The sequence below is a fragment of the Pinus tabuliformis genome, chromosome 1_1, assembly GCF_031772625.1.
Source record: "Pinus tabuliformis cultivar Carrire ecotype Pingquan chromosome 1_1, CPIR1, whole genome shotgun sequence".
Taxonomy (NCBI): domain Eukaryota; kingdom Viridiplantae; phylum Streptophyta; class Pinopsida; order Pinales; family Pinaceae; genus Pinus; species Pinus tabuliformis.
In genome coordinates, this window is record NC_142297.1 from 77,569,544 (window position 1) to 77,641,632 (window position 72,089).

The 72,089-nt window shown below is 38.1% G+C and overlaps 1 pseudogene across 1 annotated transcript; it reads left to right on the top strand.

Annotated features, from left to right (window-relative positions):
* Window positions 1–24,255: 24,255 nt before the first annotated feature.
* LOC149211665 (monooxygenase 2-like) lies at window positions 24,256–29,129 on the top strand (annotated as a pseudogene). The gene is made up of 6 exons (XR_016250720.1): window positions 24,256–24,667; window positions 26,212–26,358; window positions 26,452–26,517; window positions 27,644–27,815; window positions 28,104–28,332; window positions 28,559–29,129. The product of XR_016250720.1 is annotated as a monooxygenase 2-like (transcript).
* The last annotated feature ends 42,960 nt before the right edge of the window (window positions 29,130–72,089 follow it).

Sequence of the window (72,089 nt, forward strand, 5' to 3'; positions counted from 1 at the left end):
AAGGTCGAGGTGGCAGTTGACCTGGTCTTGCCTTCAGAAGGTCCATCTTCAGATGATATAGTCACCGGAGAAAACAAGAACAACATTGTTCAAATTCTCTTGGTAAACACAGACTCCGATGAACATGGGGGCAGTCTACCTGTTCCTTTACCGCAGGAAGGAAGTTCGTCAGAGTCATATCCGACCGTCTATTCAGTCCCACCTCCAAGCAACCTAGTTGTTTCCTTCGATTGGAATCTACTAGGTAGACCCCGTTTACCGGCTAGTGTACCATTTCGAATCATTGCACAAATATACAGAATGGTCATGGCCGGTACCATCATAGATGAAGGGGCTTCTGTGAGTATCCTTTCTTCAACTGCTTGGAAAGCTCTTGGTTCGCCATCGCTTTTGCCTGAAATGAGAAATCTAACAGGCTTTGACAAAGGAACCAGTCGACCATTAGGGATCCTTCCCAATGTGCCAATAACATTGAGAATGAAAACCATTCACATGAACGTAATGGTAGTCCAAGGACCCCTAGATTATAATATACTCCTTGGACGCGACTATATTTATTGCATGGGAGCCATTGTCTCCTCGCTCTTTAGAGTAATGTGTTTTCTGCATGAAGGAAGAGTGGTCAAGCTCGTAGACCAGCTTTCATTCCCTGGCTCACACATAGCAAATAGTAAAATACCATCCCTGAATGGTCTTTTCACGCAAGGAATGTCTCATCAATCCCCAGTTCGTCCACCTGATGAGCGCGAGTGATTCGGGAGGACATGACTGAAACCCAGGGGGCATGCACCCTGGTCTGTTTCGGCAGGAAAACCTTGGGCATAGGGTAGGTTTCCGCGAAGGATATATGACTGGTTTATGAGATTAGACTGGAATAAGATACCTCTGTCAGAAGGTAGGCCTTTCCCGATAGAACAAATGTTTTGTCTGCAAATTGAGGGGTAACCTGTAAAAGGTAGGCCTTTCCCTATAAAACAAATGTTTTGTCTGCAAATATAGGGGTAACCTGGGAAACTCTACTTCACTATACCTGAGGGTATGCAAACCTTTTGGCATGCAAGCGAAGAGCGACCATTTATTTTTTAAATTTGTAGTTCCTCTAACACTTTAAACTCGTAGGATTGGTCGTTTCCTAACTTGCATAAAGAAAGGATGCGGGGAAAAGCTGTGTAAGGTGCAAGCTCCATAAAAAATGGTATCTTAGATGAGACATCCTTATTATACGACTGAATTGAGCAATTTTTATGTGGAGTTCAAGCTCATTAAAAATTAAACGTAAGCATTGAGAAAATGTTTCCCCCAGAGTTCAAGCTCGTTCATTAAAAAATGAACCAATTTCCAATAAATAACCATCGTGAATGAATTATCATCAGCCTTTGAAGCCTTGGTCATGTTCTCATCATCACCTCCACTCTGTTTTGGCCGATCATTCACCTCCATTTGATTATTTACCCTTTTTGAGGAACAACTGCGAAGAGTGATCCTGTTAGTCATCCTTGTGACACTATCATGATTTGAAAATTCCAAACCTTACCTGGAATTAGCTGCTACCCGAATTTATCACTCGTTCCTCGAAAAATGAGTCTCCTTTAAGCTCTTTTCATCTGACTCGTAAAATATGAAAAGATTTCTGAGTAATTGGCCTCTCCAGCTCGTTAAAGTGACCGGGAGTGCTATCCCTCCTTTAGATTTTAATCTTTTTGGGCATGAGGGATTATTACACAAAAAGATCGAGCGCTTGTTTTGTTTGGCTCGTTAAAATTACCGAAAATTCATCCCTTTTGTATTATTTTATACTTTTTCGGACTTAAGGGATTATATGACAAAAAAGGATTGTTGGAGTTTTCTTTACGTCCCTTTCAAACTCTCTAAAATTGAAAAGGACCGAGTTATCTTTGTCGTTAAACTCATTAAAACTGAATAGCGACAAACTTTTCCACACGGACAAGAACGAGTTTCACTGTCGCTAGGCTCGTTAAAACATAGCGATGGGTTTGCCCGAAGGGAAAATTATAGAACAAGAATATGTTATACTCCTCAAGCTTGACAAAAATAAAGAGGTACTGGTCAGCAATGACTGGGGAAAAATTGGGAAGAAAACTTGAAGAAACTTTATTAGTAGCAAGTTGCTCTTGAACATGACACTTTCACTCCGCATCCGAGTCGGGTTGGGTTGTTCCGTTCACTGGTCATATCACCATTGGTCCATCACATCATCCACATTTGGGGTTAACGCTACCAATCCATCATGTCAGTGCCGCCGATATGTTCAAGAGAAGTCGCTCAGAGAATTCACCTGTGTCTCATCCGCTGCAATACATTTACGCTCCATTCTTTCATGATCGCCACCCTGAACCTTATATCTTCAAATCATTTTCACCTCCATTAAAATCATTTGCTCTGTTCCGTGTTGTAGATGTGGAATTCATTAAGGCCTTCCTATGACAGTTCGCTCCTTGTCGACATCAGCTCATTATCCGGGAAGTCGATCTAGGAACAACCCTTTCAGTACTTTGAAGCTTGCATGCCTCAATGGCAAGTTTCTCACTTCCGGTGACAAGTTTACATCAATGGCCTTCGACCGAGAGATTTTGCGTGGTGTTCGACACCAAGGACATTTTTCACACCACGTGAATTGTATTATCGTACCTTGAGGGTCATCATCATTATCGGTGATTCCTCTCGCGCCTGTTAACAGCTTACATCACTGGCTAGTAATCAGGCAATGTCTTTCCATGTTCGACTCCAAAACATCTCTCACATGGATCGACTTGTACTTTGAGTGAAGATCGAAGGAGATTGAAGACCCCAGATCTAGTTTCATCCATCCGGGCTATGATATATATTCAATAAAATAAAGAAATCAAATGTACATCATTGCTGCACAGATAATTATCCAATCAAAGGGATGATGGCTCTACCAGAATCATCACTCTGCACTCAGACGATTGTCTGTCTTATGTACATTAAAATGAATTTATAAAGTTGAGCATGGGAATGCTCGCCTCAGCTAGATCATGAAAATATTATGAAGATAATGTATTGTATTGTATCTTATTACAGGTCGCCTTCCAGCTCGAAAAAACTTCGGATCCTCATGATAAAGCATTTCACCCGACATCAAAAGATTAACGACCTCATGCTTTAGGGGGAAACTGTTATAGACATTTTTGGGCACTGCAACCCCAATCATATATGTCCATAAACAAAGGGCTCCTAAGTCCCTAAAAGTGTTGTTCCAACCCCTAAAAGAACAAGGTCAATTGATTACATCATCTCCCAGAAGTTCTCCATGAAAAACTACTCAGAACTGGTCAAAGCTGGACCATCTCACCTACTCCATGGTCAAAGTGCACTGCATCCCACCTAAATGCACACGAGAGGTGCGATGCATACTGAAAATCCCTTCTATGGGGTGCGATAGGCGAGAGTGGACAAATGGTAGAGTCAATTTGCAAGGTGGAGGATCGTGGAATCTTCCATAAACTTCTCCTGTGACACTTGTGTCTCTGCATTCGCCCAGGGATGCGTAAGAGATCATCAATCTCCAAGTGGAATCAAGAACTATCAGAGAGAGGACACTAATCAAATCTCAGAAGCTGACTCACCTCCCTGCAATCATCTATATATGGATCCCTCATCCCAGAGATCCAGAGGCTGGAATTTTGTATCTTGTAAGGAAGTGTTGCTGGTTTCTTGGTGTAACATCATAGTGTTGGGTGATCTAAGCTTTTCATGAGGTGAAGAAGGGCTTTCTTGTTGAGAGGATGACGCTGGGTCAGAACAATTGGTTGCAATCCTCTTTGCTATTCTTGATATTAATAAAGCTATTCAATTTTTCCTCCACATTCTTGTATGATTGATGATATATGCATTTTTGTGGTCAATATATATCTGGTCCTATATTGTTTATGATAGTAGATCTATGTTCTTGGATAGTGTTATGCTGCTTTGATTCCACATGTGCTCTTTGAAGCTGGGTAGACGAGGAAGCGAGTGGCAAAGATCTATCAGAAGGGAGAGGAATCAAGCAAGGAACCAAGCACAAGACAGAGGTTGGTCTCCTTTGTTCCCCTCTTATCTACTTCTCATAAAGGAAAACGAAAGTAGTTTTAGTTTGTTTGTTTCTAAGATAGCTACCAGTCTTAGTGGGACTAACAGCTCTGCATGGGCACTAGATTTCCCGATAACATGGAGCGTAGTTGACAGAAAATCATGGGAGACCATGCAGCTATCGTGTCAATATCCCCATACATACATGGTGTAAATGTATTAAATAACGAATAGGGTTGGAAATATGGAGTTGTCTTTAGTGCGGCTTTTTGGACTTTTTGGTGTAGGAATCCAAGGGAAAAGTTTGAGGTAAAATCTTGATTTGTGTTATTTAAACTAGTTTTTTTACTCTATATATGGATTCAACACCCTGGGAAACCCCTAGGGTACTTCGATTGCATAAGCTTACCCATCAAGCTTGTGATTTCAATAAATTCCTGACGAATTTTAGAGTAATTACACCAGAAAAACCCACCGTAAAAACTTCCAAAAAGTCACACTAAAGACAAATCCTAAAAATATTGGTTGTCGTTCACCTCACCCACCCATAGAGATAGCGAAGGATCATCTTGATGCCAGTGCAAACGCGTTCAGACATGACCTTTGAAAGAGCACCTGGTTTATTATAGTATTGGCCTCAGGTGGAAAATGAATGGAAACATGAGAGTTGAAATAGCGCACGATTTATTCTATTCACCCAAGAAAAATGCGTAGAAACATGACCCCGGAAAATGCGCTCAGTTCATTCTATTGATCGGTGGGATTATAGACCTCTCAGCGGTTTAATGTCTGTAAATTTCTCTACGTACCAAAATTTTCATTGCAAATTTTCCAAAATTTCTGTGCTTTGAAACTTGTTGAGGTAGCGAACATCCTTCCGATCACCTCCATTTCTACTTTCCAATCGGCAATGGCTCAACCCTCCAGCTCCACTTCTACTAATTCTAACCACGATTTTTTTATCAATCATCGTGGTCTGGATGCAAAGAAAAAAATTTCCAGCCATCTATACTTGCGTCTTTGTTCACATGGACTTAGAGTCTTCCTGGATCAGCCTGAATTGGAACAGGGATATGATTTCAATGTTCAATTTGAACACGCCATTCGATCAACCTCGGTTCATATGGCCATATTGTAGAAAATCTGTGATAGGTTAACCTGATAATGCAATATAAATCAAAGCAGAATACTATAACCTACTTCTACTATCAATTTGCAGAAGCTTAAAGATTGAGTTGAACAATATAACCAGAAGAAGAAGAATCAATGGCACAATACACATGAAAATACTTTGGGGAAAGCCTCAGCTAAAAACCCCACACTATTGTATTACCATACATGGTGGAAATACTTAGGGATTATACAAAGTCTTAGCTCTCACAGCTAGCCAGCTCTCAGTATAATCCTCACAGATGCTCACAGGCAATCTTGGCTTCTCTCAAGCCTTCCTCTCTGCCCTCCAAGCTCCTATTTCCTTGCGTTGTTCCTTGTGGATGATTTTCCTTTTACCAAGTGGAAAACCAAGCCTTCAAAACTGCGTAATCCTTAAGGATGAATCCTTGACTGCATGCATGTGTTTTCTTAGTTTTCTCCATGGGAAAACACATGAAACTGAAAGTACACTGTCATTAAACATTAATCTCAGCTGGGTCTTTCTCAGAATAGACATGCATGAGTTTCTGATGAAGGAATCTTCAGTTAACTGGAGTAGCACTAGTTGAGTGCATTAATGCATCAACTAACTGTTAACTCACTATTAGTTCCTCAAATAGTTTGTAACTAATTTAACTAAACTTAACTCAGTAAACTGAGTTAACTAATTACAACTCAAATATAACTCAATCTTATCTCCTTAATTTAAGGGATAACTCTTATTACTTCAGAAAGACTTCTAACTTGAATTTATCCAACTAATTAATTTAAAATAATTTAATTAATTATTTCCAAGTAGCTGTTAAGACTAAATTTGATTTTAATTCACAACTTAATTCAAGGACAAATTAAATTGGAATATTCTTTTTTCCATATTTCAACACATATTCATTGAAGGATATGCTGATTCAAGTTGGTGTCTAGATGAACTTCTGCAAATGTTGGACACGAAGGCCCCTATAATTCCAGTGTTCTATGGTGTGAAGCCTGATGAGCTTCGGGGGACCTAGGGAAAAAACAGAGAACTTATGCTGAATCTCTAGATGATCTCTCAAGAAAAGTTGACTATGATGCTCAGACTCCGTGGCACGGTCCCAACAAGATTCAAAAGTGGAGAGATGTTCTTCGTGAAGTTGCAAAGAGAAGCGGTTTTGAGCTGGAAGCATGTAATGGGTGAGAACTCAAAATTCCATCCCCTCTGGCTATTGTATTATTTTATGTTACATGTTATATGCATAGGCAACTTCTTTTTCTTATTACTTTTATTTATGTTCTTGTGAATAACCAACGATGAGGGGGAGCTACTAGAGAAGGTGGTTGTTGAGGTGTTAAAAAGGGTGAAAAACACAACCTTACTCCGAGACGTAGCTAAATATCCAACAGGTCTAGATGAGAAGGTTGAAGATTTTGAAAAAAAAAATTGTGGCAACAGCAAAGCAGAAAACATCAGATCTTGGGGATCGTGGGGTTAGGTGGTATAGGAAAAACGATGTTGGCAACATAATTCTTCAATAGGAAAACATTAGATTATAGTATATCATGTTTCTTATCTGATGTTAAAGATAAGAAAGGTAATGATTTAATTTCGTTGCAAAAAAAACTTATTGAGTTATTAGATGTACCAGATGATAAAAAAAAGAAGGGTTAATGATGTTGCTGAAGGTAAAGTGGTGATAAGGAATCATCTCTCATCTGTTAGCTTCTTAGTAATTATAGATGATGTAGATGATGAGGATTGGGTTGATGCATTTCTGCCACATCAAAGTGGAATTCACCCTGATAGCTTAATATTGATTACATCTAGGAACATATAGGTTCTCATAAACTCAAATGTCAAAGAGGAGTCCATATATACCCTAAGCGGCCTTGACTATTGCAAAACTTAAATTACTGATCATTGACGATTGCATAGAATTGAAGGAGTTGCACAGTATTGAAACATTGATATCTCTTAGCGTGTTGTTTGCAAATAAATGGGTGAAGTTGATGTGTGAGACTCCTCTCCAGATGTGATAAATTATTACGGCAAGGTCTATAAAGATCTCACTTCCAGACTGTAGATTCACTCCAAAGAAAAAGGAAAAGATTCCCCCCTCTTAGTGGTTGCGATTGTGATATATTTTGGTGGGCCTAATCCCGTGTATTGGAGATCACAATTGTCCAAGGGGGAAGCTCAAAAAAAAGTGCATTCAATACTGAGATGCGAGATTCCGATTAACAAAGGAAATAAGCCCCCTGCGCAATTTTCGAAAGCCTTAGCGCCCAAAGGGCTCAACCCTTTGTTCCAGCCCCCGATCATATGCGAGAAGTTATAAAAGGAGCTGAAATCATGGGGCCTAAGGGGGAGATCAAAAGTGCCCAATTGTTTCGTCATATTTTAAGGCCCGCCGCTGAGAAACTTCGTCATTACACTACAGCAGGGCCTGGAGGGCACGGTACAAAAATTTAAAGGTGGATGGGTTAGCAGCCCCGACATTGAATGAAGCAGGGGGGAGTGAGTAAATGATAGTATGGGAGGCCCTATGGAGACTTAATGGCTCGGCATGGAGTCTCGCTCCTCTACACAGCGCAGCATTGCCCAGAAACACTCCATCACTTCTCCATGGAATAAATCACTCAGACAGTTAAAGCAGAATTGACAGAAACCAGCCACGCAGCAAGTGGAAAACATCACGACAGGGACGTGGCTTGATAAGGGGCCTCCACTGAAGCAGCAAAGGGACACCACCTCCTTTCTCTCTCCATTTTCTTTCATTGTTCATTGATTTCTATTTATTTCCAAGAAGGGATGTGTTCCCTATTGTAATATTTAGGTAGCAGAGCCTTACAGAGGCTAACACAACTAGTCTAGTATGGCAGGGCTCTGTACTCTGAGACATTTTGACTGTAACTCAAGCTCTCCCCCCTTTTCTTATAAAGACGGGGAAGTAATATTATAAGGGGGTTCCCGATTCTCAGACCTGTAAGGGATGAACTCTGTGTTTCCATTTTGGTTTAATATGTTTTTATGGGACGTCACTGATATCATGGTTGTTTGTATGGATAGATTATTGGGCCCTTTGAGATAAATGGTGTTTCCCTACTGATTCCAAGCATGATTAATGTGCAGCAATTTCCTCTTGGTAATCTCATTTCACCTGTGTTTTTCTTTCTTTGAAATAGTGTAACGAACACAGTTGGTTCCTCTTCAATCTATGCATTTATCTTAGCTTCTTTGGCAAAGAATGATACCCATGTTATGTTTGATATGAAACCATGTTTTTCTCCTCTATTTCTATCATCTCATTGGAAAACCATGGTTTAGGATTCTTCTTGCTTACAACTCTATCCATTGAATTCCCCTTTATGTTGGAACATCGATGCCTAGGATTTTGTTTGCTACAGCCCTATGCATCTATTTCTCTTTCTCCTTTCTTCCTCTCCACCATCAATACAACTTCAGTTTAAGCTGTCTCATTTTAGTGTGTCGGCCACCAGAAGGAGAAGTCATTTATTTTTTAGATTTCCCAAATACCCTCCAACATTTGGATCCATGAGTTGGCCTGAATATTCCTCTTTGAAATGTTATTGAACCAAACCCCTCCTATTTCCTTTTTGTTTTACGTGACAATTGGAGTGTTGTAACGCCCCTTACAATATAACCTCACAAGCACTCCTCTATTTAAGATGTCTTAGGCATGGGTCTACAGTCAACCCAGAGGTTGTCCTTAGGGGGGATTTCCTTGCTTCTTGCTACACTTGTGCTGCTGGTGTAAGATTTAGCCACAACAATAGCCTTGTAAAAATGTGTTCCATGCAATCACCTTCAACATCAAGGAATTGCAAACTACTCATATTAATATCGTCATAAATCTGACCTTATTCGCAATCAAAATTATCGTCTTCATATTCTCCATAAACTATTCTAACTCCTCGCACAACTATTATCTATCCATTCTAAAAACATGACAGTTATTATCCATTCTTTTTGCAAAACGATGAGAGAATTTAAAAAACAGAAAACGATTGTAGAATTAACCAGATTAAATGATTTAACACTTATTGATAATTTCTGCAACAAATCATTATTGTCCTCCTCTGTCCAATGTCAGAGATGACGTGGAAATCCTGGGGTTTTGACAAGTTCTCTTCCCATGTCTCTAAGGTGATCGTGCATTTTCATCTTTTTTTCATGATCGAATTCTACTAGACATGTGTCCTATATATTTTGAAACCCCTCCCCCAATATTCTTATCACCATATCCCTATCTTCTCCTATGAAAAAACAGGAAATATCCAAGAATATCTCTTTGTCCTCCTCCTCCAAAGCATTATAACTGATTTGAAGTTTTTGTTTATTCCACTGGGAAGTGTGCATCCAAGTTTATTCAATTCATCTTCCCAATAGGATTTGTTTTTTCATTTAAGAAGTGCCCAAATTACCTTTAAAGATAAAGGCAATCCACCGCAAGCTTTTACAAACTTCTCCACTAAAGATTCAAATTCTTGGGGTGGAAGGAATGAAAAAATAAAATATCAAGAGAATGCTTTTCACTAAGGCCACTTAGGGTATATATGGACTCCTCTTCGACATTTGAGTCTATGAGAACCTGTCTATTCCTAGATGCAATCAGTGTTAAGATATCAGGGTGAATTACAATTTGATGTGGCAAGAGTGCATCAACATGATGATCATGATCTACATCATCTATGACTACTAACGCTTTAGATGATGATAGATAATTCTTGATCATCCCTTTACCTTCAGCAACATTCGTAACTTTGTTTATTTCCTCACTTGGTACATTCAACATCTAAAGGAGTTTTTTTCTGCAACAGAATTAAATGATTACCTACATGATCTTTAACATCAGATAAGAAACATGATCTACTATAATCTGATGTTTTCCTATTGAAGAATTATGTCACCAACATGGCCTTTCCTATACCACCTAATCCCACGATCCCCAAGATCTGAGTTTTTCTGCTCTATTGTTGCCACAACAAAAAAAATCAAAATATTCCACCTTCTCATCCAAAGTGGTTGGATATTTAGCTATGTCCTGGGCTAAGGCTACCTTTTTCACCTTTTCTAAGACCTCATCAACCACCTTCTCTAATAGCTTCCCCTCATATTTGATTATTCACACGAACATAAATAAAAATAATGAGAAAAAGAAGTTTCCAATGCAACTACATGTAACATAATATAATATAATAGCCAGAGGGGTTGGGATTTTGATTTCTCACCCATTACACACTTCCAGTTCAAAATTTCTTCTCTTTGCAAGTTCACGAAGAGCATCTCTCTACTTTTGAATCTTGTTGCGATCGTGCCGCAAACTCTGATGATCGTAGTTGGTTTTCCTTGCGAGTTCATCTAACACTTCAACATAAGCTCTCTTTTTGCCCTAGTTCTATGAAAGAAATTACAAGGCAGAGGAGAGGAGTTTATGCCTCAAGAAAAAAACTTACGGAAATCAAATTCTTCAGTTGCGGTGAGAAAATCGCAACTAGACAAGAGCTTGTAAAAAACACAAAAAATGACTCACGTAGGACAATATAAAAGAGAGTGGTTGCAATAAAACTAGACGTGAAAGTTTAAACCATATCACAAAAAAACATACTTTAGATTAAGATATCAAAACATATGAAAATACATTCGCTTGATAAATCGAGGTTGCATCTTTATGTAAAACAAAATCTTACTGTGGTTTACACTTCATGAGGGTTTGCAGAGTAACTCTCTGTAAAACTCCATAAGGAATTGTTTTCACGCACCCAACAATATTTTCTCCACGATTTTCTCTCTTCACCTCTAAGACTTGCACCCTTTCAACTCTCTCTACTATGAAAAAAGACTTTTACATTCATATTTATCTAAACATACATTTTTGATTCATTAATTTATGTGAGAGAAAATCATTAAGACACATGATGGATGATTATACAAAATGAATGATTTTTTGAACTTGCAGACGTTACGAAATGCAAGTAATAGTTGCAAACTGAATGCTTTCCCATACATATTTAATGACTCTGCAGTAAATACCCTTTTGACTTTAATTATCTGATGTGTGTTTAACCCGGTGGTTGAGATTAATTTTCCAACACTCCCCCTTAATTACAATTTCCACTATTGACAATTCCCAAACAGACTCTGAGATAAACAAAAATTTCACGTGCCAATGGTGTTAGGATATTCCGAAACATAGGAAATAATTAAGTATAACTTGGTCTAGTGTATAATTAGGTAAAGTGTGTTACTTGTGTATGTACTTTTTGTAACTTACAATCTGACGATCATGATATGTTCTAGACATGAAGTGAACCGACAGTTCATTCTCTTCTTAGTATTACTGATACTTGATATGTGGCTTAGCACCCGATTAGTCCATGATCTCTATTTAAAGAGCATGGAGGGTCATTCGTTGGGTGACCTTTTATGAGATAAACTTGTGTAAATTTTATTTATTTTACATTAATAAATTGCCTGAAGTGGCCTTATTGGCTCAGGCCGTGGACTGTTTTCCTCTTCAAGGGTTTTAACCACATCAATAATACTGGTGTATTGATCTATGATCATTTTGTGAGCGGTGTCCTTTGGTGTTCAATCTAAGGAACTTACCCTGTAAATTCTTACATGGTATCAGAGTTATTCGAGGGCCGCATCCATTGGTGATCCAAATCTGAAGCCGATACAACTGCATCCGACTGTCATTTCCTAAAACTATTGTTTTTCACTACTTTCGACAGTTCATTCTCTCCTCGGTATTACTGACACTTGATCTGTGGCTTAACACCTTATTAGTCCACGATCTCTATTTAAAGAGCATGGAGGATCATTTGTTAGGTGCCCGTTTATGAGAGAATCTTATGTAAATTTTCTTTCTTTTACATTAATAAATTTCCTGAAGTGGGCACGTTAGCTCAGGTCGTGCATTGTTTCCTTCTTTGAGGGTTTTAACCACGTTAAGAATACTGGTGTACTGATCTGTTATCTATTTGTGAGCGATGTCCTTTGGTATTCTATGTAAGGAACTTACCCTATAAATTCCTACAAATGGATTTCTGAAAATATCAACAAAATGTTCCTGCAATCTGCAGTACTACAACAAAATTTCACAATTGTTAATTAAATCTCTAATAAAATGAAATTTAGCTTCAATGTGTTTGATCCTCTTGTGAAAAATAGAGTTCTTTGATTGTGAAATTGTGGCAGTGTTGTTGCAGAAAATAGTTGTTGTTCCCTCTTGGTCGTGGCATAGATCCCTCAACATCCTTCTCATCGAAACTATCTGACATCTGCTGTTGTTGCGACAACATATTAAGCTTGAAATGGCTCCAGAAAACAAATGAAAAACATATCCTGACGTGCTCTTTTTCTCATCGACACTTCCTCCCCAGTCACTGTCGGTGTAACCAACCAGCCTAAACTCATCTGTAATAATGTATAAAAGACCATACTATTGTGTCCCATTGACATACCTTAGAATCTTTTTTGTTGTTTTCTAATGCATCTCCTTAGGTGTCTCCATGAAACTCGACACCAAACTCACTACATACATTATATCTAGCCTAGTGGCAGTCAAATACATCAAGTTTCCCACCATACGTTTGTGTAATGTTGGATTGATATTGCTGCTGCAATATTCTTTTCTCAACTTCAACCCCATGACATTTGGAGTTGTTGCGGGCTTGTTGTTCTTCATTTTACACCTCTCCAAAATGTGTGCTACATACTTTTCTTGGGAAATAAAAATACCATTTTTTGTTTGCTTCACTTCTATGCCTAAAAAGTATCTTAACAACCCCAAGTCAGTCATTTCAAATTCACTTTTCATGACTTCTTTGAGATCAACGATGAGGAAATCATCACTACTTGTAAAAATTAAATCATCTACATATAAATACGAATCTTACCATCACTCTCTTTGATTGAGAGAGTAGGCTCTCCATCACATTTGTCGAAGCCATTGTCCAACAAGTAAGCATCTATCCTACTATACCATGCACACGGTGCTTGCTTCAACCCATAAAGAGCTTTCCTCAACCTATACACCTTGTCTTCTTAGCCTTCTACCTCATAACTAGGTGGTTTCGAAACATATACTTCCTCTTTTAGAATTTCATTCAAGAACGTTGATTTTACATCCATTTGATACACTTTCCATCTATGTTGCACTGTAATCGATACGACTGTACGCATTGTCTCCATCCTCGCAACTGGCACAAATGTGTCCGCATAATTTCTTCCATGTTGTTGCTTATATCCTTTGATAACTAGCCTCACTCTATGCCTTTCAATATTCCCCTCAACATTTCTCTTGGTCTTATATACCAACTTGACTCCAATGAATTCTTTTCCTTGTGGAAGGTTCACTAACTCCCATGTGTCATTCTTTTCTATTGCTTCTATTTCTTCCTCCATTTCCGCAACCCATTTTTCTTCTTTAACTGCATCTTCAAAATGGATTGGGTCATCTACACGACAAAATAATTTAAATAAGGAATTCAAACCAATGCTACTCTCAACTTCATCTTGCTCATAAATTTCATTTAAATTTCTGAATTTTGGTTTTCTTATGCTTGCGGAAGACAGGCTTGACATGTCACTCGTTGTTGCGCTTTACAGCATGCTTGGAGAAGAACTTGCTTGACTGTGCGACATTGTCTTATTATTTGTTGACCGTGTTACTTGTTGCATGATTTGTTGGACTTGAATAGGAGTAGAGGGAGTCAATGTTGAGGAATTGCTTGTGAATTCCATGCTCCTTGCAAAATCAAAGGAATTCATTTGAGATGTATATGCCACCTCTATTAGTCCTCAAGACTTTGATGTAGTGTCCACATTGCTTTTCAACAAGAGATTTGTATTGACGAAAGCACTCAAACACTTCACTTTTCTATTTTAGGAAGTAGACCCATGTCTTCCTTGTATAATCATCTATGAAAGTCAAAAAATAATGGCTACCACCAATTGATGGTGTCTGCATTGGTCCACATAAATCTGAATGGACAATCTCCAAAGGTGCCTTTGCCCTTATTGACTTTCCTACTAGAAATGTATCTCTATGTTGTTTTCCCAAGATACATCCTTCACATAGGTTGTCTGGTTTTTCTATGAGTGGAAATCCCTTCACCATGCCTTTCCTATGCAGCAAATTCAAACCTCCAAAGTTGAGATGACCAAATCTCAAATTCCATAACCAATTTTCATCTTTGACCTCTGCTTGATAGTTTACTTGTGTGACAGTTGCAACTTTTCTTTCATCCTCTTGTGAATTCATTGACATTTGTGCTTGTGCACCTTCTTCCTTCAAATTTGATTTTATCTTTAAGGGAAACATTCTATTGTTTGTCATCTGAACTTTTGTAATCAACTGCCTACTTGGAGGCTTATCCAAAATTGTGCACTCAACATTTTTGAAAAATACATTATATCTCTTTTGCATGAGTTGTCCAATGCTTATGAGGTTATGCTTCAGACCAGGGACAAAATAAACATATGACATGTATTTATTCTCCCCCTTATTTGTTAGAATATTGACTCTACCTTTTCCCATGACAGAGACTTTTCTATCAGTACCTAATGTCACTTCAAATTTCACACTTTCATCTAGATTGGAAAAAATTTCTATGTTCCCTATCATGTGGTTTCTACACCCCGAATCTAGAAACCATACATCACTTTGTTTTTCTTGAGCTACATTACAAGCTCAAAACATGCTAGCATAGTCCTGATTTTACTTTTTGAAATTTACACTTGGTTTGTTACTTATGTCATATTGCTTCTTTCTACATTCATTTGCATAATGACCATACTTCTTACAATAATGACATTGAACTTGAGATTTATCATACCTCTGACCTTGTGCTTGATTTTGGCTTGGGCCTTGATTTGAATTTTGATTGATGTCCCTTCCAATTGAGCTTGAAGGGTTGCCTCTTCCACCTCTGTGTGGGCATCTTCCTCTTCCTCTAGCATTTGATCTTCCTCTGCCTCTACTTTGACTAAATGAAACTTATGCCTTGAAGGCATCTTCCAATGAGGATCTTGTTGCTCTATTCAGTCTATGTTCATGAGAAATCAGTGATGCATGAAGCTCATCTATTGAAAATTGTGAGAGATACTTTGTCTCTTATATGGCCGTAACAATGGTATCAAACCTTGTTGGCAGACTTTTCAACACTTTCTCAACTATTCCCCTTTCCTCAAGTGTCTCACCATGAGACCTGATTTGAGTAACTAGTCCAATTACATGTGTAAAAAACGAGTCTACATTGTTAGACTCTTTCATATAAATTGTCTCAAAATCTCTCCTTATCATTTGTAGCTTTGTTGTCTTTACTTTTGCCATACCTTGGTTGGCTATTTGGAGGGTTTCCCATGCTTGCTTAGACTTTATTATTGCTGCAATCCTTGGGAAAATTATTTCATGGACTGCTTGAAAGATGTAGAAGAGGGATTTTGCATCCTTCTTCCTATTGTCCCTCAAAAAATCCCTTTCTGGTTGTGCCAAGGCATTGTATGTTGCTGCATCTACTCATTCTTGAAAACCATTCTCCACAAAATCCCAAATGTCTTGAGAAGAAAACAATGCATTCATTGTTATAGCCTAGTAGTCATAATTTTTTTCCATTAAACTGAGGTATTTGAGGATTATTCAAGCTTGTGCTTGATGCTTCCATTTCTCACTATAAATTTTTTTGTCATTGCTAGAAAATATGCTCATGTGAAAGAAATTACAGGGCAGTGAATAAGAGTTTATGCCTCAACAAAAGAATTCGACGAGCATATAAAAACACAGAAAATGACTCATGGTAGAACAGAGTAAAAAAGAGTGGTTTTTGTAAAAATAGACATCAAAGTTTAAAGCCATAGCACAACAAACCATACTTTAGATTAAGATATAAAAAATATGCTCATGTGAAAGAAATTATAGGGCAAAGAATAGGAGTTTATGCCTCAACAAAAGACTTCGACGAGCATATAAAAACACAGAAAATGACTCATGGTAGAACATAGTAAAAGAGAGTGGTTGTTGTAAAACTAGACATCAAAGTTTAAAGCCATATCACAACAAACCATACTTTAGATTAAGATATAAAAACATGTGAAAATACATTGGCTTGATAAATGGAAGTTGCATCTCCAATTGAAACAAAATTCTTACTACCGTTTACACTTCACCAGGGGTTGCAAAGTAAATCTCTGTAAAACTTCGTAAGAAACTATTTTAAGGCCCCCACCAATGTTTGCTCCACGGTGATTTTCTCTCTCTTCACCTCTAAGACTTCACCCTCTCGACTCTGTCTACTATGCAAAAATACTTTTACAATCATATTTATCTAAACATACATTTTTTATTCATTAATTTATGTCAGAGAAAATCATTAAGACACATGATGGACGATTATACAAAATGAATGATTTTATGAACTTGCAGAGTTGCAGAGGTTGCTGACTGCAAGTAAGAAGAGTTGCAGAGGTTGCGGACTAATAGTTGCGAAGTGAATGCTTGCCCATACATATTTACCAACTTTGTATTAAGTACCCTTTTGACTTTAATTACCTGATGTGTGTTTAACGAGGTAGTTGGGATTAATTTAACGACACTCCCCAATGTGTGTTTAATGTGGTAGTTGGGATTAATTTAATGATAGGGTCCCTCAAATTCATCAGGCTTCATCTAGTATAAGAATTAGAGGGGCCTTCGTGTCCAACATTTAGACAAGTTCATCTGAACATCAACTTGAATTGACATATCCTTCAAAGAATATTTCCACATGAACCAAGGCCAATCCAATGGTCTGTTGAATCTGAACACTGAAATCATCTCCCCATTACAATTCAGGCTGATCGAGGAAGACTCTCAGTCCATGTAAACGAAGATGCCAGTAGAGATGGCTGGAAAAAAATTCTTTGCATTTAGACCACGATAATTGATAAACATATTGTGGTCGGAATTAGCAGCAAGGGAGATGGAGGATTGAGCCATTGCCGATTGGAAAATATAAATGGAGGTGATGGGAAAGATGCTCGATGCCACATAGAAAACATGCAAGGAAGGATATTAGCTACAAGTCTCAAAGTGCAGAAATTCTGGAAAATTTGCAATGAAAATTTTGGTGCGTCGAGAATCCTTGAGAGATCTATAATCCTACCTACTAGTAGAGTAAATCAAACCCATTTTCTAGGGTCATGTTTATACGAGTTCTCCATGGGTTAGTACTAATATAGATCTATTTTAATTAATTATGGATCTATCAAGAGCCAAGAGGGATTAAATTTCAAACTTTGAAAAAATATTTACATGTCAACGGATTTAATTCCTTCTAGTGCTTGGTAAATATGTGATTAAGATAGATCTATAGTGGTAATTTTTCATTGTTTATTTTGTATTTTTGAATATTTTATCATTATTAATATTTTTTATTAAAAATTGAATGAGTTACGCATTTTACTCTTATTAAGAAGTAACTATATTAATAATAGTATTGTCTTTCAGATTAATCACGTTCTTGAGATTTGGTCGAGGTTTCAAACCAACTATATCATTTTATCTTTAATTACTTTTTCTTGCCGAACATTGGAATATTTTACTAAGGTAACATTAATACACACACAATAGAGAGAGGGAATTCATACTTGAAATATATTAGTGAATATGGATATTCAAACAATTTATTTAAGTTTTATATATATATATATATATATATATATATATATATATATATATTACTTTATCTCTATAAAGTAATGTAAAATTATATTATTTAAGATAGACATGGAAATATTTTATTTATTACTTGAAGGGTGGAAGTGAAATATCAAAGAACCAAGTAGAATGAAAGTGAAACACTGATTGAAAATGAACCTCTAGTAGATTTTTAATTGTTTATTTATATGGTTAATTAATTTTTGTTTTTTGTTTGTTTTGGTTGACATTAGCGAAAATGATTTTATTATCTTTTGAGGACATAACATACTTACACATAATTAAAAATCACGAAAAGGCTCATTCTACAATCGAGTATGAGGTAAGTGTAAGTGTGTAAGTATGTCATTGTCCTCAAAAACTAATAAAAATAATTTTCGCTAATGCCAACCAAAAAAAAAAAACTTAAATAACCATATAAATAAATAATTAAAAATAGAAGAAAGGCTCATTCTATAATCCAGTATGAGGGACGTGTAAATATGTTACGTCCTCAAAAAATAATAAAAATAATTTTAAGTAATGTCGACTAAAACAAAAAAAATAAATAAATAACCATATAAATAAATAATTAAAAATTAACCAAGAAGCTCATTCTACAATCCAGTAAGAGGAAATTGTGAGTATGTCATTGTCCTCAAAAAATAATAAAAATAATTTTACCTAATGTCAACCAAAACAAAAAAACAAAAGTTAAATAATCATATAAATAAATAATTAAAAATAGAAAAGAGGCTCATCCTATAATCCAGTATAAGGGACATGTGTAACTATGTCACCTCCTCAAAAAACAATAAAATTAATTTTCACTAATGTCAACAAAAAAAATAAAAATAAATAAACAATTAAAGATTGACGAGAGGCTCATTTTACAATCTAGTATTTCACTTTCATTCTACTTGGTTCTATGATATTTCACTTTCACTCTTCAAGTAATAAATAAAATATTTCCATGTCTATCTTAAATAATATAATTTTATAAAACTTTATAGGATAAAGTAATTAAAAATATATATATATATTTCTCTTATAAATATCTCAATATAAAACTTAAATAATTTTTTTGAATATCCATATTAACTAATATATTTTAGACTTCAGTATGAACTCTCTCTCTCTCTATTATGTGTATAATAATGTTTGCCTTAGTAAAATATTTCAATGCTTGAAAAAAAAGTGATTAAAGATAAAATAATGTAGTTATTTGTTAATAAAAGGAAAATGTGTAAGTCATTCAATTTTTAATATAAAATATTAATAATGATAAAATATTCAAAAATACAATATAAACAATGAAAAATTAACACTATAGATCTATCCTAATCACATATTTACCAAGCACTAGAAGGGATTAAATCTCTTGAAGTGTACATTTTTTTGAAGTTAGAAATTTGATACTCTCGGCTCTTGGTAGATTTGTGGTTAAAATGGATCTATATTGGTTCTACAATCCAATATGAGGAAAATGTGTAAGTATGTCATGTCCTCAAAAAATAATAAAAATAAGTTGTGCTAATATCAACCAAAAAAAATAATAATCATATAAATAAGTAACTAAAAATCACCGAGAGGTTCATTATACAATCAAGTATGAAGGACATGTATGTCACTGTACTCAAATAATAATAAAAATAATTTCCCCTAATTTCAACCAAAACAAAAATTAAATAACCATATAAATAAATAATTAAAAATAGAAGAGAGACTCATTGAGCCTAGAGGCTCATGTTACAATCCAGTATGAGGAACATGTATAAGTATGTCATGTACTCCAAAAACTGATAAAAATAATTTTCAATAAAGTCAACCAAAACAAAAAAAAATAAAAATTAAATAACCATATAAATAAATAAATAAAAATAAAAGAGAGACTCATTCTACAATCTAGTATGAGGGACATGTGTAAGTATGTTAAGTCCTAAAAAATAATAAAAATAATTTTAACTAACGTCAACCAAAATCATGATAATATAAATAAATAATTAAAAATAACCCAGAGACTCACAGTATGAGAGACGACTTGTAAGTATGTCATTGTCCTAAAAAAATAATAAAAATAATTTTACCTAATGTCAACTAAAACAAAAAAACACAAAAATTAAATAACCATATAAATAAATAATTAAAAATAGAAGAGAGGCTCATTTTACAATCTAGTATGAGGGACATGTGTAAGTATGTTATGTCCTCAAAAAATAATAAAAATAATTTTCATTAATGTCAACAAGAAAAAACAAAAATTAAATAATCATATAAATAAACAATTAAAAATCGATGAGAGGCTCATTTTACAATCTAGTATTTCACTTTCATTCTACTTGGTTTTATAATGCTTCACTTTCACTCTTCAAGTAATAAATAAAATATTTTCATGTCTATCTTAAATAATATAATTTTATATAACTTTATAGAGATCAAGTAATTAAAATATATATATATATATATATATATATATATATATTTCTATTTCTATTTCTATTTCTATTTCTCTTGTAAATATCTCAATATAGAACTTAAATAAATTGTTTGAATATCCATATTAACTACTATTATGTGTGTACTAATGTTTATCTTAGTAAAATATCTCAATTCTCGAAAAGAAAAAGTAATTAAAGATAAAATAATGTAGTTGTTTGGTAATAAGAGGAAAATGTGTAAGTCATTCAATTTTTAAATAAAATATTAATAATGATAAAATATTCAAAAAAACAATATACACAATGAAAAATTACCTCTATAGATCTATCTTAATCACATATTTATCAAGCACTAGAAGGGATTAAATCTTTTGACGTGTATATTTTTTTTGAAGTTTGAAATTAGATCCATGGTTAAAATGGATCTATACTGGTTCTAGAATCCAGTCTGTGGGAAATGTGTAAGTATGCTAGTTTTTTTGCTAAAAAAATAAATAAATAATTAAATAATCATATAAATAAATAATTAAAAATCATGAGAAAATAGTCAGCTAAGACTACCTCTCATGGAAATGGTCATACGTGAATGACTTACTTAACGCAATTGAATCCCAAAATGATATCTAATATAATGCACTGCTTAAACCCCCTAATACTTAAATTCAAAAAGAGTAAAGGGATCTCTACTTGAATGGTTTATGAAGCACAAAACTTGCTAAGGTTTTGCAAATGGGGTAGTTAGCTAAGTGGGCTTGATTGTGGGGAAAATTCCACAGTTAAGCACGCTTGAGCCAGAGGAGGTGATCTGGGATGGGTGACCTCCCAGGAAGTCTTGGTTACCGGGTGCAAGCCCCGGAAGTGATGATTGACGCTATGTGATTCATTTCACTAGTTTCAATCCCACTTCTTCACCCCTATCGACATCACGCGATGCAATGAGTGCTAAGTGAACTATTCAAAAATCATGAGAAATTAGTCAGTTACAACTACCTCTCATGGAAATGGTCATACGTAAATGACTTAATTGTCCAAGCCGTGGTAGTGATGATTGATGCCATGTGATTCATTTCACTAGTTTCAATCCAATGAGTGCTAAGTGAACTATTCAAAAATTATGAGAAATTAGTGAGTTACCACTACCTCTCATGGAAATGGTCATATATGAATGACTTACTCCCGGAAGTGATGATTGATGCTATGTGACTCATTTCACTAGTTTTAATCCAATGAGTGCTAATTGAACTATTCAAAAATCATGAGAAATTAGTCAGTTACGACTACCTCTCATGGAAATGGTCATACGTGAATGACTTACTTGTGCAAGCCTCGGAAGTGATGATTGACGCTATGTGATTCATTTCACTAGTTTCAATCCAATGAGCACTAAGTGAACTATTCAAAAATCATGAGAAATTAGTCAGTTACGACTAACTCTCATGGAAATGGTCATATGTGAATGACTTACTTGTGCAAGCCCCGAAAGTGATGATTGACGCTATGCGATTCATTTCACTAGTTTCAATCCAATGAGTGCTAAGTGAACTATTCAAAAATCATGAGAAATTAGTGAGTTACGACTACCTCTCATGGAAATGGTCATACCTGAATGACTTACTTGTGCAAGCCCCGGAAGTGATGATTGACGCTATGTGATTCATTTCATTAGTTTCAATCCAATGAGTGCTAAGTGAACTATTCAAAAATCATGAGAAATTAGGTAGTTACTACTACCTCTCATGGAAATGGTCATACGTGAATGACTTACTTGTGCAAGCCCCATAAGTGATGATTGACGCTATGTGATTCATTTCACTAGTTTCAATCCAATGAGTGCTATGTGAACTATTCAAAAATCATGAGAAATTAGTCAGTTATGACTACCTCTCATGGAAATGGTGATACCTGAATGACTTACTTAAAGCAGTTGAATCCCAAAATGATATCTAAGTGAACTATTAAAAAATCATGAGAAATTAGTCAGTTATGACTACCTCTCATGGAAATGGTCATACGTGAATCACTTACTTAACCCAGTTGAATCCCAAAATGATATCTAATATAATGCACTGCGTGAACTCCCTAATACTTAAATTAAAAATCACGGAAAGGTTCATTCTACAATCGAGTATGAGAGTTAAAATGAATCTATACTGTTCTAGAATCCAGTATGTGGGAAATGTATGAGCTAAATATATAAGTGTGTCACGTCCTCAAAAAATAATAAAAATAAGTTTTGCTAAAAAAAATATTGAAATAATCATATAAATAAATAATTAAAAATAACCAAGAGTTCATTCTACAATGGAGTATGAGGTATGTGTTGTCCTCGAAAATAATAAAAATAAAATTTGCTCATGTCAACCAAAACTAAAAAAAAACAAAAATTAAATAACCATATAAATAAATAATTAAAAATAGAAGAGAGAGTCATTCTACAATCCAGTATAACGGACATGTATGTATGTCACCTCCTCAAAAAATAATAAAACTAATTCTCGCTAATATCAACCAAAACAAAAAAAGACAAAAAATAAATAATCATATAAATAAATAATTAAAAATAGAAAAGAGGCTCATTGTACAATCCAGTATGAGGGACATGTTTGAGTATGCCAGGGCCTAAGAAATAATAAAAATAATTTTAACTAATGTCAACTAAAACAAAAAAAATCATATAAATAAATAATTAAAAATAACCAAGAGGCTCATTCTACAATTTAGTATGAGGAACTTGTAAATATGTCATTGTCCTCAAAAAATAATAAAATTAATTTTACCTAATGTCAACCAAACAAAAAATTAAAAATTAAATAACCATATAAATAAATAATTAAAAATAAAAGAGAAGTTAGGCTTATTCTATAATCCATATGAGGAGATGTGTAGAGATGTCACATCCTCAAAAAATAATAAAAATAATTTTCACTAATATCAACAAGAAAAAAATAAATAAAATAATCATCTAAATAAACAATTTAAAAAGTATCAAAGACTCATTTTACAATAATGTTCCACTTTCATTCGACTTTCACTCTCTCTCTATTATGTGTATACTAATGTTTACTTTAGTAAAGTATTTCAATGCTAGAAAAAAAAAAAGTAATTAAGAATAAAATAAGTTAATTATTTGTTAATAAGAGGAAAATGTGTAACTCATTCAATTTTTAATATAAAATATTAATTATGATAAAATATTAAAAAATACAATATAGACATCAAAAAATTACCATTATAGATCTATCTTAATCACATATTTACCAAGCACTAGAAGAAATTAAATCTATTGATGTGTACATTTTTTTTGAAGTTTCAAATTTGATCTCTCTTGGCTCTTAGTAGATCCGTAGTTAAAATGGATCTGCACTAGGTCTACAATCCAATATAGAACCAAGTAGTGTGGTTTCCCTTGAATAACAGTGACAAGTGCATTCCCGAATAACAACTAGAGATGAGTGTAGCTCGTGACAAGTGCATTCCCGAATAACAACTAGAGATGAGTGTAGCTCGTTTTCCTAGGTCATAAAGAAACAAGTTAACTCCCCAAGACCTAGAGGCATCTACCTTACGGACCACCAACAGGTTATTTTCCTGTGATTTTCTTTGAATAATGATGATGAGTCAGCGTGCATCCAAAAATATCACCAAAAATAACTTTGCCTCGTGTTATAAATTTTCTTGCCCAAAAAACACAAAAAATCTAAAGCATTCTGGGTAACAAAGGGATGAAAAGCCAAAAAAAGATAAAAATAAATAAATAAATAAAAATAAAAAAAATGAAAACTATGTTGATTGAAAAACATTTCGTGGTGGGCCCCACAATTCCATCTCCTTTTTCAAGTACCCACATTTTTGTCGGCTTCTGCTTTTATCGACGCCGTATAATAGACTACTCTGTATGAATGCAATTCTATGTAAATGCATTGGAGCCCATAAACAAAACCAAGGCGGTTTAAAAGATCGTGTCTTGACTTGAAGTCATCAAAAGATACTCTGAACAAACAAAATTTCACTTCCTTTGTATTCTCCCAGATCAATACTTACTACTTTTGCTGTGATTCAAATACAGTTATAGATCACTGAATTTTTGCAAACCCATTTTCTTTCTGCTTTTATTCCTTAACAGTAACTTGTCATATGATAGCTTGAAGCCTGATTTATTTCTTATATAGTATATCACACCACTTCCTGAGCCCTACTCATACCCACCTTTCAAACACCCTACTGGATTGAAGTTTGAGGATGTAGGAAGATGAGCAGCAGCAGCATTAGCAATGAGCAATGTGAAGGCATAGTAATTGTGGGTGGTGGAATTGCAGGGCTTGCCACTGCAGTTGCCCTTCAGAGGTACTTAATATCTTCTTCTGTTCATTTCCCTGCAACTTTGTATCCATTTAGCTGGTATAGGTCAATGGCTTCATGAAAATAATCAGTAATGATTTTTCCTTTAAAATCTCCGATATTACTATAGAGTTCCTAAATCCTTGATATAATTGATGTGAAATAACTATTCCACTTTCCATTCATAATTTAGTGTTCATTTCCCTGCAACTTTGTATCCATTTAGCTGGTATAGGTCAATGGCTTCATGAAAATAATCAGCGTTTAAAATCTCTGATATTACTATCAGAGTTCCTAAATCCTTGATATAATTGATGTGAAATACCTATTCCACTTTCCATTCATAATTTAGTTTTTGAGATGGCAAAGCTCATTATTTAAACTTAATACCAAGCTATCTTTATTGATTGTGATAATTCCATATACATGAATGCATAAGGAATAAGGTGGGTTTCTGCAGAATACCCTGTTCTGATATTTTAGTTAACAATTTATATCTACAGATAAAAGGTTATGGGTTCCAAGCACTCCGGTGTTCTCCAGCTTGGTGTTTTGGTTAAAATCCATGCCTATGAATTTTATCTCCTTCAGCAGTCTTTCTTGATTGCAACAGCTCCATCTCCACATAGGAATAAATAGTCAGTGACCTGGATACCTTGCTGACCACCCAAGTTTGGGTTGAGATCCATATTTGCAAGTAGGTTGAGCTCCATGTGTTCGCTGTGGCTTGAGAGGTCTGAGTGACAGTTTTGCATATAAATCTTTTAGAAACAGTTCGATCGTTGTTACTGGTTTCTTAGTTTCCTTGTTTACACCGGAGTTCATCTCTGTTCTTTCAGAAAGCCAAGCCAAATCAGCTCATCCAAGTCATAGTCGCAATTTGACTCGGAAATATGGTTCAGACTTGCAAGACCAACACAAGTGAATCAGATCGACTCAACGAAGCATCATGCCTATAAAACACAGAGAAAAAACAAACCAAAAACATTTATTTTGCCTGTTTTCCTGGCCAGATTTCGCCGCAGACAAATAGCAGACTTGTCAAATGTCCAAAGTCTTATGAAATTTTGCAGTATGCAGTACCATCATGTACTTTGAAATCAATTAATATTGAAAATTTGCATTTATATTGATATTGTAGGTTTTCATATTCATAGATTTTTTCTCTTTCTCATCTATATATATATACCCTCAAGACAACCGCCACTCAGAAATCACGGCTTACCCTTGAACATTGCTAAGCCTGGTAATAGTAACTTTGGTTTTGATGTTGGACAATGAACGAGATAGTGTAACAGAGTGTTTTTTTTTCTTTCGTTTGTTAAATTTCAACTTCATTTTTGTTCCATGCCTCTGCATATCCAACTATCCCATTAGGTGAAGGTTAATTTTTCCGGCTCCCGTTTGGTTAATATTTCAAAAGCAGGATTCTGAAAATTGTTTGAACTAGTACTTATTGTGGTCATATTGACTGCCAAACATTGCGTCTTCATTAGGGGTCCTCATTCATATATTTGCTGATTTGTCACATTTGTAATGACCTTGTGCAGAGTTGGTTTGAAGAGCTTGGTGTTAGAGCGAGCAGACTCTTTACGAACCACAGGCACTGCATTGGCTCTAATGACCAATGCTTAGAGGGCGCTCGATGTTCTCGGTGTTGCAGATTCTCTCCGCCTGAAGCATCTACAGATACAGAGGTATGTCCATAGCATCACTCAATTTGATCCTCTGTAGTTTACCTCCAACAGCCCTTCCAACAATAATTTAGCTTCTTGTCTGCCAACTTGCAGGGCACAAGTGACTTCCTTCCCTTCAGGATTTACCAAGCAGCTCTCATGCACTGGCTCTTGTAAATTGTAAGTATGCCAACATAACTCTTGGCTAATAAATTTCTCAAAAAGCATTCAAGACCATAGAAAACATAGATACAGCAATTGTAAAAACACATCATCTTATAATTTCTGCCCTCCTGGATTCAGGATTTGATCGTTGAAACATTAAGACCACAATTCCCAACACACGACTGATCTTATTGCATGCAGACTTTAGAATAATGGGTTTCTAGTTCTACCTTTTACAGAGGGTTGATATAGGTGCAACCAGTGGATAGGTAGAAACATGTCCATCTGCATTTCAATATTTTCAAGATCAAAATGACCAGTAGGGAAAACTAGAGGAGCCTGCCATAGCAAAAGGTTGATGCCATGCTAGAATATGGACACCTATCAGTGTCATATGCTTGTCTGAACCCTAAGTCCAACCAAAAATTCAGAATCATAAGAAGCCCCTTGTTATTGGGCACAATATTCTTAACATCCTTTGCAATCACAGTTAGATCTGTGGAACCTGGTACCCAAAAACAGCATGCTAGGACAGGAGAAAAATATTCTCAGTTCCAGACTGATATCAGGTAGTTTTTTGTTTTGCCTCTAGACGATACCTCAAGCTTCTACTTTTGAAAAACAAAAATATTCTCAATTATATTGGATGTTTTTCCTGATTTGCGCATTTTGTTATCCACTCCCTCTCATCTTAAATGCCTCTCATGTTAGGGTTGTTGGTTCTTTCAGATTAATGCCCTTGCTTCTCTGGTTCAGATTAATGCTTATCATGTTGCCTCTTTGCCTAATATTTACTTGTTTACCTGTTTTTATTCTTTATTTTTGTTCCTACTCATTTTTGCATTTAGGAGATTCCTTCGGCACTCTTAGCTGGACTTAACTCCATTGCAGATTCTGGGAATATTTCAGAATCTTACAAACATGAGCAAAGTAAATTGTTTGACCTCACTCATGTTTGTCAGATGCCAGAATAGTCCCAGAATCTGCAATCCTGCACTCCCTCATTGCCACTATGACATGAGGTACTTTATATTTCCATTATCTATTTTGGTCATTTGTGGACATCGAGATAATTTCTTCTTTCTTTCATATGCTTTGTGATGCTAAGAACTTTTCCCTGAGTACTTTTCCTATCTACCAGAGGGAATCATGAAGTTCGGTGTGTGAAAAGGCGTTTGCTTCTTGAAACACTTGCAAAAGAATTGGCTCCAGGAACAATCAGATTCAACGCTAAAGTTGTTTCCATTCAACAATCCACAAACTCTTCTTTGACGACAGTAAACCTGGAAGAAGGAGCACTTATCAGAGCTAAGGTAGATTCTGAAATCCAAACTTCTAATCCCCATTAAATGTAATGAAACTTGGTGTAAATGCAATGATAAATTGAATCTCCCCTTGCTAAACAAAGGTAATTTTAATAACCCATGTGCATTGGTTTCTATCAGATGGGAACCTCTGCAGTGGGTTTTCTCACGCAGAAGCACTTCATTTTGTATTTGTGACAAAACTACGGGGCTCTGTTCATTCAAGTTCGATCATTAAATCTATCTTCTATGGTGTGATGTTGGCCTCAACCATTTGGAATTTGTTTCTACTCACAGGTACTGATAGGTTGTGATGGAGTACATTCCGTAGTGGCTCATTCGCTGGGGCTTCCAGCCCCTAGTCCCTCTGGGAGATCTGGCATTAGGGGATTGGCAACGTACCCTGAAGAACATAAGTTTGGGCCAAATATGCTGCGATTTATGGGAGAACATTTGCGGGCAGGTGTTGTTCCGTGTAATGAGAATGATGTTTACTGGTTCATAGCCGGGACTTCACTTCCTTGTGGTATAATACTCCATCAACATTTGATATAATCACCAACCTTAAAAGTAGATTCTTAAAAGTTATTGAAAGCTTCTATTATATTCCTGTCCGATAATTTTGAACAACTACATTGCCTTTGAATTGATTAGCTTGACATGGTCATCATCCAATAGCAGTCACAAGCCATGTGAACTATTTGAAAACAAATGACAAAAATATAATACATAACTAGTTGGATGCGTTACAGATTCAGATATTGGACGTGATCCAAAGGGTATATTGGAAAAAGCATTGGAAATACTTGAGATTTTCCAGAGGATGTTCTGGACGTAGTAAACAAAACTCAAATGGACACTTTAACATCAACGACACTCAGCTTGAGATGGCCATGGGCAGTTTTATTTGGAAAACTGTGTAAGGGTAATGTGTGTGTTGCAGGGGATGCAATGCATCCTATGACTCCAGCCTTAGGACAAGGTGGTTGTTCTTCACTTGAGGATGCAGTGGTTCTTGGAAGGTGCTTGGGAGAAGCAATGGCAATCATGAATGGTCCAGAAGAAGAGAAAATAATTGAAGAAGCATTGAAGAAATATGTGGAGCAAAGGAGATGGAGAGCATTTTGGCTGATAAGTGGAGCACATATAGCAGGATTATTGCAACAAGGATCTGGGGGTTTTATAACAAGATTCTTGCGAGATAAGGTTTTGTCTAGCAGGTTCTCCCAATTTTTTTTGAATTACGCAGACTTTGACTGTGGAACACTCTCTTCATGTAATCCTTCCTAATAATCTCCATTATCACTAATCGCCTACTGCTTCCATGCTGGATGCCTCACCAATAAACATGGCAATTTCAGATGAACAGAATTGGTTGATACTTGTCTATTGAGGCTAAGGTCTACTAAGACTAAGACAAAAATAGATTCAATTTTTTTCCTTGATACTATCTAATCTCTATATTAAAGTCTGGTCAGCTATGTATATATTAGTGATCTGGTCACCTATGTAAATATTAGTAAAGTACAACGAGCAAAAATTATCTGCACAACAGATTAAATGACCTTTACTATTTGCAGAAATAACAGTGTCCAGCATACACAAGTTGTTAGATTTGCATCCAGGCCATGAGCACTGGTTTTTTTAAATGTGAACTTGTAAAAACCTAAAAAACTGATTCAATAAGATGACAAAAAATATAAAATATATAATTAACTAAGAGTAATGATGATTGAGAAAGATAATGGATATGGACCTCATACGTTACAGTTCAGATATACTTTGACGATTAAAGGTTCCTTCTTATGGTATTTAGACCATACTTTGAAATCCTAATGAAATTGAAATTGATTGAAGGCAACAAGGGAAGGGTTAAAGAATCCAGGTTTCAATTAGATTAAAAAATTTGGATCCATATTTTCAAGATAGACTTACTTATTCATGAATAGTGAACTCTATAATGTTGCTTATATTTGAAATCATAAATCTGAAATCTGAGCTCTTATTTATTAATAAGCTTACAAATAACTGAACAATGAAGGAACCCATTGTTAAAACATATCATGCTCTCACCTAATAATGGTCCTCTATATCCTATTATTACACCATTGTTACAAGTAACAGAAAAATGAATGAACCCATTGTTAAAACATATCATGCTCTCACCTAATAATGGTCCTCTTCATCCTCTTATTGCACCATGGTCTTTTTGGTACCTCTAGGGTGGTGAGTGGCATGTCTTGTGCTCATCTTATGCCTACATAACACTCACATCAGGGTTGGTAATCTTGCTAATGTGAACGCTTTATTTTTTTGTTCTATTTACTTACCATTTTTCTACCGTCTAGACTTTAAGGTCACATGCTAAAGATTGTTGTACAAATCTTATCATTATCCATTCAGTTACTTCATTCACTCTTGTGGCACCATATTTTTTTCTTTTTCTTTCTTTCTTTCTTTCAGTGTATATTATCTGAGGTCTCTTCCTTGACTGCTTTTTTCTTTTTCATTGTAATGATATTCACATAAGCAATACTTTATGCAAGTATGCATGTGACCCATAAACTACCGTGGATATTCCATTGAACAATTTGTCACAATAGATTTGTAAAATTATACTTAAAAATATGAAAATGTATACCACGCTGATTATTTTTCCTTAGACTTTTGGATTTATGAAGTTACGGTTTCATGCATAAGCTATTTGAAATGTGGAAAATAGAGAACGAGCAAAACTAAAATCACTCACAACCATAAGAACACAAGATATACCCTAGGGAACCCTTTTGGGAGAAAACCTAGTTAGAAGACGAGGTTGCTTAGCTCTCTCTATCTTCAAATGGAAAATGGATGCAAGTACAAAGAAGTGAGGCCTATGACATGTGGGCTACTACAGTGTACAAATCCTCTTTGTTTTCTCTCTCCTTATCCACTTGTAACTACTCTACTCATATATGGAACAAAATGCATCAAATAGAAAGGGACCATTGTTTCTCCTAGTGGTTTGGTTATAACACAGCCTGATAGCCTACTAGTGGTTAGGTTTTACTCTTTCAACTCTTAACTAGAGTTACAATATGGACTATTCTAGAGTCTTCTTCATCATGATCATGTAGCTAGCCCCTTTTCCATGAATAATGGTATCTGACGTAGCATCCTCTTGAATTATGGTTATCAAAACAGGAAGGTCAACTTTCGAGTGGCATAACTTTTACATACAAACTTCGTTTGAAGTGATTTTTGCCCCATTGGAAATTCCTTTATGTGTAAAGTAGCATGTAAAAGTTCTAGGAATACGGAAAAAAAGTTTTACCTCCCAAAAAACACTATTTGATGCTTTAAGCTACTCCCAAAATGTTTTAGAACTCAATTTGCCAAACTGGGTCCCATAAGTAAAACATGTTATTTGAGTTGATTCCTCCACTTTTCCCACTCTAAAAGCATTAAGATGGATGAAAAAATAAAATAATCAAATCTGGATCACACTTCCCCATTTTTTGGTGCTTTTGATCCCCAAAAGCTATCACTGAATGAGGCCGAAAAAAATTCCTACACCTTCTATCAGGCATAGCATTTAGCTTTGCTTGGAAATTGTCCTTTCAACCCAATCTGCCAAAGGTCATGTTGCCCTTGTCTTGTAGTTTTGGACCTCTTGTGCAAAATTGTATCTTATGTCAACTCTGCCTAAGCATATGGTGCCAAATCCTCTATAGAAGGGAGGACTTATTCCTCTTCCTAGTCTAGAATGGAAGGCTCAAAGAGTTTGAGATTGTCTACATTCACCACTTAAGTAAATGTGCATGTTGTTATATTTCTAATACAAACCAAATTTATTTCTCACGACAATTTATTTTATCCCCAACAATTTATTTATTTTCCCAAATAAACACTGAATCACCGGAAAGTGAATCACTGGTATTTTTAATTTCTAGAATTAAATATATGCAACGGAATTAAACCAGAGAGATCAATTGCACATTGCAAGGTAATTCACCCATAAAATTTCTCTGTCATTTAATTATCCGGAAAATATGGGTTTTACAACCTATAAAGATATAAGGAAAAATGCAAAACCGAAACCTATGACATGACTCCCTCAGAATGAATTCAACCCAAGGAACTTGACCTCTAGGAAATCAACCTCTAGATGAAATCGGCCTGAATACTCAGCCAATAACTTGACCTGTGCTCTCCTTTCAAGTCACTGATGTGCACTAGGGAAAACTCGGCCTCCTCCAGATAAAATCAATCTCCCTATGACAAGCTAGCTCTGCAATCTCCTGCTACTCTACCTCCTAGATTCGGCCAATTCCACTCGCACTTCTTCTTTGTGCTCATGATCCATAGAGCCACTCACACTTAGAGAATACTGCTTTCTCTAAATGATGACTCGATCATATACTTTTTGCTTCACCTCCTCGTTACGCTCCCTTTATAATCTTCATTAAGTCCAAATCCCTAACCCTAATCTCACTTCTAGAATCATCTTGGAGATCAAAAATTGAGATTATTTTTAAGTCACTTAAATAATTAAACTATTTGTCCTTATAAAATGACTTAATAGTCCACAATAATTACTTGACTTTAATTATTGTACTTTTCCTAAGTTAGATTTAGGAAAGAAGACATAAATCACTTAATTCACCAAGCAAGCACTTAGAAGAGGCAAATAATGTCATCCAAGTACTAAGACACCAACTATGTAGAAGACCTTATAAAGCTACCACTAACTTCAACACTCCCTTCTAGCAAGGAATGGATTCTCCAACACCCCTAGCTTATCTCAGCACTTCACAAACTTCTCTTTAACTAGAGGCTTAGTGAAAACATCTAACACATTCTCCTTTATAAAATGTATTGCAATCTCACAACACCTCTCTGGACCATGTCTCTAATGAAGTGATATATAATCTCAATATGCTTGGACCAATCATGAAACATAGTATTCTCAGAGAGCTTATTGTAACTCTAATTATCATAGTGAAATATTGTTGGCCCCATCTGCATATCAAATATTCCTGCAAGAATCTTTTGAAACCATATTGCCTCACAACTCACCATACTTGCTTCCATGTACTCTGCCTCTGCTAAAATGAGTGTCACTGACTATTACTTCCTACTGAACCATGAGATCATGGTTGATCCCTAGTTGAAACAACATCTAGATGTGAAGCTTTTGTCCACTACTGTTAAATTGGCAACTAGGGCCAAACTCCATGTGGGTCAGTTTATTTATGGCAGCTGATATTTTTATTGGATCCCTCTCTTCGAGAGGTGTAGGATTGATCCAAAGATCATTCGATTCTGATAAGTAAATATGGAGATATGAATTTATTTTGTTTATGTAATTATTATCAAGCCGACCAGCTCTTAAGTAGGCTCTAGAAGCCCAACCGACGTGTCTATTCATCATCCTTGTTTTGGTATAAATAGATGAGGACTTGTTGTCATTTTACACATGTATTCTTGATGTGATCTCCTCTCCACGTCTTGGGTTTTGAGAAGGAGAGTCACAAAAGGAATACGCTGCCCTAGTTTGATGATGCCCTAGCCAACGTATGCTGATCCAACACAGGGACAAGGAGACTCTTTCAACGCAGTTAATGAGGACTCATCCAACGCAGTCACAAATACACAGATGATCTACACTATCCACAAGTCTGATACGCAGCAAGGAAAGGCTATATACGCACAAGTCAGATACGCAGCAGTATGAGGAGAAGCCTATACACAGCAAGGAAAGGCTCTTCATTCGGTCTACCATGGATGCTATACAAAACTCCAAATGCATCTCAAGCTCCATTCCATATATCAGGTTTCGTTGTTTTATACAGAAACGACATCCACACAGTTCATACGCTGTCCAGATACCCTAGACGCAGTAATGCCCTAGCCGCAGTAAGCAACAGGCTTATGAAGAAATATAAACACAGGTCAATGGGACATGAATACGTTGTTCAATACGTTGTGTATGTATTCATATATACGCTGGCAATGACTACGTATATGCAGGCAATATATACGCAACAAATGGCACATAACTGAGGTACATGTATGCAACAAATGGAAATATATATATACATATACGCAGATACCTATTCCACTGTTCAATAAATCATACGCAGGTCAATGGGACATGAATACGCTGTTCAATACGTTGTGTATGTATTCATATATACGCTGGCAATGACTACGTATACGCAAGCAATATATACGCAGCAAATGGCACATAACTGAGGTACATATATGCAGCAAATGGAAATATACATAGTAATATACATGCTGCAGTACCGCTGTAAGGGAAGACAGTCATGATATACGCATAGCATGGAGATACAGTCCTGTAATGAAGAACAAAGTCTTGTAATAGAGTCATACGCATGAAGAGCACCATATACGCTGTCAATATATGCAGCTAGAACTCTCCTACGTTCTGGGCCAAAGCATATTTTGGCATACGTATAGTTCAATATATATTTGTGTATTGATCTGAGCACTTGCTAGCTCATATATCCTCAGTAGTAATTCTTGGTTATAATATCAGAACTCAAAGATGCAATCTCGATCTCATTAAGGATGAGCCTCTCAAACGTTGTCACAACCCTGTTGACAGTGTGAGGTAGTCTAGATGGACAACATGTAAACCTTTGAGTATTGTAAGTGACAACGTGGCACATAAGACAACCTTAAGGCAGCAACATAATGATGATTCATATTAGCATGGGCAGCATGGGCAGCATGTAGCATGATGATGAATAGCGCTGCATAATAATGGAAAATGCAAAATAATGGGCAGCATGATGATGAAGGCAGATGAGATGGTGCTCCACTGTAAGATGCAGCTAATGGACGAAATGGATAGTTGAAGCAGTCACCTTAGAGAATCAGTTGAAGCAATATGTCTTCAACTGATCTCTGTAGACATCAAAAGTCAAAGTGTTGACTTCTGATGTAATTGTACTCTCTCTCTCTCTCTCTTTCTCTGCTGAACTTTGAAGATAAAAGAAGATTTGATCAAAGGGTTTCCCCACACGTTGTGGGGTTTGTCCCTGGCTTGCGCCATATTTTATGTCCTCTTGTCTTGGCTTGTCTTCTGCATATTATATTTATGTTCTATCTGCAGTTTATCGTAATGCTGATGTGATTGCTAACTGTGAAAATTTAAATAAATTGCTCTAGCATAGAACATACCTAAACTTAACAACTACACTCCCTGCCTAATCAAATTCTATGTACCCTTGTAGCTCCACTCCAGCAACTCTGACATACCTCACCCCAAAGTCTACTATATCATAGAGGTACCTCAACACATGATTTTCTACCACCCAATGAACTTGTCTTAGTTCCATCATGAACTGATTGTGTGTTCACAAAAAAACATATATTCAACCTAGTGTGGATCAGATACATCAAGGAACTTATCAGTTGCCTATATAGTGTAGCATCCACTGATTCACCTTTAGAAGTGCTCAATTCCTTCAGGTTAGTGATCATCAATGTAGACGTAGGCCTACAATCCTCCATATTGAACCTCTTCAAGATTTCAACTGCATACTTTCCCTGCCCAGGGAAAATCTCTCTTAGTTGTTGTCACACCTCCAATCCCAAAAAGTAGTGCATCAATCCGATGTCCTTCAAGTCGAACTATGAAGCAAGATCCTCCTTGCAAATCTCTATGAGCTTCTCGGATATTGTCAAAAGAGATCATCCACATATAATACCAAGATGAGTGGTCCACCCTCAACAAGTACATAGTATAATTTGAGATTTGCTTCACTCTTGTTGACGCCAAAACCAAGAAGATATCCATCAATCCTAGCATACCATGTGCATGGAGCCCGCTTTAGCTCATAAAGGACCTTCTTCAACTTTCATACATGGAAATCTCTTCCCTACACCTCAAAGCCCTAAGGTTGCTCGATATACAAATCCTCCTCGATTACCCCACCAAGGAAAAGTCTTCGCATCCATCTGATGTATCCTCCACCCCATCTCTTAAGCAATGGACATAACTGCTCTACTGGATGTATATCTAGCAATAGGTGTGAATGTCTCCTCATATTCCACTACCTTCTTCTAGGAGAACCCTCTCGCCATGAACCTCACTTTATACTTCTCGATACTACCATCAGGTACGTTTGATCTTATAGATCCATCGAGAAGTGACAATAGACTTTCCCTTTGATCTCAACATGATGTCACATACATCATTTCTCATGGTGGATCTATACTCCTCTATCATTGCATCTCTTTAGACCTGCTCATTTATAACCTCCTCAAAAGTGGAAGGCTCATATTTGTTGACGTTACTCGTTAGTGCCAAATAACTGAAAAAAATCTCGTCAGTGGTCAGCTCTGCCTAAAGGTGCTACTATTAGCCTCCACATGCTCCTCAACATCCCTCAAGGTTTGCTCGGCCCATCTCGGCCTCCTCCTGGTATAGCTCGAAGGAATATCCAACGCCTCCAGATCTATCGACTGTGTCTCTATTACTAGTGCTACTAGTCCCTACTCAACCTTAGGAGCCTCTCACTTCCAATCCACTATCATTGTTGGCTCCTTCTCATGAGATCTCTTAAGGGTTCTTCCCTCATCAAATTTGAAATATTGAATTAATATCACCTTCCTCTATCCTAGAATGTAGACTCGGTAGGCCTTTGAGACCTCACTATAACCCACAAATGCGCCCCTCTCAAACAAGGGATCCAATTTAGTCCTTTTTCTTTGTAGGAACATGGACATAAAGTGGACTACTGAATATGCGAAAGTGACTCACATATGATTTTACTTTTGTAAACAACTCTTGTTGAGTCGCTTCGTCCAACACATTGTGAGGACTCCTGTTCTACATGTACATAGTTGTATTGCAGGCCTCCACCCATGAAAACATAGGCAAATCCTTATCATAGATCATTTCCCTCGCTGCCTCCTTGAAAGTCCTATTTTTCCTCTTAGCAACCCCATTCTGATGAGGGTTGTAAGGCATTGTGAGCTCCTTCTTAATTCTTTCTTCCCTGCAAAAATCCTAGAACTCATTGGAGGTATACTTGCCCCCATTATCCGATCACAACACCTTAGTATTCTTCCTAGTTTGGTTCTTCGAAAGAGTTTTGAACTCCTAAAACTAGTCAAATACCTCATCCTTGGTCTTCAGGAAGTAGATCCAAGTTTTTCTAGAATAATCATCTATGAACGTTGCAAATTTAAGAACCTGTGATCAATGTCACAGACATAGGACCACAAATATTTGAGTGCATTGAGTCTAGTACTCCATTAGACCTAGTATCATTGTGAGGATATGCCATTTTGACTTGCATTCCAAGTGTACACCCTTTACACACTCGATCTTGCTCCACCCTGGTTTTTGGAAACCTAGTGACCATCCTTTTCACCATAGGAAGAGCTTTGTAATGTAGGTGCCACATCCTCTTATGCCAAATCTCGCTCTGGTTGTCACTCTCATGTATGAGAACCTTCACCATTTTTCCTCTCAATAGATAGAGATTCCTCACCCTTCTATCAATCACCCACTTCTTTTTTATATTAGTCCCTTTTGGCCCAACAACCACTTCACGTACCATAAATTTGACCTCCAATCCTCTTTCCTTTATGGCCGAAACTGAAAGGAGATTTTTCTCCAAACTCAATACTTACATTACCTCGTTCACCTCCATAATGCCAACTAATTCCATCTTAAACTCAATACTCCCAGTACCTTCTATTGCATACTTTTCCTTATCACTACGCTCCACATGTACATTTTTGGGTCCTCTGGTCATGTTGGTGAATAAGTCTCAAGATCCCTTCATGTGACAAGATGATCCACTATCCACAAACCAAACACCTCTCGTGAAGGTTCTAGAAAGGCAAGATACTAAGGTGAGGTTTTTCTCAGCTTTCTTGGAAATTTTCTCCATCTGCATAGTAGTTGTTGTAGTAGCCTTTCCCTTGCCCTTCCTTTTGTTTGTACATTGACTGGAAAAATGTCTAAACGTATGGCAAGCAAAGCACTTCACTTTTCTCATGTCATTTTGCTTCTTATTCTGTGAAAATCCTCCTCCACCCTAATTTTTCTTAGCCTTCACTTTTTCCTTTTTTGCTTCTGAAGCAAGAGAAAGCTCATCTTTCTCTTCACCACCCTTTTGCTATCCCCTGGTCAATGAGTTTTCCCAAATCTCCTTCTAGGTTAAGTCATCCCATAACTAGCTCCAATTGGGAAGTTGTTGACGAGCAAGAATCCCATCTAGAAAAGTGGACCAGTGCTTTACGCACACCTTAAGAGAAACTTTAACTAGCTTTGAATCATGCATAGTTTCCCCAACAGTTGCAAGCTCATCATGAGCCTATTGGACCCTCATTAGATAATATGTCACAACCTCAAATCTATCCATTTTAATGATGTTTAATTTCACCTGCAACACAATTTTTCTATTCTTATTTGTACTTTGATAAAGATTGGTCAGAGCTACCCACATCTATCTTCTGATCTCATTCCTTGCTATGTGAAGAACTATATGTGTTGAGAAATCTAGGGGAAGCAACATATGATGATTTCTCTTGCTTTGATAACTATTTGTGGTGTATTTTTACTTCACTTAATTACCTTCTTCTTTCACTTGTTATTATTAGTGTTTTCTTCATCAAACAACTACCAATAAGAACAATGAGACAAAGGACACATGATATAGGTGATTAGCCAAGGCCAAAACCTCTCTTATCTAAGAGGAAAGCCCACAAGAATTCGTCTTCTTATAGAATCTTCAATTGACGAATTCGAATACCTAGATCCTTGACACAAATCCCTCCAATACCAAGTCAATGCCTGTCCTTGATGACCTTCTCTTTCACAAAGTCAAATTCAGTCAAACTCGCTTTCTAGTAGCAATGGCTTCTCCTTCAAACTATTTTTTGGACCTGCAACTTCTTGACTACAAATCGACCTTACTGCAAAAACCCTAGGCCACAAGTGTGAGTGAGAATATGGAGAAATTTGCCTCCTTTCTTCTTCGCTTGGTAAGTTACTTCCTCCTCAACAATTCGGCTTGCAATATGATCCATTTTCCACCCAAATTTTGTCCTCTAGAGTGAATTTTCAATCTTCTTTCTATAGTGAGAGCCCTAATACTCCTCGCACAAGTGAGTTACTTTATCCCAAAAACATATCCAAATTTTTCTGTCATCTTTCTCCTTTCCTTCATTGTACTAAGAGGCTTCTTATTCCTTCTTATTCGCACTTCTTGCTTGCTCTTGATGCTGGATCGATGCTCCTTCAAATGAGGTCAAGCTCTTCAACATATAGGATTCATGTCCATCTTTGTAGGTCCACTTGTCACTGTCTCTAGGCTGGCTTCATCTTCTAGATAGGCCGACTTGATTGTTGGCACGTAAAGAGGTCTTGGAGGGTTATTTGAATTTATTTTGACTCAAATATTTTATTTTACAATACGTAACATGCCCCAAATGGGTCTTTCATACATGGAAATGAATTAATGACTTGTAGACTCAGTGACAAGCCCTAGAGCTCAAAATGGGAGCTTGATCTAAAAATAAATTTACTTCAGCATGAAACCCATGCCTCAAGAACGACAATAATAAATTTATTTTTCTCATTACATCAAAAACGGAAAATCATGATTACATATGTCATTATGAAGACCAAACCTAGTTACATATTTCAACGCCCCCTCTTAACTAGGGAGGTATTCATAATCCATACAAGGTACTTGGACATTCTCAAACTGAAGAATTCTCATAAGAAGAGTCAGATTGTTAATCCATCTGTTTAGCATCATATCATCCAACATTGTCACATAGCAGGGCCTTGACTAACATCTCTATCTCTCCACAAGATTGGGTCACAATGCTTGCAAGACCAATGGTTTATAGACACCTTCATCATTGTCCCTCAAGGAACATACTCCACCTGAGTTTTCACAGGGTATGTCCTTCCAGGACTATTATTATCTTGGATTCCCAATCCTCAAAGGATATTGGTCCCCTATGACTACTCTTAATATCTTGGATTCCCTGCCACATCCTCAAAGAGTATCGGATGTTATATTCTTACCCAATCCTCCATTCTTTCTTCCTAAGTGAAGACAAGAATGATGTGCATATCTCTCCCTCTCAACTAGGGAGGATATACCCATTCCTATGAAGGAATGTATCTATTCCTATAAAAGGAATGTATCCAAGCTCCCTCTTACCTAGGGACTTGTCCAAGCTCTTTTTTAACCAAAAAATTTCTTCCAAGCTCCCTCTTAACTAGAGACCTATTTCTAGCAATAGCTATCTCTTCTTTGGTGGAGATCATGGTACCTTCAACTGCTTGTAGAGCATCTCCATTTGATGTCATGAATTTCATCCTCATATTTATGGAGCCTTCATCTTGTAGGGCATCGACCATCCATCACTTTCCTTCATGTATCATGTTAGTCATGTCATACTTCCTTTCATCAGAAAGTGATCTTGTTAGTTCATATCTGGCTTTTCTTCATACAACTGCCTTTTCCACGTCATGTATCCTTCATGATCTTCCATCCATCCACATGAGTACTAGTTGTATATGACATCCACAGCTTTATTTCGGTAGCCTTGTATTAGCCCATCCAGGTATTGTTTGAAATCAAAAGTGAACATTAAATCAAAATTACCTTTTGTGATGGCTCTTCATCGTGACATTTGCTTGTAGCAACATCAACATCCTGCATAAATATTGACACATCTCCAAGATATTTAATGTCAAGGGTCTTCTTTCTTTTCATACTTTACCAAAGTCTTCATACCTTTCCCATGGAGATATCATTGTCAATTCTTTTAGTTATCGTATGTTGATTTCTTTTTTCTATGTGATCATAGTTGCATCTTCCATGATTTCTTCTTTCTTTCTTCACATATTTCTCCCTAGGAATTTCCATCCATAGTTCTTTCATCTTTGTCAACCACCTCATATTCCATATGAGGACATATTATGTTGATTTCATATATGTGAACCATGCCTTCATGCATATTTTCATCGAAAGAGATCCTTTTCCTTTGATCATACTCATGAGGTAGAGAACTTATCCATGCTATCAGCAATTATATGATGGCATGAATTAATTTATCAAACATATGCGTACATACCTATTTTCTTCTTTTGGTCATCTAGGCTTTCTTTAGTAGCCTCCTTTCCTTGATTGAAAGTACTTCAACCATCTTGACATGTTGCATTCCTTTGTCATCATACCATCATTCTTCCAAACAATGAATCCCATCCAAGGTGGAATTCTTGTGATACACTTGCTTCTTTCAAGAGATGAACCTTAAAATGAAATTTCAACAGAGGATCCTAATTATCCTCCTCTTGCAAATGCTCCTTCCCAAAGATATATGATGATTTCTACACTATACGACTCTCTTCTATCCATAAGTACTACTTATGCTTCAAATGAGGTTACCTGGAGCTTCGTCCTTCTAATGATGATTTTCATAGACTTCTACTTTAGCTATATTTCAAGCTTCCTATGATGATGTCATGAGATCCTGCTTCAGTTGTATGCTTTCATGATGCCCTCTTCCTTAAATGATGCATCCTATCATGCTTCTAATGTGTAGGGACCAACCCTATAAATTTTTTTGTTTTTAAATACTAAAAATACAACCATAAGAAAATAGCATTGGGAACTCAAAAATTATTAAGTATTATATAACAACTTTCTTGAATTTCACTTTATTGAACATATCATCTAATTTACATGTTATTAACTAAAACCAAAATGAAGTCATACAAAATAATATTATAACAACATAGGTACCATTCACCAGGATACAAGATTCAAACTTGACTTGCCGCTATTTTCCCTCCTTTTTTGTCGGTCGCCTCCAAGTGTGAATGTCAACATGCTTAATCCAAATGCCATTAATGACCATCGGTTGACCTCCCAGCCTACTCCTTGGGTACTCTCTTTTCCCGCGGACCCCTGAGCTACAACGGGGTTGTACAATGGAGGAAATGTATAGAGCTCTCTTGGGCTCAAGAGTCCCTCTCTACAGTCCTCTACCTCACCAAACTCACTATAGCTCATAGTCACTACTCTGACATAGCCTTATCCATCCAACAATAGGGAAAAGAAAAGTCCCTTCTCCCATGGCCTGCCCCTTCTTTTATAGGATTTCTCATAGGTGACACTTGGCATTTCATGCATAATTAATTATTTTTGATAATCCAATAGTTTGATATTCACCCACCCATGTGTCACTCTCTCATCAAGAATCTCCAAAATTATTTACTTAGATTTTAATTTACCAATAATATTTTTCCTCACCTCAACAAGATTCATATTTCTTCTCCTAGTTGTCTCTTGATCCCCCTTTTACTCCTTAATTTGTGTTCATTACTAAAGTCAATTGATAAGTCAAGATTTGATCCCCTATCTACTCCCTAATTTAACTCAAGTTATCTCTTAGATGGATATTCTTATGTTGGTTGTTGCCACATGGAGGTTCTCTAAATTTCTCTAAAATTTAATTTATAAATATTATTTCAATTCACCATCCTCTTCTCTTAATTAGGTTTAACTATTTTAGGATTAATATTTATCCTTACATTTATGTCCCTCTTTTCCCTTTTTACCTAATTAAATTACATTATCTACCTAATATTTTCCAACATGGGAAGGGTAGAGTTTTTAAGGTAAAATATTTTATTTCTTTCTATGATCCTCTTAACCCAAGTTTTATTCTTGATTTAATTACCTCAGTTTCTAACCTCATTTACCCTTGATGTGAATTTACTTGGTTTTCATATTTTGATTATATTTATTAATTTATTTATTTTTAATGATTCCAAAAGTGCCAAGTTTGGTCGTGCCCTTCAAGAACTTCCCTTGAAGTTCCAAGGGTGTCACGCCTAACAGTTTATTTGTGATGCCAAGGTGCCAAGTTGGTCATGCCCTTCAAGAAATTCCCTTGAAGTTCCAAGGGTGCTACACCACTTTCCCTTCAAGCATTCAATGGCTACGAGGGGAAAGTATAGGTGAAATGACAGAGAGCACTATCATCTCTTATGTTTCCTGCTATAGTGAGACTAATGGTATCAGGGATCAAGGAATTCGCCTTAATGCGTGCCCCCCACTAAAATCCTCATGAGCGACCCAACTTTGGGACCTGCCCTCATGACATCGTGATCTTCAAGGCGAAGGTGTTTCAACCTTTCCAACCCAAGTCACAGCGGGAGTGCTAGTGGGTGAGATCAGGGACACTGTCCCACCCCTCCCATGTAGTTCCATCCAATTGTACAACCCCATCACCCATATGTGAGTCATTCAACCAAGCAATTTATTTGTGCCTACAACCACTAGCATATAATCAGAATATAAATAAATATATATCTAGCAGGTTTCAAAATTGACTTATAATTTCAAAGACAAAATATAAATTTTCGTCAAACCAGGTGTTGTCAACTTGTCATATGTGAGTGTCTCTGGTGGTTTCCTACTATACTCAATAATCATCAGTAACAAGGTTTCTCAGTGTTAGTCATTGTCATAATAGCATCATCAACATCACCTAGTCATCATTGTTCATTGTGAACCAGAACTAATGCAAGTAGGTAACATATGGGACACATCCATCATGACTATCATCATCATAATACATATCCATCAAAGCTATCAACATCGTAATATCAGTAGAAAACATACCTATCCATCAAAGCTATAATCGTCATGACATCAATAGAGAGCATACATATCCTTTACTGCTATCATCATCATAAATTCAATAGAGACCAAACATAACCATTTATGTTACAATTATCATAATATCAATAGAGAACATGCATAACCATTAATGCTACAATCATCATAATATCAATAGATAACATACATAACTATTAATGATATCTTCATCATAATATCAATGGAGAACATACCTAAACATCACAACTACTAATGCCACAACCACTGATAATAGTGTCATGTGTTTGGATCCTCAACCTGAGGTCCTCAAAGAATTGTGTGTGGGACTTAGGGATAAATAAATGTTAATGTCATATCACTATCAGTCCACTAGAGCAGGGCACTACATAATGTTTCCTACCATGATAAATATACTTTATAAAAACTTGGTGGAGAAGATTATCTCAATCATAGTAGAGATCTTTTACTTTCTCCTTCTTTGATTCCCTCTTTTCAACTTCTTCCACTTCTTTGGTGATATGGGATTATTCCCTTCATCTTTTGTTGTTGTCATTTTTGAGTTTTGGACAATCTCTCTTGTAGTGCCCATATTCATGACAACCATAGCATTGAATCTTCGACATATTCTTCTTGTTCTTTGTATATGGATCAAACTTCCCAAACTTCCCTTTTCTCTTAGACATGGAAGAAAATTCTTTTTCTTTCTCTTTTGATCTTACATTGATTTTTTCCTTCAACCTAGTTTCTTTAATTTTGCATAGTGACCAAAATTCATTGAATGGGGTTGCTTCTTTCTTTCCATAGATGCTTGATGTAAAATTTCCCCATTCTTCTAGTAGTGCATTGAGCACTATGACACTGGTCATTTCCATATCAGACATTATTTCTTAGAACTCTTGTAGTTTGTCTCTAATTTTTTACACCCTCATAAAGTATGAGGTTATTCCTTCTTCTTTTGATATCTTTATCTTGTAGAGTTCTTGTCTTAATGATATCACTTCTCCTGGAGTACTTACAAAGAACAATTGTACAAGTTTGTCGTATATTTATTTTGTTGACTCCAACTTTGATACATAGGGTATGAGAGGATCTTTGATGGATTCCATGAGAATCATTTGAGCCCTTACTTCCCCTTTCGAGTAATTTGCAAGAGCTTGAGCTTCTTCCTTTGGAGGTTTAGTGATTGATCCCTTAACATGTTCCACTACTTCATTTTCTATGAGGATCAAATATGCCCTCTTCTTCCATGCAAGCAATTTTGATGACCCAACCAACTTGTTGTTTTCCTTGCAAAAATACATTTTGATAGATTCATATGTGGACATAAAGACAGTTGTGAAGATACTCCTTGATGATAATGTCTTCAAACTTTTTCCTTCTTGATTTTGATGATGATATTGATAGTGGAAGATGACTTCTTTAATGAATATGTCTTCCTTCAAAAGTGATTCTTGACTCAAGGAGAGGGATATCACTTTGAATCTTTGATGATGATGACAACACCTTTCTTCTAGTTTTTCTTTGATGTAGAGGCTTCAAGATGCTTCGATATGTAGTCCTTTCCTTATTTGAGTAGAGGTAGGGTCTTTTGAGATCTCATTTTTCGAGCTGCTTCTTGTGTGTGGTTCCCAAGAATTCCTTAAGTGTAGAGTCCTTTGAATGAACTATGGTTTTTGAGGTCTTCTTTAGTAGCTTCCTTCAAGATGATGATGTAATCCTTGTCCTTTTGAGATAAGTGGTCCTTCTTGATGAATGTTGCTCTTGATTATCTTCTAGTGCTTCGGCCCTTGAGTGTCCTTCTTTAAGCTGCCCCTCCTTGACTTGTCACCTTATCTTTGAAACCATGTTGATAAATCTAGGGGCAACAACATAGGATGATTTCTCTTGCTTTGATAACTGTTTGTGGTGTATTTTTACTTCACTTAATTAGCTTCTTATTTCACTTGTTAGTATTAGTGTTTTCTTCATCAAATAGCTACCAATAAATAAAGAACAACGAGAAAGGACACACAATATAGGTGATCAGCCAGGGCCTAAACCTCTCCTATCTGAGAGGAAAAACCACAAGAATTCTTCATCATATAGAATATTCAATTGATGAATTCAAATACCCAGACCCTAGACACAAACCCTTCCAAGACCAAGTCAATGCCTCTCCTTGATGAGCTTCTCTTTCACAAAGTCAACTTTAGTCAAACTCACTTTCCAGTAGCAACAACTTCTCCTTCAAACTCTTTTTCGGACCTCCAAATTCTTGACTGCAACTTGACCTTACTACAGAAACCCTAGGCCACACATGTGAGTGATAATATGGAGAAATAATACTCCTTTCGTCTTCTCTTGGTAAGTTACTTCTTCCTCAACAATTCGACCTACAATATGATCCTTTTGCCACCAAAAATTGGTGCTCTAGAGTGACTATAATTTTCGATCTTCTTGTTGTAGTGAGAGCCCTAATACTCCTTGCACGTGTGAGTTACTTTAGCCCAAAAATAGATCCAAAATTTTCGGCCTTCTTTCTCCTTTTTTTCGTTGTACTAAGAGGCTTATTATTCCTTCTTATTTGCATTTCTTGCTTTCCCTTGATGTTGGATCGATGCTCCTTCAAAAGAGGTTGAGCTCTTCTATATATAGGATTCATGTCCATCTTTTTTGGTTAACTTCTTCTTCTAGTTAAGATGACTATTGCTAGCACTTGATGAGGTATTGGAGGTTTATTTAACTTTATTTTAATTTATTTTATAATATGTAACAAGCCCAAAATGGGTCTTTCATACTTGACAAGGACTTAATGACTTATAGACTCATTAACAAGCCCTAGGAGCTCACAATGGGAGCTTGACCTAAAAATAAATTTCCTTGAGCATGAAACCCAGGCCTCAAGAACAAAATTAATAAATTTATTTTTCTCATTACATCAGATACAAAAAATCATGATTACAGATGTCTTTATCAAGACCAAACCTAGTTACATATTTCAACAATTTCATCCCTCACACCATCCAAAATTATGCATCTTTATTTAATGTCTTTGAGCTTATGCTTCACTGCAAGGTTCAAATCTGAAGGAACCTACACCTTTATGCTTACTAAATCCTAGAGACCATTCATATTCAGAACCATGGTAATTTTCTTCTTCCAAGGAATGAAATTTAATACCCTGTCTGACCTATCTTCATATCTCAAACTGTTGAATGATGCCATATCCACAAATCAACCACGACCACACAAATCCAATTGCAAAATTTAAGAAATAATTATGCTTCCATAAAAAGAAAACTCGTTGTTGCAAACCGTCATCATCTCATATCTATCTCTCAGAGTCTTCTAGATAGCTATTATACCATGTAAGATTTCTAATACCATCCAGATTTATTTTGTGACGATAATTTATTTTATCCCAAATAGTTTATTTATTTGCGTAAATAAATATTGAATCACCGAAAAATAAAATCACTAGTATATATGCGGTGGAAATAAACCAAAGAGATCAATCACACACCCAAAACAATTCTCCATCATTTAATTATCATGAAAATATGGGATTTTCGACCCAAGATACAAGGAAAAATATAGAATCATAACCTATAATGTGGCTCCCTCAAAATGGATTCAGCCCAAGGAACTCGGTCTCTAGGAAATCAACCTCTAAATGAAATTGACTTGGAGAACTCGGCCTAAATACTCAACCAACAACTCAACTTGTGCCCTCCTTGCATGCCACTAATGTGCACTAGAGAAAACTTGGCCCTCTATCAACTTGATCTCATCTAGATAAAATATCAATATTCCTCTAGCAACTTGGCCCTGCAATCACCTCCTACTCGACCTCCTGGATTCACCCAAATCCACTCACACTTCTCCTTCTCTGCGCACCTAGTCCATAGAGCCACTTGCACTTAGATAAATCAATTTCTCTAAATGATGACTCAATCATACACTTATGTATTCACCTCCTCGCTAAGATCCCTCTATAATCTTCATAAGTCTAAATCCCTATCCCTAATCTCCCTTCTAGAATCATTTTGGAGATCAATGGTTGAGATTAATTCTATGGCACTTAAATAATTAAATTATTTATCCTTAAAAAGTGACTTAATAGTCCACAATAATTATTTGACTTTAAGTATTGTACTTTGTTATGCAACCAACTCATAAAATAGAAGAAAATATAGGTCAACGACTTGATAAATTGCCTCTTTGAGGGGTAAACCTAGTTTAAATCACATAAATGAATAATTCTTGGATGACACAAATGATAAGAACTCCTTGGTATATATAGGAGTCTAAGGGGTCACAATATAATAAGAGCATACATAACAATAATAATGTAAGGACATAACAATAACAATAGTGGGCTTCAGTGGGGCACACCAATAACAACATGGGGGATACATGGACACAACAATAACAATAGGGGGCTACACTAACAATAAAAATAAGGGGAATGCACTAGTATTATAGGGACCTAACATGCCCCTCTCCTTCAAAAAAGTGTTGTCTTCAATGCTTGAGTAGTTCCGGATGCTTGTGTATAAAATTTTCATCCTCCCATGTGGAATCTTCAGTGGGTAAGTTCTTCCACTTAATGAGATATTCTGAAATTAATCGAATCCGTAGTTTTTGAGTTCTTGTTTCCATGACTTCTTCAAGGTTAAATATGATTTTTCCTTCTCCGTCAAGTTATGGCAACATTGTTTGAACTGGGACCTTGTCACCGATAACCTTCTTTAAGCATGAAAACTAGGTGTACTCGGGAAGATGCATGCAACTCCAATTTGTATGCCATGGTACCAATATTTGGTATGCTCTAATACCAAATTTTATGTAACCAACCCACAAACTAGAATAAAAGATAGATCAACGACTTGAAAAATAGCCTCTTCGAGGGGGCAACCTACTTTACATTAAATAAATGAATAATTCTTGGATGATACAAATGATAAGATCTCTTTGGTATATATAGGAGTCTACGGGGTCACAATAAAGTCATAACCTACGTAACAATAATAATGTAAGGTCACAACAATAACAATAGTGGAATTCTATGGGGCACAACAATAACAACATGGGAGATACATGGGAACAACAATAACAATAGGGGGATACACTAACAATAACAATAAGGGGAATTCATTAGTATGATAGGGACCTAACATACTTTTCCTAAGTTAGACTTAAGAAAGAAGACATAAATCACTTACTCCACCAAGAAATAACTTAAAAGAGGCAAATAATGTCTTCCACATGCTAAGACACCAAGCATGTGTAGAAGACCTTACGAATCTACCACTAGCTTCAACACTTCTTCCTAGAAAGGAAGGGATCCTCCACCACCCCCATCTTATCTTGGTACTTCACAAACTTCCCTTTCACTATAGGCTTAGTGAGAACACCTGTAACCTAGTCCTTTGTAGAAATGTACTACAATCTCATAGCACCCATCTGGACCCTATCTATCATGAAATGGTATATGATCTCAATATTCTTATACCGATCATGAAACATAGGATTCTCAGATAGCTTAATGTAACTTTGATTATCACTGTCAATCACTATTGGCCCCATCTTCAGATCAAATAGTCTTGCAAGCATCTTGTGAAGCCACAATACCTCATGACTCACCATAATTGTTGCCACGTACTCTGCTTTCTGCTGAACTAAATGCCAATGATGGTTTCTTCTTGTTGAACCATGAGATCATGGTTCATTGCAAGGTGAAACAACATCCAGATGTGGAGTTTCTATCCACTACACTCCCTGCCCAGTTGGAATTTGTGTACCCCTACAACTCCACTTTATCAGTTCTAACACACCTCAGTCCAAAGTCTATTGTACCACACAAGTACTACAACACATGCTTTATTGCCAGCCAATGAACATGTCTTAGCTCCAACATTAACTAGTTCAGTGTGTTCATAGAAAAACATAAATCTGGACTAGTGTTGACCATACTGCAATATATATATATATATATATATATATATATATGTAAGGTTGGCCTTCACTTATGTTTCTATATGTTACTAGAGTTCAAACTCTTTGCCAAAAGTAATATACCATATGTTTGTCAAAATAAGCTTGGGATTCTAGTGGTTATAACCATTGTTAAATGTTCTGCAGTGAAACTAGTTATAGCCAAAATCTCCAATCCCTCATCCAAGAACATCATAACAACTAAACTGTAACCACAAAACCACCAACCATGAACCAAAACAAAGAAACCATGGAAAACTTCAAAACTTGAACTCACACATTTTCGAATTAATGATTTAATGGTGTTACAATAGTAGTATTTATAATATACCATGTGTTCTTGGGGTTTCTTGTGGTCTGACCATAAAACATAAATCTAATCGAGGCTCGCGCTTGACCATTTGACATCCATATGACTGATGATCCAATGTAGACATGCCTTATTGGACCATGTGAATACATCATATGCCTAGTCGATGTATAGACCTTAATGCCCATAATTTTAAATCTATATGAACTTATCCATATGACCGAGTCCCTAGGGGTCCTTGGTCATTTTCATGATGACTTCAGCATGATGTCATCATGCCATGTGGTAGCTTGTAGGGGCGCCATGTGTCACCCATATTTGGACTTTCTACCAACTAGGATGTGCCATTTGTTTCTGCCATGTGGAATTTCCTAGTGGCACCACATCATTGTTTTGACATCATCAAGGGGGCCACGTCATGTCCTATGAAATGTTGTCATGGTTCACCACTTGATTGGGTCAATAGGACTAGTTAAATACCATGCAACTCTTGACATCATCCAACATTCAATCTCTTCATCCGACTATCAAATCCATTTGATCTGTTAAATTTGTGTGACCTTTAATAATGTTAAATGCCATGCATGTTCTACTTAGATCCATTATTTACCAAGTCAATGACCATGGATGCGCTTGAAAGTGTCCATTCTTTAATGCATCAATATTTTGGGGTTTTTCCCTATAGTTTGGGCCTCCAATTAATGTTGATTTTCAAATGGCCATAACTTCTAATCTAAGAGGATTTTTTCAAATAAATATATTGGTTGAAAGGTATCAACGAGGCCTGCGTAATAATGTTGCTTATAGGATCATTAGGGAATATTAACTACATCAAAAACTCAAATAAATTCATGCTTCCTTGGACTTCACTTGATGAGGGTATGTAAGATGTCCTGCTATCATACTGCCTCCTACAAATTATACTTTTATTGTCTCAGAAATTCCCTTTGACATCAATGACCTCTTGTTGTCATCAATGACAACACAATGTGCAACAATTTCTCTTACAACATCTAAATTTTTCCCTTTACTAGGGGTGGAATGACAATCACTTATATATAATTAGGAACGTACTCTAAGACAAATACTTCTTTCTACACTATGTCTCCCAAGAAATCAAATATTGGATATCAATGTTCTTGGAGTGATCATATTTGAATTCTTAGAGAGTTCGTTACAACTTTAAATATCAATGAAAATAAAAATGGGCTCTAGCTTCTCGTCAATGAACTCTACTACCAACTTTGGAAGCCAACCAACTTCCCAACTAGTTGAAGACATTGACATCTGCTCCACTTCCATTGCATCAGGGGCAATTTTTGCCTACTTCTTGTTAAACAAAGAAATTATCATGTGCAAAAGCTAAAACAATAGGCCAAATTTGCTTTTGGTGTGATCCAAACTTATACAGGAATGCGACATAATACAGATACAAATATAAACACAAAGATGCAGCAGAAATATAACTTCCTTTCAGTAATATCAAAGAACTGAAATATGCTTACATACAAAATAGAAATAAACCAGCTCCGACAATGGTAGCTTATCTCTGAGAAGAGATGTGGGAGATCCATGCCTTTGAACTGTGTTACAATGAGGCTCAAGAGCCTTTTTATTATTGAACAATAAGGTAAAACCCTAAACAACCAAAACCCTAACCCCAGGAGATGGAACGCCAAGAGTTTGTGGGCCCTGTTGGGGTTAGTTGGGCAACCAACTTCCTGGGGTTGTAACTTGGTCATATGATCTATGTTTGGCGTGTACGATACCTCGTTGGAAAGATGTCTAAGAGTACTAAAGGATTTTCCATAGGTCCTTTCCTATGGATGTGGGCCTATTGCGGACCTTAAAAAAAATCGTTTAGGGGATCAAAATAGCTTCGGAAGTTGAGGACCCACAAAATTGCCAAAAATAGTAAATGTTGCTATAATCAAGGAAACTTATGAAACCAACTAGAGGTCTAGGTGGAATAGGTGAGTGGACACCAATATTCACCTATATCATTCCTCCCCCCTTAGGAAGCAATGGACCTCATTGCGTGTAGAGCCTCCATGAGGTGAGTAAAGTTTTGTTGAACCTAGTCTCTGGTGGACCACTTTCCCTGGTGAAGGACCTGACATGCTTTGACAACTTGATATAGTTGGATCCTCTGTTGGTGAGTACTATTGATCTGTTTGTCCATGATCGTGTCATTTGTGGTTTGTTCGATGCAGCTTTGGTTGAGCTTTTTTGGTATCAGCTACTCAACAATGTTGGAGGTGTCCAACAATAGGAGAAAGTATGGTCACAGTCAATCCACATTGAACACTAGGTGCAGGCCAAGCAATGGTGGAATGTTAAGCTCAAAGGAATTGTCCCCTAAAACCTTTGTGATGATGTATGACCCATATCAGATTAGGTGAAGTTTGCAGTGGGGCCCAACAAGGCGCTCCTTCTGTATATGTAACCAAACTTTGTCGCCCACCTGGAACTTGTGTGGCACCCGATGTTGATCATGACGTCTCTTGTACTTAACATTGGCTCTGTCCAATATGTCATGGACCTGTTGGTGGATGTGTTGAATGTGCTCAATAAAGTTTTTAGCCCTGTCAGCTTCGACCTGGACATGAGCCAAATATGTTTGAGTAGTTTAAGATGGTATGACCACATCAATGGGACATAGTGTTTGGAATCCCAACCCCACCTTAAAGGGGTTGTGGCCAGTTGAGCTATGGAGAGCTCTGTTGTAACTATGTTGGACATAGGGGATCTTTTCATCCCATGTGCATGGATGCTTCGAGTTTTACATGCGTAGAATGTGCACAATCATCTTGTTGACGACCTTTGTTTGGCTATCGGTTTGAGGGTGGAAGGTCATGTACTTAGTGAGCTTTGTATCCAACATCGACCAGATGCTTGACAAAAATGTACTCAGGAACCTGTTGCCCTGATCTGAGATAATGGAATGTGGGATCCCAAAGTGTACCCACACTCTTTCAAAGAAGAGCTTAGCAATGGCTTCTGCTGTGATACTCTTCTTGTAGGATGCCAGAATGAAGATCTTAGAGAATCTATTGACGACCATGAAAACATGGTTATTTCCATGCTTAGTAGAAAGAAGTCCTGACATGTAATCCATGGAGATGGATTCCCAAGGTTGACTAGGAGTAGGAAGAGGAGTATATAAGCCTTACTTCTTGATGGTCGGTTTGGAAATGGCGCTAGCAGTTTAGGATCTAATGTACTTCCCAACATCTTGTTGAAGGTTCAGACAATAAAAATATTGTTGTAGCACTGCCACTGGTTTCTCTACTCCAAAATGCCCAACGACTCGACTATAATGTGCCTCCAAAATCATCTTGGCACACTTGCTTGAAGGAAAATAGAGGTGTCCCAAGTGGCATAACAGTGCACCCTGGAGGTGAAAATCAGGGACTTGCTTTCCTTATAGGAGCATCTGGTATGTGTTGCTGAATTCTGGATTGCTCTTGTAAAGATGCGGCCACCCCGAAGTCTGGTGTCCACAAGAGTCGAGCACAATGGTCAGTGCCATGATCGGCGGCTGGCTGGGGCAGTCTGCAACATTATTGGTGCTTCCCTTTTTGTACTTAATGTTCAAATGGAACTGTTGCAAGTAAGTGGACCATTTCTAATGGTGATCATTCTGTAACTTTCCTTGTGTTTGCATGAACTGTAGGGGCTGGTGGTCCGTGTGGACGACCGTTTCCTTCCCCATAATGTAATGCTTCCATTGTCAGCAGACCTACACAATGGAATACATCTCTTTATCATAGGTGGGATACTTTCAAACTCTCTGAAAGTGTCTCACAGTAATATGCCTCTGGATGCCCTACTGAGTAATAATTGCACCAATAGCATAGTCAGAGGCACTTGTGTCAATATCAAATTGTTGACGCATGTTTAGTAACATGAGCACTGGTGTAGAGCAGAGACAATGCTTCAACCTAGAAAATTCCTTCTATTGAGATTCAGAACAAAAGAACTTTGTTTTCGCTCCACCCTTGGTGACTTGACTCAAAGGCCAAGTGATATGAGAGAACCCCACCACGAATCTGTGGTAGAAATTGGCAAGACCTAGAAAGTTGTAGAACTATATTAGAGTGGTTGGGGCTCGTCAATCCCAAATAACTCGTATCTTGGATGGGTCCACATGCACACCCCTCTCATCAATGATGTACCCCATATATTGAACCTGGGTCATACCAAAAGTGAATTTCTCCAAATTGGCACACAATTTGTTTTGTCACAGGGTTTGGAGGAGCTGTCGAATATGGTGGAGATTCTCTTATGAACTCTAGTTGAAGATTAAGATGTCATCCAAATACGCTAACATGAATGAGTTGGGGACACAATATGTTGTCCATCAGTCTCATGAAGATCGTGGGGGCATTCATCAACCCGAAAGGCATGACCAACCATTCGAAAAGGCCCTCCTTGGATTTGAAAGTAGTCTTCCACACATCAGAGGGTTCGATTGGTACCTGGTGATAACCAGAAATCAAGTCAATATTGATGAAATATTTGGCCCCCTTGAGATGGTCGAGGAGTTCATCAATCTGTGGGATTGGATACCTATTCCAAACAGTGATCTTATTCAGCTCCCGGTAGTCAATACAGAGTCTCTAGGTCTCGTTCTTCTTTTGCACCAACACGACCAGGCTCCCATAGAGTGATGAACTTGGCTTGATGTGTCCTTTCTACAATAGCTCTGGAATATGCCTCTTGATTTCATCGTTCTCCATAATAGAGAATCAATAGATTGGTCCATGGACCATTGGACAACAACATGGTCGGGGTCAGGTCGATGGATTGCTTGACCTGACAATGTTGAGGTACCTCTGTAGGTGAGGTGAAGAAGTCCCTATACTCTGCCATGACCTTGTCCATCTATTATTGCCATGTGGAGGAGCCCTGTATGGACGTCATGGATGTGGCCACAATCTTCTTCTTGCTCTGAAGGTGAATTACAAGGAAGACAAATCTCCCAATCTGGGAAACGATCTTACTGAATTTCTTCACAAATATCAAAGAGATGGTGGTAGGCGGTGCTACCTCCGGTATCCTATATAATGTTTTGCCCAAAGAAATAATAATAATGTCAGGCCTAGATTCATACACAACATGACACTTCCACAAGTATGGATGGCATAATAATACATCAAAAAATTCAAGAGGAGCAACATCACATAGTACCTCATCCATGAAGGGCTTGATGTTGTAGGAAAGGCAACACTGCTGGTTGATGCGGAGATCTCATCCTTGGTGAAGCCACCATATGGTATACGACTACAGGTATGGTGTGGTTGGTAAGCACAACTGCTTCATGACCTCTACTGAAATGAGGTTATTTTGGCTTCCATTGTTGATAATGAACTACAACGGAGAACCTTTCACCCACGTCTGTGAGTGGGAAGCAGCACGGTAGAGGTCAGGTTGATGGAGTGCTTGACCTAACAATGTAGGGGTACCTCTATAGGTGAGGTGAAGATGTCCCTGTACTCCGCCACAACCTTGTTCATGTATTATTGCCGTGTGGAGGAGCCGTGTTTGGATTTCATGGATGTGGCCACAATCTTCTTCTTACACTGAAGGTGAATTACAAGGAAGACAAATTTCCCAATCCGGGAAATGATCTTATTGAATTGCTTCACAAATATCAAAGAGATGGTGGTAGGCGGTGCTACCTCTGTTGATTTGGGGTAGCATTGGATGTGCCCTAGCCACGAAAATTGGTGGAGAGGCTAAGGCAAATGAGATCTTCAATACCCAGAAAGGGTTTGGGAAGATTCTAAACAGTTTGGGATAGATTAAAATAATTAATATTTTTAATGGAGTCCCTAAGTCTAAACTTAGGGAAAATAAAACATTAATGTGTATTAATATAAAACTGTGTTAGAATGGTCCAAAAGACATGGATCAAGTCAGATATAATCTTAGTCATTGATTAGGGACTTAATCTCGGTCGTTGATTTGTCAACGAGAAAAATATAAGAGGAGGCTTGAGGGTCACTTGGAGAACACACCGAGCTGATCAAGATTTTAACTTTCTGGGGCAAGGTTTGTTGAGGAAGTCGAGAGAGTGTTCAGAGTTGCAGCTGAGGGGCAGTGAATATAGAAGCCAAGAGGTAGAGATAGTACGAGGAGGAACAACTTGAACTGTCGGAACATCTCGAAAAGCTGATGCAGAGGGCACAACCTGGAACTGTTGGAACAGTCGCGAAAGCTGACACAAAGGGCAGAAGTTGGAACTGCCGGGAACAACCGGAATTACCGGGAAGTACCGGAACAGCCGAGAAAGATGACGCAGAGGGCAGAAGCTGGAACTATCGGGAACTGACAAGAAAGTAGACACTAGGCCAAAAAGGGTTGACGCTGGGATTTTCGTGGGGCAGATTAGAGATGAGGAGCTGTCAGAGTATTTATCTAGGGTTACAGCCAGAATATCTGTCTTTGAGGGAGAGGTACTACTGCCGAGTTGGGTGAGCCGGTTTTGGCATCTAGATTGTATTCAAAATTTTCATAATAATAAAACCCTCAGATAGCTGCAGCGGTGTCACTTGTGTGCTTGTTTTGTTTCCTTCAGTTGATGATCTGTAATGTGTTGAGCATGTACTTGTATTATTTTCAGTATTTACATGGTAAATAACTTGTTAATTAACAGAACAAGTAGGTAGGAATAAATTAGTAAAGTGCATGAAGGGATTCTAACGTGTCAGACTTAGAAATTCCAACACGGTATCAGAGCGTGGTTGTAGATCATAGGAGAAATGAGGACATCGGCCGAACAGAGAAGTAGCAGTAGAAAACAGCTGCCCCAAGTGACAGAAGTTGTTCCTAAAAGAGTAGCAGCAAGGAAGGGGTGACATAGTGCCTGCATCATCAATTTTGAGACGGGAAGAAGATTAGTGCAGTGTCAGAGGGGAGCAGACTCGACCTATGCAGTGCCCAATCATCTTTCTCAATTAGGAAGGATTGGCACCCGTGGTCAGGAGGTGCAAATTTTGGTGGTGATGGGATTGCGCAGAGCTTAGAAGCTCTAACCTTCAGTTTGCTAGGAAGGGGTGACGCAGTGCCTGCATCATCAATTTTGAGTCGGGAAGAAGATTAGCGCAGTGGCAGAGGGGAGCAGACCCGACCTACGCAGTGCCCGATCATCTTTCTCAATTAGGAAGGATTGACGCCTGTGGCTAGGAGGTGCGAATTTTGGTGGTGTCGGGATTGCGCAGAGCTTAGAAGCTCTAACCTTCAGTTTGCTAGGGCTTAGGAGGATGTGGGTAAGTTGCAGAGTGAAGTTGGTGGGGTATTGTAGTCAAAACAATACCTAACAAGGCAAGACCAAGGGGAGGGAGTTGCTGCCGAGGCAGATTTCTAGCCAAGGAATCCAGATCAGTGGTACAGTTGCATAGACGATCAGAGAGGGGAAACTTGACGGTTGGAAGAAGGATTTCCAGGAGGGAAATCGAAACTCAGAGGAAGTCCAGAAGAGAACTTCCAGATGGGAATTAGAGAGACTCGAAGGAGTCAAACCAAGAACTTTTAGGCGTGGAAGTAGAGAGACTCAAAGGAGTCGACAGAGAAGAGTAGAGAGATGGCTGCGAATGGGATGAGGCATCAGGTTAGGCTAGACAGATCATCCAACTTTGTGGTTTAGAAGGCCAGGATCTTGTCCATTATAGATAAACATCGTATCAAGGCCTTCGCCTTGAGGGATGACGATTGTGCCATAAGTACTCATGTGCCACTTGAGAAGAAGTGGGGAGACATTGGCCTGTAGTCAGGTGGACTACAGGCGATGAGGGGCAAGATCCTTGAGGTACCCAGCCTCTTAGATTAGACCTCGCTATGGGAGCCCCGAAGAGGAGTAGCAGTACTGGCGATGTCAGTAGAGACAGATGCAGATGGAGCAACAGAGGGAGCTACAGTGCAGGATTCCTAGGACAGTACAAGGCTAGTAGGTTGCAATAGTACGAGAGGCACGGGAGTGTTGCACTAGTGCAAGATGGCACAGAGAGGTGTGAAATGGTGCGAGATGCAGGGAGTTGTTGCGACAGCGCAGAGGTCAGAGAGGGAGCTCTTGTTGGTGATAGAGGGAGCTTCAACATTAAGAGTAATTTAGCCTGACAGAGAGGTCAAATTTGGGAGATCAGTTACTTACTTCTCAGTAACTGAGTTACAGTGCAACAGTTAGCAGTGGTAGTGCTATGGGCAGCACAATGCAGCATGATGAGAGGAGATGCAGTGAAGACACAACAGTGGCAGTGGTAGGGCCATGGGTAGCAGCATGGAAGCAGAGGGATTTGCAGTACAGATGCAGCAGTGGTAGTGGTAGGGCCATGGGTAGCAGTACAGGATGGAGCAGTGCAGAGGATGTTGGGCAACAGGCCTAGCATCAGCACAGGGATCGATGCCAGATGATTAGAGTGATGCTCAGTGAGGAGTATTACTAGAGCATAATCCTCACTAAGAGGGAGTGTTTATTTGGGGTAGCATGAGATATCCAATACCCAGAAAAGGTTTGGGCAGATTCTAAATTGTTTGGGAGATATTAAAATAATTAATATTTTTAATGGAGTCCATAAGTCTAAACTTAGGGAAAATAAAATATTAATGTGTATTAATATAAAATTGTGTTAGAATGGTCCAAAATACATGGATTAAGCCAGATCTAATCTTAGTCGTTGATTAGGGACTTAATCTCGGTTGTTGATTTGTCAACGAGAAAAGTATAAGAGGAGGCTTGAGGGCCACTTGGAGAACACACCGAGTTGATCAAGATTCGACTTTCTGGGGCAGGGTTTGCTGAGGAAGTCGAGAGAGTGATCAAAATTGCAGTTGAGGGGTAGTGAATATAGAAGCAGAGAGGCAGAGATAGTACCAGGAGGAACGACCAGAACTGCCGGAACATCTAGGAAATCTGACGCAGAGGGCAGAAGCCGAAACTTCTGGGAACAGCCAAAACTATTGGGAACTGCCGGAATAGCTGGGAAAGCTGACATAGAGGGCAAAAGTCGGAACTATCGGGAATTGCTAAGAAATCAAAAATTGGGCTAGAAAGGGCTGACGCTAGGATTTTCATGGGGCAGATTGGAGCTGAGGAGTTGTCGGAGTGTTTATCCGGGGTTTTTTCCGGAATATCTGTCTTCAAAGGAGAGATACTACTACTGAGATTTTTATCTGTTGGGTGAGCTGGTTTTGGCACCTAGATTGTATTTAGAAACCGCATAATAATAAAACCCTCAGATAGCTGCACCGGTTTTCTCACATTGGGTTTTTTTCGGGGACATTGGTCCAAAAACAACAGTGTCACTTGTGTGCTTGTTTTGTTTTCTTCAGTTGATGATCTGTAATGTGTTGATCATGTAATTGTATTTATTTTCAGTATTTACATGGTAAATAACTTGTTAATTAACAGAACAAGTAGGTAGGAATAAATCAGTAAAGTGCATGAAGGGATTCTAACATGTCAAACTTAGAAATTCCAACATGGTATCAGAGCATGGTTGCAGATCACAAGAGAACTGAGGACATCGACCGAACAAAGCAGCAACAACAGAAAACAGCTGTCCCGAGTGACAGAAGTTGTTCCTAAAAGAGTAGCAGCAAGGAAGGGATGACGCAGTGCCTGCGTCATCAAGTTTGAGCCTCGAAGAGGATCAACGCAGTGGTAGAGGGGAGCAGACTCAACCTACGTAGTGCCTGCTCATCTTTCTCAGTCAGGAAGGATTGACGCCCATGGCCAGGAGGTGCGAATTTTGGTGGTGCCGAGATTGCGCAGAGCCTAGAAGCTCTAACCTTCAGTTTGTTGGGGCTTAGGAGGCTGTGGGTAAGTTGCAGAGTGAAGCTGGTGGGGTATTGTAGGCAGAATAGTACCTAACAAGGAAAGACCAAGGGGAGGGAGTTGTTGCCGAGGCAGATTTCTAGCCAAGGAATTCTGATCAATGGTGCAGTTGCACAGACGACCGGAGAGGGGCAACTTGACGACTGGCAGAAGGATTTCCAGGAGGGAAATCAAAACTCAGAGGGAGTCCAGAAGAGAACTTCCAAATGGGAAGTAGAGAGACTCGGAGGAGTCAAATCAAGAACTTCTAGATGGGAAGTAGAGAGACTCAGCAGGAGTTGAACCGAGAACTTCTAGGTGGGAAGTAGAGAGACTCAGACGAGTTGAAGAAGAAGAGTAGAGAGATGGCCGTGACTGGGATGAGGGATCAGGATAGGCTGGATGGAGCGTCCAACTTTGTGGTCTGGAAGGCCAAGATCTTGTCCATTCTAGATAAATGTCATATCAAGGCCTTTGCCTTGAGGGATGACGATTGTGCCATAAGTACTCATGTGCCACTTGAGAAGAAGTGGGGAGACATCGAGCTGTATTCAAGCGAACTACAGGCGATGAGGGGCAAGATCTTCAAGGTACCGAGCCTCTTGGATTAGACTTTTCTACGGGAGCCCCGAACAAGAGTAGCAGTATTGGCGATGTTAGTAGAGACAAATGCAGATGGAGCGACAAAGGGAGCTACAGTGCAGGATTCCTAGGGCAGCGCGAGGCTAGCAGGCTGTAACAATGCGAGAGGCACGAGAGTGTTGCACCAGTGTAGGATGGCATAGAGAGGTGTGCAACAATGCGAGATGTAGGGAATTGTTGCAGCAGCGCAGAGTTCAGAGAGGGAGCACTTGCTAGTGATAGAGGGAGCTTCAACATTAGGAGTACTCTAGCCTGACAGAGAGGTCAGAGTTGGGAGATCAGTTACTTACTTCTCAGTAATTGAGTTGCAGTGCAACAATTAGCAGTGGTAGTGCTATGGGTAGCACGGTGCAGCATGATGAGAGGAGATGCAGTGAAGACGCAGTAGTGGCAGTGGCAAGGCCATGGGCAGCAACACAGATGCAAAGGGAGTTGCAGTACGGATGCAGTAGTGGTAGCGGCAGAGACATGGGTAGTAGTATAGGGTGTAGAAGTGTAGAGGATGTTGGGTAGCAGGCTTGGCATCAACACAGGGATTGACGCCGGATGATTAGAGTGATGCTCAGTGGGGAGTATTACTAGAGCACAATCCTCCCTAAGAGGGATTATTGATTTGAGGTAGCATCAGATGTGCTCTAGCCACGAAAATTAGTGGAGAGGCTAAGGCACATGAGATCTCCAATCCCCAGAAAGGGTTTGGGCAGATTCTAAAAAGTTTGGGAGATATTAAAATAATTAATATTTTTAATGGAGTCCCTAAGTCTAAACTTAAGGAAAATAAAATATTCATGTGTATTAATATAAAACTGTGTTAGAATGGTCCAAAAGACATTGATCAAGCCAGATCTAATCTTAGTCGTTGATTAGGGACTTAATCTCAGCATTGATTTGTCAACGAGAAAAGTATAAGAGGAGGCTTGAGGGTCACTTGGAGAACACACCGAGTTGATCAAGATTTCGAATTTTTCGGGCAGGGTTTGTTGAGGAAGTCAAGAGAGTGATCAGAATTGCAGCTGAGGGGAAGTGAATACAGAAATAGAGAGGTAGAGATAGTACCAGGAGGAACAAATGGAACTATCGAAACAACTGTGAAAGCTGACATAGAGGGCAGAAGCCGGAACTGCCAGGAACAACTTGAACTACCGGAACAACTAGGAAAGCTGACACAGAGTGCAGAAGCTGGAGCTATTGGGAACAACTTGAACTTTCGGGAACTGCTGGAACAACTGGGAAATTTGACATAGAGGGCAGAAGCCAGAACTGTCGAGAACAACCGGAACTATCGGGAACTGTCGGGAAAGAAGACGCTGAGATTTTCGTGGGGCAGATTGGAGCTAAGGAGTTGTCGGAGTGTTTATCCAAGGTTTCAGCTGGAATATCTATCTCCGAAGGAGAGGTACTACTGCCGAGATTTTTCTTTGTTGGGTAAGTCGTATTTGGCACCCGGATTGTATTCAGAAACTACATAATAATAAAACCCTCAGATAGCTGCACCAGTTTTCCCACATTGGGTTTTTTTTTAGGACATTGGTCCAAAAACAACGATGTCACTTGTGGGCTTGTTTTGTTTCCTTCAGTTGATGATCTGTAATGTGTTGAGCATGTACTTGTATTTATTTCAGTATTTACATGGTAAATAACTTGTTAATTAAGAGAACAAGTAGGTAGGAATAAATCAGTGGAGTGCATGAAGGGCTTCTAACGTGTCAGACTTAGAAATTCCAACAACCTCCGATATCCTGTATAACTTATTTCCAAAAGAAATAATAACAATGTGAGGCCTAGATTCATATACAACATGACACTTCCACAAGCATGGATGGCCTAATAATACATCACAAAATTCAAGAGGAGCAACATCACATAGTACCTCATCCGTGAAGGGCTTGATGTTGTAGGAAAGGCAACACTGTTGGTTGATGCAGAGATCTCGTCCTTGGTGAAGCCACGATATGGTGTATGGCTACAGGTATGGTATGGTTGGTAAGCACAACTACTTCATGACCTCTACTGAAATGAGGTTATTTTGGCTTCCATTGTCGACAATGAACTACAATGGAGAACCTTTCACCCACATCTCTGAGTGGGCAGTAGCGTGGTCGGGGTCAGGCCGATGGAATACTTGACCTGACAATGTAGGGGTACCTCTGTAGGTGAGGTGAAGATGTCCCTGTAGTCTGCCATGACCTTGTCCATCTATTATTTTCGTGTGGAGGAGCCCTATCTGGACGTCATGGATGTGGCCACAATCTTCTTCTTGCCCTGAAGGTGAATTACAAGGAAGAAAAAATTCCCAATTTGGGAAATGATCTTACTGAATTGCTTCCTTGATGAAGCCACCATATGGTCTCATCCTTGATGAAGCCACCATATGGTGTATGACTATAGGTATGGTGTAGTTGGTAAGCACAACTGCTTCATGACCTCTACTGAAATGAGGTTATTTTGGCTTCCATTTTCGACAATGAACTCCAATGGAGAACCTTTCACCCACATCTGTGAGTAGGCAGCAACGCGGTTAGGGTCAGGCCGATGGAGTGCTTGACTTGAAAATGTAGGGGTACCTCTGTAGGTGAGGTGAAGATGTCCCTGTAGTCCGCCATGATCTTGTCCATCTATTATTGCTGTGTGGAAGCGCCCTATCTGGACATCATGGATGTGGCCAAAATCTTCTTCTTGCCCTGAAGGTGAATTACAAGGAAGACAAATTTCCCAATCTAGGAAATGGTCTTACTGAATTGCTTCACAAATATCAAAGAGATGGTGGTAGGTAGTGCTACCTCCGATATCCTGTATAACTTATTGCCCAAAGAAATAATAATAGTGTGAGGCCTAGATTCATACACAACATGACACTTCCATAAGTATGGATGGCCTAATAATACATCACAAAATTGAAGAGGAGTGACATCACATAGTACCTCATCCATGAAAGGCTTGATGTTGTAGGAAAGGAAACACTGTTGGTTGATGTGGAGATCTCGTCCTTGGTGAAGCCAGCATATGGTGTATGACTACAGGTATGGTGTGGTTGGTAAGCATAACTTATTCACCACCTCTACTGAAATGAGGTTATTTTGGCTTCCATTGTCGACAATGAACTACAACGGAGAACCTTTCACCCACATTTGTGAGTGGAAGAGTCGGTCTCCCTCCTCTCGATCTCTATGTTCAATCTTTTGGATCTTCGTGGTGGAAACAACACAGTGGGCTCCGCATAAATAATTTGTTTCCCTTTGTCAGTCCCCTTATCGAGTTATGACTCAGAGTCTGAGCATGCTTCTAATTTGGAAGCCTTTAGCTCGGCCATGAGCAACTACTTGAATCGACCCTCACTTGTGTTGTGAGTGGGGCTCTTATGGAACTCACACCATTTCCCTGTGTCCTTCTTTGTCTTCTTGGTGTTGTTCTTTGTTTGTGGGTTCGGTGGGTTGTCTTGGACTGGCCCACATTGGCTTCTGCGGTTTGGGGGTGCCTTTCCCTTGCTTCGGATTCGCAGATCCAAAGTCTCGCTTCTTTTGTTTAAATTTATGCTCAATCTTGACAACATATCGATAGTTGGTGCCAAGCTAGGAGATGTCTAGGAACTCCATCTCATTCTAGATGTACTTGTGTAGATAGTCGTGGTACTTGAGTACCAAATGTCTCTCAAAAACCTTGATGTTAGGATATTCCGACACATAGGAAATAGTTAAGTATAACTTGGTCTAGTATAGAGTTAGGTAAAGTTTGTTTCTTTACTATGTACATGTTGTAACTTACAATCCGACGGTCACGATATGTAGTGATCCAATGGTTCATTCTCTCCTCGGTATTACCGACACTTGATCCGTGGCTTAGCACCCAATTGGTCCATGATCTCTATTTAAAGAGCATGGAGGTTCATTTGTAGGTTAACCGTTCATGAGAGAAGCTTATGTAAATTTTCATTCTTTTATTAATAAATTGCCTGAAGTGGCCGCGTTGGCTCAGGTCGTGGACTGTTTCCCTCTTTGAGGGTTTTAACCACGTTAAAATACTGGTGTATTGATCTGTGTGTGAGCGGTGTCCGTTGGTGTTCTGTCTGAGGAAATTACCCTGTAAATTCCTACATGGTATCAGAGCTATTTGAGGGCTGCGTCCGTTGGTGATCCAAATCTGAAGCCGGTAGAACTGCATCCGACTGTCGTTTCCTAGATCTACTGTTTCTGACTACTTTCGGGCCGAGAGGACTGCTCTATTGTGTTGGGAGCATCTGTTCCAGTGAGGAACCCCTTTCGTTTCACGCGAAAATGTTTCTGGTAGCCCTAGCTACGTCATTTTTAAGATCTGGAGGTATACAGTGTTTATTTGCAGTTTACAGTTATTTTCTCTCTATTTATTTTGGTTTCAGTTTATTTAGCCTTTTTTATTACCGGATCTATACCTTTCATTTCTGCTTATGCTCTTTTCCCCGCGACTTTGTGGGATCTGGGCAAATCAGAAACAGAAAGGAAGGATTTTTCTCATGCGTATGCTCTTTTCCGCTGCGCCTTAGTGTGATCTCCGAAAATCAGAAACATTGAGGAAAATATTTAGTTTCCGACTAAAGCTAACTTTGAGCCGCAAGGTTCGTATTTTTTGTATGTCCGTGTTGGGTTTTTTGACTTTTGTTTTGTAGGGAAAAAGAACTTTCTCAAAGCAAGCACGCAACCCAAAGCTTCAAGCCCCCCCCCCCCTCTCTCTCTCAAAATTTTTGTATAGCTCACTTGGTCCAAAGCTAATTTATGAGAGTAGAGGTCTTGAGTTCAAGTCTCCTTTTTGTGGGAGCGGATTTTTCATTTCCACACATTCCCGCACTTCGTCGGCATCTTCATCAAATTTTCTTCAAAAAGCCATAACTTCTTCATCCGGAAGCCGTTTTCAGAACCGTTTTTTTTTAAACAGCCTAATTTTTCGAGATCTTTCTATTGGAACACTTAGTTTCAGCATCTATAGCTTCAGTTTTTTTTAAAATGGAAAGTCCATGCCAAGTTATTCTTGATAGCACCAACTACTTCCAATGGTGGCCCTACATTGTGGATTTACTTAGAAGTAAAGGTCTCTACAGAATAGCCTCAGGCCAAGAAACCAAACCGAAAGATAAAGATAAGGTAGCTAAATGGGAAAATAGGCAAGATCAAGCACGTGGGTTGATAGGGATGTCTATTTCTCTAGATCTTAGATTCCATATTGCAGAACTTTATACTCTTGATGAAGCATTGAAACAGATTACTAAAGTTTTTGGAATCAAAAATGAACTTAGAGCCCATCAACTTGAAAATGAGTTGCTTACATTGGACCCCAATAATTTTTCTTGCATTGAAGATTTTTTGTCCAAGTTCAAGGCCCTTAGACTTCTCTTGGAAGGTGTTAAGGTTAAGAAAGAAGATAGTAACCTTATCTATTCCATTCTTATTAAGTTGGGACTAGCCTACTCTGTGTTTGTTTCCACCTTCCATTCTACAAGAGAAGCCTTCATTTCTCAAGGACAAGACTACAAGTCCCCTTCCTTTGATTCTTTTTGTGATTCTTTAATAAGAGAACAAGAAAAACTCTTACACCTTGGTCTTCTTAATCTTGGAAACTCTTCCAAGAAAGCGTTAGCCACCCAGCAGCAACCAAATCCAAAGAATCCTAAGAAGTTGTATCCTAAAAGGAATGGTCCTAAACCAAACAAGGGTCCTAAGCAATCTCAGCCTCAAAATGAAAAATCATTTCAACAAAATGATAAGGCAAATAAAAACAAAGGGAAGAAGACTGATAGACATTGCAACTTTTTTAATCGAGATGGCCACTTAGAATCTAAATGCTTTAAGAAGATGGAAGCCTTGGAAGCAGCAATGAAGAAGCATAACATCCATTTGGAGCACTCTTCAACTTCAGCTTCATCTTCAGGAATGGCACTTTCTGCATGTGGTTGTCAAGCATCTCGGTCTGGCTATGCACTAAATGTATCTTCTTCTTCTCATTCTCATGAGTGGCTCATTGATTCTGGAGCTTCTTATCACATGGCCAAAAACAAAGCCATGTTTTCTTCTTTAAATGATTGTAACACCAAAAATATATATGTTGGTGATGATAGATCTCTTAGTGTTGTAGGGACTGGAACTGTTCTTATAGACAATGGTCAGTTTAATGATGTATTATGTGTTCCAACCATATCCTGCAACCTTCTATCTGTATATCAGAGAACTCATTCAGGTGAAGGTAAAATCTTTGAATTTTCACCTCACGATGTTGTAATTAAGGACCTAAGAGATACTAGACAGATTTTAGCTACTGGCATTACTGATGATTCTACAAGGTTGTATAAGTTTCACAACTTTGGGTCATCAAATATTCCCTCAGTATTTGTTGCTCATAACAATGAAGTGAGAAAACTTTGGCATGAGTGATTTGGTCACTTAAACTATCGCTCCCTTCAAAATCTATGTAAAGAAAATATGGTGACAGCTCTTCCAATGGTATCTTGCAGAGATGGTGTTTGTTCCAGATGTGTACTCGGAAAACATCATCAGGATAGTTTTGAAAAATGTGCCTCTTGGCACGCCTCAGCCCCTTTACAGCTCGTGCATAGTGATTTATATGGTCCACTTCCAGTTTTTTCATTCTTTGGCTACAAGTATTTCTTAACTTTCATTGATGATTTCTCCAGACGCACTTGGGTATACTTCTTAAAACTCAAGAGTGAAGTATTTAACATGTTCTTGGCCTTTAAGGCCTTTGTTGAAAAACAATATGGACATCAAATTCTTAAGCTAAGATCTGATAATGGCAGAGAATATGTTAACAACAAATTCATCAACTTTTGCACTGAGAATGGAATTCAAATGCAACATACTGTTCCATATACTCCATAACAAAATGGTGTAGCTGAAAGGAAGAATCGCACCTTAAAGGAAATGGCTAATTGTATGCTTCAATCTAAAGGACTTAGTCTTAATTATTGGGCAGAAGCAATTAAATGTGCAAATTACATAATAAATCGCACTCCTACTAAGGTTTTAAAGAATATCACTCCAGAAGAAGCATGGAGCTTAATTAAACCAGATGTAAGTCACTTTCGTGTTTTTGGAAGTGAAGCATGGGCCCATATTCCAAATGAGAAACATAAAGATTTAGAACCTAAGAGTGAAAAATGAATTTTTGTTGGATATTCTGAAGATGTCAAAGGATATAGACTTATTGCACTTAAGTCCAAAAATGTTATCATTAGAAGAGATGTAAAGTTTGCTGAAAATATATCGGCCTACGAGCCTAGTTTGGCGAATGTGCCACCTCTCCCTATCTCTTCTACTTTTGAAAATATTTCTTCTTCAGATGATGAAAGCGAGGATGAAAATCCTCCCCCACCTTCTTAGGCTCCTCCTTCAGCTCCTCAGTTTCCAAAATGGGTCCGTGCTACTCGGGATGCAGCAGGTGATCTTGCCGGTGATCCTACAGATCAGCGACATACACGTTCTTAGTTTGATAGAGCCTCTTCTTTACTGGCTCAAGCTTCAGTGAATTATGATCCTGACACCTTTGCAGAAACTTCAGGCCATCCAGATTGGGAAGCAACTATGAATGAAGAATATCATTCATTATTGGAAAATGATACATGGGATCTTGTTCCTCTACCAAAGGGATGAAAACTTGTTAGATGTAAATGGGTTTACAGAACCAAGTATGGACCAGATGGGAAAGTTGATAAACATAAAGCTCGTCTTGTTGCTAAGGGTTTTTCACAAGCTGAAGGTATTGACTACACTGAAACCTTCTCCCCTGTTGCCAAAATGAACTCTATCTGCCTTGTTCTTTCCTTTGCTGCCTCTTTCAAATGGGAAGTCCATCAGATGGATGTTAAATCTACCTTCTTGCATGGGGACTTGCATGAAGAAATCTATATGGAACAACCTATTGGCTTTATACAAACAGATTCCAGCCTTGTATGTCAGCTTAAGAAATCCCTTTATGGTCTCAAGCAAGCTCCTCGAGCTTGGTATGCCAAAATGGATAACTTTCTTTTAGAAAATGGCTTTTCTTTGTGTCATTCTGACAATACTGTCTACACCAAGAAAGTGGGCAAGTCTCTTATCATTCTTGTTCTTTATGTTGATGATCTTATCCTGACTGGTAGTGATCCCAATCTTATAAACCATGTGAAGTCTAGCCTTAAAAAGGAAGTTTGAAATGACAGGCTTAGGACACTTACATTATTTCTTGGTCTTCAAGTCTTGCAATCCAAGGAAGGTATTTCCCTTTCCTAGTCCAAGTATGCCTGTGATATTCTACGCCATTTTCACATGGAAGACTATAAGCCAGCCCCTTCTCCCTTTCAGTCTGGAGTCAAACTTTCATTCACTTGTACTTCTCCTGAAGTTGATGCTACCTTATACCGTCAACTTGTAAGAAAACTTTTGTATCTAACCCATACTCGTCCTAACCTTTCCTTTGTTGTTGGCCTTGTTGCTCGGTTTATGTAAAACCCACATGAAAGTCATTGGAAAGAAGCTAAAAGAATACTTCGTTATGTTCGAGGTACAGTTCAGTTTGGGATTCATTACAGTGCTGAAGCAGCTCCTCTATTGGTTGGTTTCACTTATTCCGATTGGGCTGGTGACCCTGATGATCAGAAGTCTACTGTAGGTTATGTGTTCACTCTTGGTTCAGGACCTATTACATGGGCTTGCAAGAAACAAGGTGCCATTTCTCTTTCTTCAGCAAAAGCAGAGTATCATGGTGCCGTAGAAGCTAGTAAGGAAGCCTTGTGGCTTCATCAGATCCTGTCAGAGTTTGGCTTTTAGCAGCAACATCCGACTACACTTTGGTGTGATAATAAAAGTGTCATTCAACTATGCAAAGATCCAGTCCAACATCAACGCAGCAAACACATTGAACTGCACATGCACTTCATCAGAAAGCTCATCCATGACCATATGTAAATGCTTCCTTCCTTCGCCTGTTGTGTCAAATATGTAAATCCTTCAATCCTATCCCAAGTTGTTTTTAAGGGGGGATGTTAGGATATTCCGACACATAGGAAATAGTTAAGTATAACTTGGTCTAGTATAGAGTTAGGTAAAGTGTGTTTCTTTACTATGTACATTTTGTAACTTACAATCCGACGGTCACGATATGTAGTGATCCGACGGTTCATTCTCTCCTCGGTATTACCAACACTTGATTCATGGCTTAACACCCGATTGGTCCATGATCTCTATTTAAAGAGCATGGAGGGTCATTTGTAGGTTAACCGTTCATGAGAGAAGCTTATGTAAATTTTCATTCTTTTATTAATAAATTGCATGAAGTGGCCGCATTGGCTCAGGATGTGGACTGTTTCCCTCTTTGAGGGTTTTAACCACATCAAAATACTGGTGTATTGATCTGTGATCTGTGTACGAGCGGTGTCCTTTGGTGTTCTATCTTAGGAAATTACCCTGTAAATTCCTACACTTGATACCCAACTTCGTGCAAAAGATATGAAAAATATTTGTGAACTCCAGAGTGTTTTGGCCCCTTCCCCACTGTAGCGTGTTCCACTTTATGTATTTATTTTCATAGCTCCCGACAAGGTAATATTGTTCTTTGATGGCATCTCAGAAATAATTCCAAGTGGGTGCGGCTAAAAATAGTGAGGTTTACCTCTCGTCATTTTGTTCACAGTAGGTTTCCCACTAGTCATTGACATGGGGACGGCTTTGAGAAGTGAAAATGTAATATTTTCCCAATTGGAAAATTCATGAACCAAGAAATATCATTCCAATAGATTTAACCATATATCTACAGTTTTTGTATCTATATGGGTTTCAAATATGGGAATTTCAAAGTTGACTTGGACCTTAAAAGGAGTGGCTGGATTTTGGATGAATATGCATTGCCTGTGGGTAGTCACTGAAGGATTTGAGAAAAGTTATCCATTATTGCATTCCTCTGTCACTTGAGGGCTTCTTTGAGCAACATTTTGAAAGGATCTACTGCTCCCTCGTCTTTCTTTTCTTCCATCGTGGGAGGTGTTAGCCTCCTGTTGCAACAGGTGTTCATGTTTCATGATTGACATTTTTACATGCCAAATATGTCATCTTTCATGCTGCAAGGTTCCACATTTCCAAAAGAGTTCAAAGAAGATGTTATGAAAGTGTACCAGTCCAAATGTCACTGCTGAATTCCAATTTTGATAAACTTAACCATTTTTAAAAGAATGTTCTATAAAAGGGAGGGCCAAACAACTTAACCTTGGTCTCCCTAGGTTTCAATTTCCTGTTTTAAAATATAGAGAATGATATCTGTCCAAACAGCTTAATCTTGGCAGATTTGTAGATAGGTAGAGAATCAAAGGAGCCCAACTGCCTAATCTGGGTCCTTGGCAGAAATAAGTGTAGGCTTAGATAGGAGAACTCAAAAAAATAAAAAATTGTAAAGTTGGGTCTGCAAGTCTAAGTGCACCCAATCCAAAAAGAAGAAAAAATGCTAGGAAAGTAGGCTGGGTAGGTAGTTTTTGAGGTTGCAGAATGTTCATGCATGATCAATTTTGTATTTCTAAAGTGTTATATCTTTTCAGATCATAGTCATGATGCAGTTTTTCATCTAGAGGAACTCAAACTGGACATAACTAACTCCCCCTTCCTCTTATTCCCCAAATCACTCACTAACTTCCTTGAAGAGATCAAGATATGCTTGAGCCTCTTAGTTTCATCATCTTCTATGACATTGGCCTTGGTGGAGATCTGCCTCACTCAAGGATTTCCATTCTTCTGTTACAAAGTTCTATTCTTCCAAAATAGCCCAAGGTTCCCTACCTTAGCGCTTTCTCATCATCTCCATATTGACTACTAATTCTATTATCTAACTCCCTAGATTCTTCCCCTTCCCCTACTAAAACTATGTATAAAAATCCCCAAAAAAATATATTAAATATCCCCTCCCTGGCACTACAGCCCTATTCTCCTAAGTCTGGGAGAAAACAGTCCATCTGGGGCCGTTTTTAACCCATTTGTGTCCTAGCAGGAGTTACTCTGACACCTGGTCTGAATAAACCTTCACCGCCCCTTTACCCCTTAAAACCCCACATTTTACCCCTCCGCAGTCTTTTTCTAAAGATTAAAGTTCAAAAGCTTGATTAGGTGTTAAAGTTATGCCCCACCCGCCTAAACTAACCCACGAAAACCCGCATTTCCTAAGTTTTTACCCTCCCCACCGCGCTATATCTAAATCCGAATATTCGTGCGCCCGTCCATTATTTCCCCGCCGATTCACCTGTTCCGTCCACCGTCGGATCGGGCCCTCCCCATCCGATGGCTCTCGGCAATTTCGGAAGCGCCCCGCTGCTCAACCATTAGCTTCCGATGGCGAGGCGGTTTCTCCGCTGTACCAAAGACACCTGTCCGCCTTCTATTGCATCGGAAGGGCTCTGATGGATACCGCTCCCGTACAAAAAGTGGTCCGATGAAACCGCTTTCCGCCTTCTGTGCGCACGCCCCATGTCACTTGTCCTGTTCTACGTGTATGCCTCGTCACCGCGCCACGTCGTCTGCACAGCATCGGCCTCCTGCCGAGTCACCCTTGCCACATCGTCTGCACAGCATCGGCCTCCTGCCGAGTCACCCTTGCCACGTCATCTGCACAGCATCGGCCTCCTGCCGAGTCACCCTTTCCACGTTGTCCGCACAGCATCAGCCTCCTGCTGAGTCACCCTTGCCGTGTCACTGCCACGTCACTGCCACCGTGTCACTGCCACGTCACCCGCCGTACATGCTGACGTCATCATGTTGACGTAATCCACCGTACTAGGTCCCACCCGCTGATGTCATGCTGACATCATCATCAATTTTTGGAGCGAAAGGCGAAAATCGTGCTTAGGAAGCCCGGATTCAAAT